The sequence below is a fragment of the Tauraco erythrolophus genome, chromosome 31, assembly GCF_009769465.1.
Source record: "Tauraco erythrolophus isolate bTauEry1 chromosome 31, bTauEry1.pri, whole genome shotgun sequence".
NCBI classification, from domain to species: Eukaryota; Metazoa; Chordata; class Aves; order Musophagiformes; family Musophagidae; genus Tauraco; species Tauraco erythrolophus.
In genome coordinates, this window is record NC_141495.1 from 229,700 (window position 1) to 298,899 (window position 69,200).

The window sequence follows — 69,200 nt, forward strand, 5'->3', positions numbered from 1 at the left end:
GTCCCTGCCCATGGCAGGGGGATTGGAACTGGATGGTCTTGAAGGTCCCTTCCAACCCAACCCATTCCATGGTTCTATGATGAAGTTCAAGAGAAGACTGCGGTACAACAGCGTAGGTGATTCAGGATGAAGGTAATACCGACAAGAGGAGAATATTAATTTGTTCTACTCAGCAAGACAATTAAAAAAAAGGTCGTTGCCTTTTAAAGGACTTTCTCCTGCAGCCTCCTGTTCGTGCTCAGCCTGAGCTGCCGCGTCTCCGTGGTGACCGGTCTGGGGGCAGGCGGGGGAGCAGCACGGCACGGGCTCGTCAGTGCAGGAGAGCTCAGCGTTACATTATATGTCAACTCTATCATTTATGTTTCATTGATATTATTTTAATGATTTTGATGAACTCTTGGTACTGTTTGAATCTATATGGTTCCCATTATACCTCTTTGTGGTCCCATGATAAGACAGAATAACAGTAAGATTTTAGCAAGGGTCATGGAGCTCTGTTGAGGATGGATCCCAATATCCCCAAGGAGCATCATGCCAGGACTTCTGTGTCCCACCAAAGAGGGTCAGGGTGAGAGCTCCCGAGGACCAAGAGCAGGAAGATCATGATGAGCTTGGATGAGATCAAAAGAAACGCCTTGGAGAGGCAGAGAGGGCACAGGCAGGAGATGGGAAGATTATAGGGATTCCCAAAGGTGTAGGAGCTCTTTGGGAGCGGGTGGCTGGATGTGGGAGGATGGTGGGCCACCAATGGACTCCAGTTTCATGTGTTGATTCTACTGGTGTGATAACAGAGGGCTGAAAACTACCCGATATAAGGAGGGACCTGTGCAGAATGTTTTATGGCTTTGTAGTCTGGCTGTAGACCTCCAACCTTGGGTAAAAGAGGATGCAGCTCTCCCAGTGTTCCTGCAGGGAGGACAAAGTGGGTTTATCTGTAGGCAAGCTCAGGAACGCTTCTAGCACTCCATTTCCTGGGGAAATGGATGTGGATCCAGCCAGGAACAGGGTCTGGACCCATTCCACCCTCCCTGTCTGCGACAGCTGCCATTTTTATTTGAGAGGAGCATGATGGTGGATGAGTGTTGGCTTCCATCTGTATAATTAGGACTCTTGTAGATGGCCAGAAATGTAGACAGAGGAAGAGAGATGGATGGGTGGGTGGATGGGTGGGTGGGTGGGGAGATGGATGGATGGATGGATGGATGGATGGATGGATGGATGGATGGACAAATGGATGGACAAATGGATGGATGGATGGATGGATGGATGGATGGCTGAATGGATGCAAACTCAAATTCATTTTGAATTATGCCATTCCTTAAGGGCAACATGGAAGCCTGTCACTGTTGCTTCTTCCTTTGGACCCAGAGAATACCCTGTACTGCTCGTTGAAACATCATTGCTCCACATTTCCACATGTATCTCTCATAGATAAAAGTCTCCTATTCCAAACTGGACAAGTGAATATTTCTGACTGGCTTTTGCAGGGTCAACTGGGCTTAAAAAATTTTTTTTAAAAAAAAGCCTCTCCTGAACTCCATGGCTGGTGCTCACATTAGCATAGGCAATGTCCCCCGACATCCGGGCAGGAGCATCTGTGCCGGAGGGCTTGAGGGTGTCGGTGGAGGAGGGAGGGAGGAAATCTGGAACCCATAAGCTCCACTGATGTTTGCATTACCTTGCACGGCTGCATTGGTCTGTGCCTGGTCCGCCCACGGTCCCCCTCACCCTATCAGCAAGAGCCATTTCCCAAAGTTATCCGAACGCCCTCCTCTCCGTAGCCCAAAGGAAAAACCAACGGAGCTCCTTGGAGGGCTCCGCAAGGCGTTGGGAAGTTTGGGGAGGCTGAAGGGTGGATGCTCCAGGCTGCACCTCTTGAGCGGGCGCTGGCTGCTCTCGGGGCCGCTTTGCCCATGTGCCGCGACCATCGCGTCTCGTGAGCGCCCGGAGCCCTTCGCCCACACGGTGCCCAGAAGATGAAAGAGGAAAGCATGTGCCCGGACTCCCCCGAAGGCAGCCTGGTCACCAGCGAGGAGGAAGGCGAGCGGCTGCACAAGAAATGCCTCCGCAAGCGGGGCCAGGGGGGCAAAGGCGGGGAGGAGGGCGGCGTGCCCTCGCCGCAGGGCAAGCGGAGCAAGCGCAGCCCCGTCCCGCAGTCCTTCGAGGACGCGCACACGCAGCGCGTCATCGCCAACGTGCGGGAGCGCCAGCGGACCCAGTCGCTCAACGACGCCTTCGCGGAGCTGCGGAAGATCATCCCGACGTTGCCCTCCGACAAGTTGAGCAAGATCCAAACCCTCAAGCTGGCCGCCCGCTACATAGACTTCTTGTACCAGGTCCTGCAGAGCGATGAGCTGGACCACAAGATCACCAGCTGCAACTACCTGGCCCACGAGAGGCTCAGCTACGCCTTCTCCGTCTGGAGGATGGAAGGGGCTTGGTCCATGTCCACGTCCCACTGAGCTGGGGGTACGTATGGCCACCTCCCCGCTGGCATGTCCCGCGTCCTCCGCGCATCTCCCCGGCTCGGTCCCGCGCCGCAGCCGCCCCCTCCTCGCGCTCCACGGGCTTTAACGAGCCCCAGACGTAGCGGTCGGAGGAGGTGGCGGTTCCCAACCTCGCCGGGGCTGGAGGACGTCGCGGGGGGGGGGATGAGCGGCGGAGCCCTAAAAAGTGACCGGTCTCATTTCGCGGGGTCTGGTAGCGAAAGGTGTAAAATGAGGGCTTCAAAATCTGATTTATCCTCCGGTGGTGACCCGGGAGGGCGCGTAAATCAGCAGACACCCTCCAGAACGTGCTTGGGAGGTGTCAAAACCGCATGAGCGAGACCGGCGGCGGCCCCGCGGCCACCGGCCGACGGCTGCTGTTGCTCCCGCCGTGGGAAGCGTCCGGCCGCATCCTCGGCAGCCGTTCCCCGAAGCCGTCGGGTGGCCCGGGGGCCTCCAGCCCGCCGGGCTTTGTCCTACCCCTCTCCTAAAGTGCTGCAGATGAGATGGGATCCGTAATCCCTTTGGATCTGTAGGCGCCCTGCGCTGCAGGGAATAAAATATTGAGCGAGGATGCCGGGGCAGCGAGATTTGCCCCTTGTTTGGAAAGCTCAGCACCATCCAGCCACCACCTGAGCATCCTTTCAGTCACCAGCAAAGGGGAATATAGGATTATTCCAGATCCTATTTTCAGTCCATTTTTAGTATTTTCAACCTAAAGGTCTCATTGGGTTGGGAGAAAAGGGGAACGAGGGGAGATGGGTCAGTGACGCGCCGACGTTTCCTGCAGCCCACGAGCCGGAGCAGAAGGCTCCAGAGGACATTGCCGAGCTGTGGACTTTGGAGACACTTCATGGGAGCCCAGCCCAGCTCCCAAGAGCCCCTGTTGTCCCCTAAACAGGATCAGGGCTCCCATTTTTCCCCGGGCACCGCGGCATTAACCCCTCCTTGTGTCGGCCCCGGCGCTGGGGTGAGGGACCACCGGGTCTTCCAAGGAAGCCAACTTCAAAAGGACTCTCATTTTTCTTGCACCCACCACTACGGGCTGTCCCTGAAAGACCCTTTTCTTATTATTTTCCACCAGCAATTGGGGTCACCTCGTGCACCCTCCTTGCATGACATTTCTCTTCCAGGCTGGTGTCCCTGCAGGGACCTGATTCAGCGCAGGGACGTGGGCACCCGTGCCCAGCTGTGCCCTCTCTGCAGGTAGAAGCAGCATATTTATAGCATGAGAAGTGTCGAGGGGGTGCGAGACCCTAATTTAAGCCATGCACCCCTCCCCCCAGGGTCTGGGGCAATGCTGCAGCCCAACGTGAGCCCATCGGTCCCCACCTCATCACGGGCGCAGCCTGACGAGGATGATGGGCTCCCGATCCCTTCGTCGTAAGGGTACACTGGGGGGAAGCCGTAGCCCAAAAATAAAAAAAAAAATAAGATTTGCTCTGCAGCCTGGATTCGAAAGGCTGGAGGGAAAGGGGGGAAGTGACCTTTCTGAGACAAAATAAATCATGGCAGATTCCTGACTGGTGGCCCAAGTGGTGCCAGGGCGAGGGGACACTCTCTGCTGCGGCCGCTGACCCTCCTGGCACTGGATTTGGCTGCTTAGCCCGGAATTTTGGGCCAAATTTGCAGAGAGAGACGCAGCGATGCCAACCGGCCATTTCATCCAAGGACGTGCCACGTTCGAGCGCTTGCTTTCCTGGGACCCTTCCCGAGATCTCTTCCAACCAACCGGGAAAAACTGCCGGCTTTCTGAATCCGGGTACGGATTTCAGCTCTTTGGGGCAGAGTGGGTACTTCAAAACCTGATGAGGACGGTTCTCCTCCCTCCCATTCTCATGGGCATCACGTTTTCTTGCAGCCCTGTGAGTTTTGGGGTTTGCTGCCGGGTTATCCCAGTTTGGAGGCTGCTCAGCACCGCTCTGCCCCGCTCCGGAGTGGGAACAGCCCAGTGGGAGCACAGGCTACTTTGGTGGGTGGTTTTTAAGAGCTTCAGCACTGGGCTGATGAGCTCTGTGCTTCGTTAAAGGCATTTTCACCTCGGGGTGGGGGGGTTTTGAGCCCCCCAGACTCGGGGCCGTCGCTCTTGGCTGTCGGCTGCGGCTCCGTGGCCGCTTGTGGCCGTGTGGATCCGTTGGTTTGAGCCGAGCAGCTTTGGCAGGAATCGCGTTCCCGCGGGAAACGGAGGAATTGAAGCCCCTTCGCCATCTCAGAGACCTCTCTGCTAAACGGAAAAGCCTCCGTGGGAAATCCCACGTGGCCGGCGAGCGCGGTGGGCTCGGCGTGCTCATCGCTGCCGGTTAATATTCACCCCGAGCCGCCCCGGCGCGTGCCCTGAGGCAGAGCATCCTTCAGCTGAATAGGTAACAACCCGCTTTGTGCCAACCTGCAGCAGGATTCGGGTCCCAATTAGCTTCCAGTTGGGCAGCGATACAACGGGAGGAGGATTTGTTAAGCAAAGACACCCAAAAAGAGGGAAGAGGCGGAGGGAGAGCGATGCCGGGGTGGGAAAGGCGGCGTTCCTCCCTCCTGTAAGTGAATTAACCCGGTGCTTGCAGTGGGACTGTAATTTTATATAATGTAAAGCAGCTCAGGGCTCCACTGGAACTCGGCCTATTAAATATCAAAGGGCGCTGGAATAGCTGGATGTGGATATGCCCTCGTTAACTGGGAGGCATCATCCGGGGAAAGAGCGATGGAGCCCTCGGGCGAGAAAAATAATGTTTGAAGTCCCCCAAGCTCGGGGTTTTTCGGCACCGTCTTGAGCGCATTAAAGTGGTTTGTTTTCCTGCTGGAGGAGAAAATGAGGCTGGAAGCTGAAACTGCTGGAAGGGGGGGGAAGAACTGGCAGAGTGGTGAGGGGTGATATTCCTTGTCCTTCATTTGTCTCCCTGGATTTATCGTCTTTCTGGCGTTGCCCTCACTTAATTGTCTCTCCTGAAAGACCTTGGATAAATCTTCCCTTTGGGACTCGGAGTCTGCTTTGCCGGGTGGATGTTTCGTTTTCTTTTATTTATCAGTCCGTCTCGTTGCACGGTATTAAAGCACCGGGGTATTAAAGGAGGGTGGGGAGAGCTCCCTCCCCTACTCGGGGAAAAAAAAAATCCCGAAAAAACCTCCAAAAACCCATTTAAAGCAGCAGCTGCTCCCAAAAGCCGAGATCTCACCGCAAAAAGGAGCGTCCCGTCCCCCCGAGTTACGTTGGCAGCAACCGCCTCGCTTTCGCTTTTGGTTTGAGCTCCCCGGAGAGACGAGGAGTCGCCCAAATCCTGGGAAAGCTGTGCCTGGGTGATTTTTTCCTTTTGGGATTCTGCTGGGGTTTGCTCCTCACTCTGGTGTTGGAGCAGGTTTGGAGGCCAGAAGTTTCCTCCCAAAGCTGTTGTTGCTCCTCTCAAGTGCAGGTCCGGGGCTGCGGGATGGGCAGATGGAAGAAGAGATGGTTGGTGCCTCGAAGGCGCCGGCTTTGGGGCAGGAGGAGCTGCCCTAGGGGAGGGGTGCGGGGCATCCCCCAAAATCCCAGGTTCTGGGTAAGGATGTGGGACCAGATGGGGCTGGGGCTGCTCAGTCCCACCACAACCAGCCCACACCGTGCCGGGGCTGTTGGGGATCACCCCGACTGCTGGGTAGGAGCGAGGGGTGGCATCACCTTGATGTCCCGGAGCTGCTCTGCCGCAGGTCCTGCAGCTCAGCCCGGAGCAGGGAGAGCCACAGGCTGTCCAGTTGTCCTTCTCCAGGCCCCTTGGCATGAGAGCATCCAGCACAAGGACATGGCATAGAATCACAGAATGGTTTGGGTTGGAAGGGACCTTCAAGACCATCCAGTTCCAACCCCCCTGCCATGGGCAGGGACACCCTCCACCACACCAGGTTGCCCAAAGCCTCATCCAACCTGACCTTGAACACTGCCAGGGATGGGGCAGCCACAGCTTCATGCCAAAGGGCTGCCGTTCATTTCACTGTTAGAAATGTCTTTTTCCAGTAAAAACTTCCACTTTATCAAAGACAGAAGATCTCAACACCAAACCTGCCCGAGGTGGGGACACTGGGTTCTTCTCCATCATGGGGGGCAGGTTCTCAGCACTGCTCAGGATTAGTTAAAATTAAAACAGAGAGAAAATAATGGCCCCAGCCCTGGCGAGCATTAAAACGTGTCGGTTTACGATCCCCGCGAGGAGCCGGGCTCGCTCCATCTCGGCTGCCTCCGCTCGGCCCCGGGAACGCCTTTGGAACGAGCCCGTATTTCATCGCGGAACGTCACGGGAATGCACCTGGGATGCGCGGGGGAACGCGGGGATGCGCTAATGAGACGGGCTTTGCATTTCATTGCCTTTCACAGCACCGTGCCCGCGCAGAGAGAAGGGCATTGGCGCAGCAGAAGGTGGGAAGGGCAGGTGGGGGCTCGTCCATCCCCAGACCCCGTGCACCGGGAGCGGGGCCGGGCACTCCGGAGGCTCCCGCAGCCCTTTGGCATCACGCCACGGGGGCTGTATTTGGCGTTAGACCTTGTCCCCTTGTCGAGGGGAGATTATTAGGTTTTTTATGGGGCTGGGTTGGGATGCTGGTGCCCGTGGTTCCCACAAGCCAGGGACGTCCCTGTGCTGTGCCAGTGCCACACCAGCCCTTTTGGCTGCCCGTTGTGCCAGGTGCCGGTGCCTTCGAGCACTGCGGATGTGCACGGTGCCCGTCACGGACCACGGTCCCAAATCTCGCCGGTGGGACGCGTGGGGCATCGGGGATTTTTTCTCTCCGGCGGCAGCTGGAGGCACACGGCAGCTCAGTGGGGTCCCCTCCAGTGTCACCCACCCTGGGGACACCCTGTTGTTCTCCGGGCTGGAGAGGGACCAGTTCATCACGGCGTGATGCCAGTTCTCCCCACGGATGGGAGAGACGGGCAGGTCGGCTGCTTTCCTTCTCCATCCTCCGGAGAAGCGTATTTGGGGTAAAAGCTGTGATTTTTTTAATTATTTTTTTTTGTCTGCTCATGGTCCTGGGCTCAGGTGCGGGGACACTTCCCAGCAACTCCAGTGCAAACTCCTGTGGCTGCAACGGTGATGCACAAATGCTCAGGAGCCACCAACCAAACGAGCTCTCCCCCCACTGCTGGATTTTTGCATGATTTTGGGATGCCTGGGCTGGCCACGTCGGGCCAAAAAATACCCCCTGGGTGATTTGGTGACCGGGCTGACCCTCCTGTCTCCCCATAGGTCTTACATCTCCACCTCGATGGAAAGCAGCAGCAGCACCCAGGCACCCGGCCCCACCACCCCGTGCTCCTCCAACACCCGAAACCCCCCGACCGCAGCGGCCCCGGCGAGCAGGAGAGCACGAGCCCCGTCCCACCCGTCCCACCTCACCCCAGGCTGCTCTGACCCCCCCTCCAACCCCGGGAGAGGGACCCCGACCCAGGACCCAGGTGGTTTTGCTCGGACTGAGCTTGGTCGGATGCTGCGTAGGAAACATTTTAGGATGTAATTTATTTTTTTGGACTCACAGGGAAGAAATAATCGAGTTTTCTACTCCAGGACCGGCCGCCTGCTTGCCGAGCCCAGGGGGAAGCCGATGTCTGCGGCTCAGGGGGCTCGATCGTCCCGGTGCCCCCGTCACCGGGATGTGCAGGCAGCTGCCTCCTGCCAGGAGCGGGCAGGAGAACTGCTCTGGGGGTGCCGGACGGGCTCGGGTCCTCCCTCACCGCTCTGCACCGCGTCGTTTCCTACAACCCCTCGGGAACGTGGAAAAACGCAGCGTCCGAGGGGTTGGCCAAGGACTCGGAACGGAGCTCGGCACCGCTCCGCTCTCATCCTGCTCCAGAGGTTGGCACCGCGGCGGCACCGCGGTCCGTACGGCTGAACCCCCCCCACTGAACCCGGAGGCTCACGAGACCCTCCCCCCACTCACGGATGTGTTTCGAAACCACTTGCTCTGTTGGAACAGCCGATTTCTTTGGAATTCTTGGGAAAATCCCATCGCCCGCAGCCCTTCCCTCTTCCCTGCAAGAGTTTGGGACCGTCTCCGGAGGAATTCAGCCTTTTTTGGGGGGATGCAGAGATGCTGGGGGGATGATGGGGGGGGGTGGATCAGGGTTTCTGGATGATCCCAATAAAGTCCAAGGGGAGTTTTCCAGGCTTTGATCCTTTCGTTTCCTAAGGAAATGGTGCCGCCGTGAGTGGCCGGCGCTCGGCCACTTCGATTTCAATCAGGCAAAAGAGAATCAGGAATTTTTTTTTTCGCTCATTCTAGCAGAGAAAAGGGGGGGAACAAAAAAATTCCCCATAAATGAGGCTGCGACCCAAAATAATCCGCATGGGAGAGCAGCATCGTGAATGACTCAACAGCGGAGTTTCAATCAGTGCTCAATAATTTATTACACACCGGAGAATCCACTGAGAAGTGACCGTGAGGCTCCGACCACCTGTTTTTGTCTAATCCTCCATTTTTTGGTGCTCACCGTGAGCGTGTTCCCTGCTCCGGGGAGCTGAGCGCAGCCTTGGAAATGACCTGAATGTGCTAAAAAAAAATAAAAATTCCGTTAAAAACGGGCTGTGGATGGCTTCGTTCACCGCTTCAGACGGAGGATTTTACACACGAGCAATGAAACCACCTTTAGAAATAGTTTTTCTTTCAGAGAAATAAAATGTGTTTTAAAAATGAGAGGGGGGAAATAGCTCTTTGTGGAGACACAGTCTTCCAACCCAAATTTAAAAAAAAAAAAAAAAGGGTAAAGTATCTTTTTAAAAATTATTTTTTAAGTAACGTTTTTGTTGTGTCTTTTTTTTATTAAAAAAAATAAAAATCTCTTTATTGACTTATTCTGAAATGAGCGAATCATCAGCCCTAAGGGAGGAACAAGAATTAAATCAAGGACTTGGGTTTTTTTTCCATAATCACAGTCACGATCACGGGCGTTGTCACCAAAGACACAGAAATTTGGGGGATGGAAGGTGTTTGGGGCGGGGAGGGATGGACCTGGAGATGTCCTGGCCCTCAGAATCTTCACGAGTCTTGGGGGGAACCCCCCAACAAACCCAGTGGCTGAGGGATGGTCACCCCAGCACGACGTTGGGTGTCCCACAGCGTCCTTGCCAAGGGTGGCCACGATGCCACGTGGCTTTTCTTGCCATGCCAACAAACCCCGTTGGCTGGAAGGCACGAGTGCCTTCTTCTTTGGGATCTGGTGCATGTTTTGGAGGTCCCATTGTTTGTTTATAATGGGGTGGATGGAGCGCGCTCATCCGGGATGCGCAGGTATGGCCACAGAGCGGAGCTCCTCCCTGGAGATAGAGGTGGAAATTCTTCCTCATGAGGGTGCTGAGGCACTGGACCAGGTTGCCCAGAGAAGTTGTGGCTGCCCCATCCCTGGAAGTGTTCAAGGCCAGGTTGGATGGGGCTTTGGGCAACCTGGTGTAGTGGAGGGTGTCCCTGCCCATGGCAGGTGAACTAGATGGTCTTGAAGCGCCCTTCCAACTCAAACCACTCTCGGATTCTGTATGTCCATCATCGCTTCATGGTGGGACTCTTCTGCCTGATGTTCTGCTGTTAAAATGAGGCCAACGGGCCCTCGGTGAGGTCCCTCCCTCCATCCTAACCGAGAAGTGGTGGGAGCACCCAGGCAGCGACGCACCCACCTGGACCTGGGCTTCAGCACCACCACGGCAGGACCTCCACCCATGGGACCCCACCACCTCCTCCAGCCTCAACGCTCAGCGGACACCACTGAAAGGGGCGTTTGGGGAGAAGGAAGCTGGGGAGGACCTGGGGATGAGGGGGTGCCACCCCACGGGGATGGTGGTCCCTTTGGTATCTCGCCCTGATAGACCCAGAGGAAACCTGGAAACGTTAAAAGCTGAAGCAGTTAAGCAGTGAGGAAAGAGGCTGCTCGTTTGGGGCATTTCCTGCAGCTTTTGCCAGGAGGAAACTGAGGCACAAGCTCTCCTCCCATGTTGAGTTCTGGGCTTCCTCAGGGGGCGACGGGTGGCCGTGACCTCCTGTGCTCCAGCACAGCTCCCGCATGCCACAAGTTCGGATGGGACCTGCTGGGAGAGAGGGGCTGAGGTTGGGACCAAGCAAGGAAGGGAAACTGAGGCTGACAGGGGGAGAGCAGTGGCACAGAGGGAAGGGGCGGCAGTGGTTGGCACTGGGAAGGGGCGGCAGTGGTTGGCACTGGGAAGGGGTGGCAGTGGTTGGCACTGGGAAAGGGCGGCAGTGGTTGGCACTGGGAAGGGGCAGCAGTGGTTGGCACTGGGAAGGGGTGGCAGCACCAGCCCTGGCTCGGGGACACCAGTGTCCCAAGGCTGGAGAAGCAGCAGGTCCTTCCCACCACCCCACCCGATGGGGATACCCATGGGATAGAGGGACAGATCCACTGAACGGGACAGCATCCCTGGAGAAGAGCGAGGCTTTGGGATGCTTTTTAACCCCTTCCTGCCCCTCCTGCCCTGCAAGAGGCTGCCACGGGGGGCGGGTGGGTGGTGGGTCCCACGCAGGACCACCTTGCAGGGTGGGTGCGGGTACCAGAGCCCTGGCAGCCAGGAACCAGCCATCGGGGGGATGGGCAGTGCCACGGTGTGACCACGATGGCATCTCCCCACGATGACGTCCCCACGTGTCACCCATGAACTCGCCCCCTCCCCACTCTCCGTGCCACCGGCTGGTGCTGCCGGACCCCAACTCTGGGCAGTCCGAGACACAGAAATGTTTCAATCTTTCAAGGTCCTTTTTTTTGTTTTGTTTTTAAAACTCCTTGTTATTTTTTTTCATTTTTGGGTTGCTTTTTTTTTTTTACAAAATCTCCTCCCGGAGCCCGCAGCCGGAGCCTGGTCACCTCCGGAGCTCAGCCTGGTCCCAGCGCCCCGTCCACCCCCTCCACCCAGCCCCGCTGCCCCCAGACCCCGCTGCAGCCCACCCTGCGGTGACGGAGCGCGGACCCGTCCCCGCACAGGGACACAGGGCAGAAAGGGGGAATGCTCGTGGGGAGCGGAGCCACGCGCTGCCCCCCGCTGCGGTACGAGGTGGGGAGGTGGCAATTCCAGATGGACACCCCATTTTTTGGGGGGGGGGGGGGCCTGACCCTGCCTCTGTCATCAGGCACAGGGACAGGCATGGTATTGCCGGGGCTTTGGGCATCCCTGGGGGACAGGACTTGGATTTGATCTCAGCTGGAGCAGAGGAGCCCGTGGAGGGGTGGGCTGGGGGTGCAGCTGTGGGGAGGGTGGGCTCAGGAGGGTGGGTGACAGCCGGGGTGCCCCCTGCTTTGGGGGTTACAGGGGGCTACAGGTCCACAGGGCGCTGCAGAAGGGCTGAAGGCACCTCGGTAACGTCCACACGAAGAGGTGTTTGCTCCCGAAATTCCCATGGAAAGAAGAGTACGTCAGGTTCACATTAGCACACGTCAATCGTATATAGTGCAAATCCCAGCCCCGGCGCCGGAGGGGTCCCCGCTCCGGTTAGTGGTTCGCGTGTCCCATGGGTGCGACCCCGGGAGCTGCGGGCTCCCAGCCCGGCTCTGCCCCGACCGCAGGGCGCTGGCACAGCACCCACAGCTGTCCCAGCCCTTCGTGCACGGAACGCTCCCGCCTCGTGTCCCAGCAGGAGGAGGGGAGCCGGGAAACCTCCGTGCAAAGACACAACTTGCTCGTCCCTCCCAGTCAAACGCGGGGCGGCTTCCCAAAGGCATCGCTGCGTGGCCGGAGCGGAGCTCTGGGTGCAGTCCCGACGGTGGCTCTGACCACCCGCAGCACGGCCACGACATCCATCCCAACACCCACCCCCTTCCCCAAGGGTGAGGAAGATCCCAGGAGAAGATCCTGGTCTGCGTCCGGCTGCCGCGTGTCTCCAGAGGGGGGTTTCAGGTCCCAAAGGTTGGGGGACTGGTTGCACGGCACGGTCCAGGTCTGCAAGGCCACGTTGTGCAGAGGGGGTTTGTGGTTTTCCATCGGTCCCCAGCAGGAGGACATCTTCCAGGTGGCTGCAGGAGCATCCTTCCCGGGAGCCCTGCGGAGGCGGCAGCCGAAGGTCCGGGCTGTTTCAGGACCATGACTCAGGGAGTGAGGATGATGTGGCAAACGGGAAGCCAGGAGTGAAGAGCGAGCGCTGGGCTCGGGAGAGTCCAGCCATGTCCTGGAAGCAGGGGAGCAGAGAACATCACCGCTCATCACTGGTTCATGGGCTCCTCTTCCTCCATCGGCTCGTCTTGAGGCCTGAAATGGAGACATACGACAGATGAGATGAGGAGACCTGTGTGACACAACATCCCTCAGCATCACAGAACCATCAACGGGTTGGGTTGGAAGGGACCTTGGGGACCAACCAGTCCCAACCCCCCTGCCATGGGCAGGGACACCCTCCACTACACCAGGTTGCTCCAAGCCCCATCCAACCTGGCCTGGAACACTGCCAGGGATGGGGCAGCCACAGCTTCTCTGGGCAACCTGTGCCAGTGCCTCAGCACCCTCAGAGGGAAGAATTTCTTCCTTAGATCCCACTGAAATCTCCCCTCTTCCAGTTTAAAGCCATCACCCCATGTCCTGTCACTCTACACCCGTGTCCAAAGCCCCTCTCCAGCTTTCCTGTAGCCCCTTTAGGTACTGGGAGGTGCACCCGGCTGTGAGACACGGCCTTTCTCTGCTGCCACCCCGTGACACCCCGGGCACACAGGGAGTGAGGGCCACCCGCATCTCCCAGGATCTATGAAGAGCATCACCTCTTCTCCACCATCACAGCCACCGAGAGGGAGGCCAAGGCTGTGACTGTCTCCACCTCTTCTGCCTCGTGGTGCTGCGCCTCCAGGAAGGAGCAGCCCAGCTTGGAGGCAAAGCGCTGCACGGCCACCCAGTATTTACCTGCAGGAGAAGCAAAAAATCAGGAGGTGGCAGGATAGGGGCGCCCCAGGTCTCCGGGCTTCAGTGAATGCACACATGGGGCATCACCATCCCATGAGGAGGATGATGATGGAGGGTTCTACAGGGGGTGGGTTTATGCCAAGTGTCTCCTTGGAGGTCACTGGGATGACTGGAGAGGGGAGGACATGCAAACACTTGGCCCTTCCATGTTAACTAACCGAGCCCCACCCCGGGACACTCACTCTGGACCTGGATCACCGTTTCCAAGGAGCGCACAGCGTTGGGGTTTGGTTTCTGCCTCAGGCTTTCTTCTGGGAGAGGATCCAGCTGCCCAAGGAAGGCACAGGGGGTCACCAGGCGGGAGCTGTGCCCGGGGCTCAGCTCATAGCACCCGTACAGCCCCACAGCCCCCACCCCCCGACCCCCCTGCTCCCACCTCGTTGCCCAGCAAGGCTGCCACGCAGGCTTCGGACGCATCGCAGATGGCCGTGAGGTCGTGGCCGCCTTCCAGCGCGAGGACGACAGCTCCACCAGCCAGGCTCATCAGCTGCTTCGTCATGTAGCCAAAGCCTGGAGGGGCAAAGCCCAAACAGTTGTCAGCCCCCCTGCCCGAATCACCGAGCCCTGGTCCTCGGTGCCAGGTGGGTACAACCCCCTGAGATCTTCCCCGGTGCCCTGGGGAGTTGCCACCCCTACACCCTGGTCCCAGTCTGGGCAGGCAGTGGGAATGACCCCCCTTGCTCCCACCCCCTTACATTTTGCAGAGACTCTGTAGCCGCCCAGCGGTGCCGGGTGCCCGTCGGCCGCGTCGAAGCCGGCCGACACCAGCACCACGTCGGGGGAGAACTCGTGCGCGATTGGCATCACCACCGTCCTGCGTGGGTGAAAAAACCACATCAGAGGTGATGGGCGCTGGCTCGGCCCGAGGCCGAGGGAAAGATGAGCAGAAACACCAGGAATGGTACCTGAAAGCAGCCAGATACTCAGGGTCACCCATGGGGGGGTCGAGCCCTCCAGTCCAGGCAACATTGACATTAAACCCCTCGCCAGGGCCAGCACCCACCTGTGAGAGAGCAAGGGCAGCGCTGGGGGCCTGGATGTGGCTCCCCAGGCTCCGGGGAGGAAGGACCGGGTGTCCCGGACCCCCTGCCCACATCAACCACCATCCCGGTGCCGCCGGCTGCAGGCTGGGACAGAGCAGCTCCGCAGCCAGCCGGGCGAGCCAGCAGCATCGGGCACCGACGGAAAACGAGCTCGCGGGGCACCGACACAAAACACCAGCCTCTGCTCGAAGCCGGTGGCATCCCGTTCTCCGGCTGCCACCTTCGCCGCTGGCACCGCCGGCCCCGGGCAGAGCGGCACGGAGCTGGCAGCCTGGCGGTGCTTTTTACCTCGTCGGCGGCGCCGCTCCCGGGGAAGAAGTTGCCGTCATCGTGACGATGCAGAGAGATGTAGAGAACGTCGGGGTCTCTGTAGAAGATCTGCTGAGTCCCGTTGCCGTGGTGAACGTCCTACAGGGAGAGGGGACGGGAAGAGCGCTGGGTTTTTTCAGCCCCGAGGGTGGTCTAACAGCCTAACGGGGCTAAAAGCAACCGGATCTCTCCCCTGCTCCAGGGGTTGGTCCCCCATCCCCGGGATCTGCTCCTGCTCCCCGCACCCTGACACACCAGGGGGCTTCCAGCTGCGCTCCCCACAGCTGGTCCTCAAGGATGAGGTTTCGCCGCCCTCCGGTCCAGCTCCAAAGCAGAGCTGGGAGGAGGTGCAGGCTCCTGGGGATGTCCTGGGGAGGAGCAGGGACACGCTGGGGGACAGAGGGGACTTACCCAGTCCACAATGAGGATCTTGCTGAGTTTCCCTTTCTGCTGCAGCTGCCTGGCGGCGATGGCCACCGAGTTAAAGAAGCAGAATCCCCTGCAAAGGGGGAGCGGGAGCCGGTTAATGCTCCGGGGTCCTTCCTGAGCACCCTTCCCTCCTGCCCCTGCTCCCCAAAGGGTGAGCTCTCCCTCTCCTCTCCCACCAGCCTGGACACGGATGGGTCCCAGGAGAGGCCAGTCTGGAGCAATCAGCCACTTTGAGCCAAAAGAGTTGGTTTTTGGGGCTTCCCACATGCCAGCCCAAAGCCCTGCAGTTTGGGAAGGGGCCCTTACATGGCAGTGGAAGGATCCGCGTGATGTCCGGGTGGCCGCACCACGGCGAAGCCGTTCTGGGGACAACAGAAAGGTGAGGTGATCAGAGCTGCTGCCCCTGGCACCACACCCCGTCTCCACACCCCGGTGCTGCCACGTGGGCACAGCCGGGGAGGCAGCCCGCAGCAGCGCAGGGCTGGGAGCACCCGGTGCCAGCTGGTGAGACCCCACGGCCCCCGTCTCGCCCGGCCACGGGGGTGACGTGCAGCTCTGGGACCTCCACGTGAAGCCACCCTACCTTCAGCTCCCTGGTGGCCACCTTGAAGGCCAGCTCGGTGACACTGCCCGCGGCCCAGCGGGCAGCGTTGGAGGAATGCAGCTCGTTCCAGATGGTATCGCTGTCCACCTGGAGGCAAAGGGGATCGGTCAGACGGGGACGAGGCACTGGGGGAGAAGATCTCATCCGCAGGACCCATGTTCTCCACCGGCCGCCCCGCTTGGCACCGGGGACCGGAGTCCCGTGCAGGTCCCTGGGCGCCGCGGAGCTGGGCCACCCCATACGCAACGGGGCAAGATCCTCAGCTCCGTGGCGGCTCCCTGGGCAGGGTGGCAGCTCCTCTGCCTGCTGTCAGCCCCAGCCCCGAGCTGAGACCTCACCCTGCACCCGGGGGCTGGAAGGAGTGGACTGAAAAAAACGCTCGTTACCTTCTTTATCTTATTTTATTGTTTAACCAAACATCTTGGTTTGATCAGGATCACGTCAAGGGCCAAGCCAGAGCCGGAAAACTCAAGTCTCTTCTGATCAACTCCATGTGTGCAACTCAAAGGTTCCCCTCTGCCCACCCAGAGGGGCAGCTCCAGCCCCCCCCCCGCCTTCGGGGCACGGGCGAGAAGAGGGCAGGGACCGGGAGGCAGAGCGGGGGGGAAAGTAGATGCAAACGGGGCTGAGAAGAGCTGGTGCCCAGCAGCGGGGGCAAGGAGAGGAGAAGAACCAGAAGAGGCAGCAGGAAGGCATGGAGTGAGACCCTTCCTGAAAGAGAGAGGAGGACAGAGAGAGGGGGGAGAGAGGAAGAGAGGAGAATGCCATGAATGGAGAGAAACCAGGGGGGCAAGCTGCGACAGGAGAGGCCACAGAAGTGTCTGGAGAGAAGTGGCAAGCTGCTGGCCCCACCACACCACTGCCCTCCCTCCATGGAGACCACGGCTCACGGTTTCCCACGGCCGTCCCACCACCTCACCCCCTTCTACCCCCCCAGGCTCTCGGAAGGGGCTGCGAGGGGCTCCTGGCTCCCTAAGTCTGAAGGCACTAAGGATTCCCGTCCCAGGGTGGGATGTTTAGGACCATCCCGAGGACAGGGAGAAGCTCTGGTGTGGCATCACCGTGCCCACAGGCGGAGCGGTCCCACCTGAGGCTGCCCAACCTCAGCAGCCCAAAGGCGTCGGGAGGTCCCTCTCCGCTCAAGCCCACCAGGAAGCCCTCGCTGGGGACAGAAGAAAGGGGGGACCCCCCCCCCCTCCAAAAGCGGTCAGAGCAGAGATGGAGCACTTACCCCCACCCCTCCGCAGGGCAGCATGACGAACATCCGCTGCGACAGGATCCCTGCGGAGAGAGGGGACAGCGAGGACGTCAGAGCGGAGGAACTGGGCAACGGTGGGGGGACAGGGCGCATGGCACGGGGGTACCAAGCAGGGAGGTTTGGCCCGGCTGCTCGGCCAGAATGAGGACCAGCCCCCAGGGAAGCTGCTCGGTGTGGTCCCCATGGATGCTCCGAGCCCCGGTGCGGATGTGCGGGCAGGGATGGGCAGCAGGCGAGGGCACGGCTGCCCGGGGGAGCGCGGTGGCTGCGGACTCACCCGCCAGCTTCCCATTGTCCAGTTTCAGGCGGTTGAGGGGGTTGGTGCCGTAGAGGAAGACGTGGCGCTCGGTGTGGACACACTGCAGCTCCTCCAGGGTGGCCTTCCGTCCCCGCAGGCACTGCGGGAGGCAGGGGCTGTGAACGAGCCGCTGGAGCGGGCGGCGCGGGCTCTGCCACCCACACGCACCAGTCTGGAGGGTGGAGGTGGCACATCCTGCTGCCCGAGTACAGCCACACCTCGTGGCACTGCGGCCGAGGAGGCACCTGCACGTCTCAGCTTGGTGCTTCTGGCATCGGGTTTGAGCCTGAGCACCCCCTGCACTTGCGGGCAGGGGTCAGGCAGGAAATGCCACCACCACCTTCCTACAACCGCAGGACCCCGTGGGGACCAGTCGGCCCAGCTAGAGCAGCTTCCAACAGGCTGGAGCTGACGTTGATGTTCCCAGAGTTGGCAAAGAACAGTTGGTAGAATCACAGAACAGTTTGGGTTGGAAGGGACCTTCAAGACCATCCAGTTCCAACCCCCCTGCCATGGGCAGGGACACCCTCCACTACACCAGGTTGCTCCAAGCCCCATCCAACCTGGCCTGGAACACTGCCAGGGATGGGGCAGCCACAGCTTCTCTGGGCACCCTGTGCCAGTGCCTCAGCACCCTCAGAGGGAAGAATTTCTTCCTTACATCTAATCAAAATCTACCCTCTAGCAGACTCCTGCTGCCATCCAAAGGTGGAGATGGTCAGACCAGCGTGCTCCAACTTGGCACTGCCAGCAACAGACAAGTCCAAACCCTCTGGATAACGGTGGCAAACAGGCTGAGAAGATCTGGGAGCAAAAGGGATGGAGGTGGGAGCAGGATACCCTCTCATACCATTAACATGAGATCAGCTCGTACCAGCACCCTCCTCCCGGACAGGCGTCCGGCTCCCACCTGCCGCTCGCGCTCACCTCGCACCGGCTGCGCAGGCCTCTCTCCTGCAGGCGGGACCAGATGCTCTGGATCCTGCCCGCGTGCTCCGGGTGGTTGCTGTTGTCGCCGCAGGAGCACTGGTGTTTGAGCATCACCGAGTCGTAAACCAGCCCTGCACGGCACAAGGATGAGCTGCCACCCCGAGACTGGACCGGACACCCAGGCCTGGATGGTGCTGACCCTAATTCAGCTCATTTCCAGGGGCTGGCCAAGATCCTAAATGTCCATAACCATCTAGTTTGACTGAAACACCTCCCTCAAACCATGGGAGCCTCCGTCCCAACATGCTCGAAGCAAATCCTGCCTTGGATATTTAAGAGGGCTGAACCTTGGCAGCATCACTGGACCAGGATGGCAGCCAAGGGGCCAGATGGGCATGTCTTGCATGGAAAAGCCACCTTAGATAAGGAGAAGGGGACCCTCACAGTTTGCTCTGCTCTTTTTGCAGCCAGCCAGAGCCCTGCCAAGCATTTATGGGTCTGGAAGTGACCGAGACTGGTGCTAAGCTGCTCCTGGGCATCCCCACCTCCCTTCCAGCTCTTGTCCCCAGTCCCTGCTGCCACTCCAGGGGGACCAGGACATACCTGTTGTGAAGTGTGGCTTGGCCGGTTGCTCCTGCACGGGCAGGGAGAGCGTCTTGGAGGCCGTGTCCTGGGCAGGAAGGGAGACGGTCGCTGTGGCAGGAGATGACTGAGCCCTGGAGAGAGGTCTGTGCCCCGCGTGGATAGTGGGGACCATGGGGGTGTCGGACAAGGGCTGCCGCTTGAGGAGCTGCTGCTGCACGCGCTGGTAGGAATCCCAGAGATAGGCCTGATGGAGAGAGGCGGCGGTGACGACGGCATCCGGAGCAGGATGCCAGGGCAGCAAGAGCAGCATCGCCTGGCCCAGGGAAGGGAGCCCTGTGCACCCTCCCAGGCTCCGGATACGACAGCCCCCTCCATGCTGGGGGGGGTTCGGAGCTGCTTTGCGGGAGCCGGGACACATTCCGCAGCATCTGCTGCTCTCTGGTGGCTCAGCCCCGCAGCGCGATGCGGACGATGCTCAGCAATGCGGGGCGATGCCCGGCCTGGCTGGCACAGGGGTGGCTGCAGCTCTCGTCCCTGTCCTACCAAACCGCCCCGGGCTCAAGGAAGGGACCGCCGTGGTGCCCGTGTCCTCACACACAGCACCCCTCTACGGAGGGGGCTCTCGGGGTCTCATCTGAAGCTCCCCAGGCTGAGGATGTCACCAGCTTTGCTGGGTTTGTACAAAGCCTCAGGCAGGAGACACCAAGGGATGAATTAAAAATTGCCCCACATCACAGGGCAGGGATCTCCGCACGCTGCAGCCATGCCACGAGTGGAGAGAGGGACAAGGCAGGGAACTGCTCCTCTTCCAGCCCACTCCTGAGCCTGCTCAAAGGCTTCAAACCACCCCAAGGGCTCCACGCAGCTTCAGGAAGCTGGAGAAGCCATCGTCCCTTTTCCCCACGGGCTCCTTGTGCCCAGGATGGAGAGGGCTGCTCCAGGCTGGCAGCCTGCACCCCTGCCCAGGGCTCTGCCATCGGGTACCTGCTGCAGGACAAGCTCCTCTTGAGGTTGCATCATCTTCTGAGTCCTCTCGGGCTCCTTCACGCTGCTCCCCGGTCGTGGGGGCTCCACGCGTGCCCTCGCCGGGTCGCTGCTCTCAGCCCCGGCTTCTGGGAGCGTCCCCTCGGCCTCCATGTCCTCCGAGGAGGGGATCTGCCGCAGACGGGGCTTCTCGCTGGATTTAGCCATGCGCTGCAGCCGGAGGGGTCACAAATGAGCACGGGGAGGTGGCACGGGACAGGCCAGGGCCAAGAAGGTGATGGGGGGTTCAGGACATCTCAGGGATGCGGGAGCAGGTACCCTCAGCTTGCTTCTACGAGTCTGGGCAAGGCAGCACCTTGCATGCCTGGCCACGGCTTGGCCCTGGTCATGGGTACTTGCTGCCCAGAAGGAAGAGTTGCCACCCTGAACCCTTCGAGCACCTGTCTCTCGTCGCCTCCTGCACGCCTGGGGCTGGGCACCCATGACTTACCTTGCCCAGATGCGTCTGCTGCTTGAGCCTCTCCAGGAACTGGGTGTGATGCTGCTGGTACACCAGCTGCTGCTGGATGGCCTTGGGGTTCTGGGGCAGGGGCTCCGAGCGGGTCCTGCCCAGCGGTTTATGGTGGCCTGGGAGCGACAGACGCTCTGCAGAGATGAGCGAAGGGGCGAAGGAGAAGGGGACCGTTCCCAGACCTGGCACTGGAGGGGAGAGGAAGGAGAGGTGAGGGGTGGCATTGCCTGCTGGACAGATGCATGGCAAGCAGCAGTGCTGTCTGCACCCATGCAGCCCTAAAAATGACAGTGGCTCAGCCCTGGAGCCCAGTATCTGGTGGACTATGGATGGGCTGTGCCTTTATGGCTCCTCTCCTTCTGCCCCCATCGCTTCGGCATCACACACCCCACGGGGGTATGGGAATGGGGTCTAGCTGACCTCAATCACCTCAGTCCCCCCTCAGCTTCATCCTCAATGGATGAAACTTCCTTCACTGCAGGTATCCCAGGGCAGGGAGAGATGGAGTCAGGAACCAGCACGAAGGAGCTGGTTCTCTTTCTGCTACAGCCAGAGCAGGTTACCTAGATGGGCTGGGGGGGCGAAAGCAGCTCGAGGCACAGCCAGGAGGTCTGAGCTGCTCTGCTCACTGCAGGGTCTGCAGGGAAATCTGCTGGCACAAGAGCCTAGGAAGAGGCAGGAAAGACCCCTTGGAGGGGGGCTCCTAGGCTGTAGGAAGGACATTCCCTTGGCCTCAGCTCATGGAAAAGTAATGGAAAAATCAAGGCCACTGGGCTTTCCCAGTGCCCAGAAACCTGCCTGCCCCGAGAGAAGCTCCACGCCGAGCCCTGCCAGGGCTGGCACAGCCTCAGCGCCTCTCACCGAGCTCGACACTCACCAGCCACCAGCGGAGTGTGGGTGACCGAGGGCTCCAGGATGATGACGGGCTGGAGCCGAGGGGATAAGGGGCTCCCGGCCTCGTGCTGCTCCAAGCTGGCTGGTATGAACATGGGCGAGTGCGTGCCCGCGAGGACAGGTCCGTTCAGCACGGGCACCCGGTGTGCCAGGCTGGAGAGGGGGCGGCGATCGGCATCTCCCTGCGGAGAGGAGGAGGACGGTGTTAGCGACCCGCTGGGACACAGCACGGGGAGGGGATGGCACGTCCTCACCGTGCCAGCACCCGCCTGGCGCTACCCCAGGAACCCCAGGCCCAAAGGAAAAGGCTTCCCCTGCCCCGTGGGGGACTCTCTGCCCAGTTCTGGGGCTACCTACAACCTGGCTACCTACCCTGGCGCTAGTGGTAGCCGGCAATCCCAGCGTGATGGCCGGAAGGGAGGCTGCGCTCTGCAGGGCAAACTGGGCCAGTGAGCTCTCCTGCATCATCAGGCGCTGGGCCAGGGGCGTCTGCACCAAACACAACTCATTAGTCTCCGTGCTCCAGCACCGGCAGAGCTCGGCGTGGGCCAAGCAGCTCCGGCACGGGCAGCAGGAGAGGGTGGCTTGAGCCCCGGCTGCTCGGGGGAACACCTGAGGCCAGGGTGAGGGGCACGGGGGACCCGTGGGGACAGCACATGCACACTAAGAGACAAGAAACGCACGCTGCGAAGGAGGGCAGCGTGCCAGGAGCAGCACTGGGTCGGGCAGAAGATCCCACCGTGCAGGGAGAACAGGGCTAAGGGCAGTTCCTGGGCATCGGGGTTCAGGGCTGGGGTCCCTGGGAGGGGATGCTACCTTCACCTGCGCCTGGGATGGGAGCGGGGGACCACGGTGCCCAACCCCGGGGTCAGGAAGCCCCGATGCCACGAGACCTCTGGCTGCGAGGCCGCCGGAGCTCACCTCGTGGGCCACGCCGGAGGCAGCGGGGAGGGCTCCGTGCTCAGCGGGGAGGCTGTCGTTGGGAGAGCTGCAGCCGGACACGGGGGTGCTGCTGCTGCTCGGGGAGGAGTCTGTGCAAGGAAGAGAAACAGAGGTGATGGGCACAAGCAGCCAGAAAAGGGCTGCACGGCTCCTGCCCCAGCCCTTCCCACCCTCTAACAGCTGCCCACCGCCCTCCCAGGGCCAAACCTCCCTTTGGCCATGGGGCGCGGTGGAGACGGAGCTGCCCCGCCAGCGTGGGAAGCACCACGTCGCAGCGAGGAAGCCTGACCAGCTGCATTTGCTCGGGGTCTTGGACCCTTCCAGTCTTGTAGGTCCATCACACAGGCCCAAAAAGCAGCATGGTACAGTCCTGCTCTCATCCATCCATCCCCACACCATCACAGCAGAGAGGTCTCTCCATGGGCTGTGCCCCAAGGAGGGCACTGGTGAGGTGCTGAGCCCCAGAGACATACCCAGGGATCCTGAGCAGACCGTAGCTGCTCCAGCCTGGCCCCCAGGTGTCTCCAAACCCCCAAGGTCTCCCCAAACCCCCAAGGTCTCTCCAAACCTCCAAAGCCTCTCCAAACCTCCAAAGTCTCTCCAAACCCCCAGGTTCTCTCCAAACCTCCAAGGTCTCTCCAAACCCCCCAAGTCTCTTCAAACCCCTGAGGTCTCTCCAAACCCCCCAGGTCTCTCCAAACCCCCCAGGTTCTCTCCAAACCCCCAAGGTCTCTCCAACCCCCCAAGTCTCTTCAAACCCCTGAGGTCTCTCCAAACCCCCAGGTCTCTCCAAACCCCCAAGGTCTCTCCACAACCCCCAGGTTCTCTCCAAAACCCAGGTCTCTACAAACCCCCAAAGTCTCTCCAAACCCCCAAAGTCTCTCCAAACCCCTGAGGTCTCTCCAAACCCCCAAAGTCTCTCCAAACCCCTGAGGTCTCTCCAAACCCCTCAGGTCTCTTCAAACCCCCCAGGTCTCTCCAAACCCCCCAAGTCTCTTCAAACCCCCAGGTCTCTCCAAACCCCCCAGGTCTCTCCAAACCCCCGAGGTATCACCACCCGGGTGAAGACCTCACCGATCGCCTCGGGCGGCCGTCTCTTCAGCGAGGGGGGAGCGCTCTCCTTGCGCGTCAGGGGGTTCTTGCGTCGGTCAAGGCACTTCCTGGGCTTGCAACGCACCTTCAGGTTGGGCTCAGACGCTGCGAGCAGATAAGGCAGTCAGTGCCGGCCCCGCTGATGGTGGGGACGAAGCCAGACTGGTTTTGTGGGGACGTGCCACCCCACCTCTCAGCTCCAGCCGTCCCCTGCCAGCGGGCTGCGAGGGCATCGCAGTGGGAGGGAGATGGCCTTATCCCCAAAGCCTCACCTGTCTTCCGCAGTGGAAAATGCTCCGGGGGGTCAAGAGAGGTGCTGGGGACAGGAGGCAGGAAGGTGCTGAGCACAGGAGGGGAAGGGCCCTCAGGATCCAGAGGCTCCAGAGACCTACAGGGAGAAGCCACCTTGTTAGAGACCCTTCCCAGCTGGCAGCCATGGGCCACCCATGCGACACCCTCCAACGCAAGGGTGGCCCATGGGGCTTTCCCTTTCCCAGGTCTGCAAGAGCTGCTCTGCTGGTGGCCAGAACGGCTTGTCCTGTCCACTACCACAAGCATCTAAGAAGGGATCCAGCTGCTGGATCAGCCTTGTCTTGGAACAAAAGATCAGAAGCCTGACAGTACTTTTTAGGTCTGGAGTTGGACAAGCCATCAAAGTCCAACAAGGTCAGGGAAAACAACATGGGAACTTCATCTACCTCCTGCAAACAACGCAGAACCAAACTGCCTCAGCCCGACACACGTCAGCTAAACAGCATCTCTAAAGACCAGGAAGCAGAAGATAACGGCAAGATCTCGCCCAAGACAAACAGCCACCTCTTCTGGGTCAGAAGGATGCCCTTGTTTTACCTGTACGGCATGGTTGTAGGGTTGGGGTTGGTGGTCCTCTCCAAAGCTGCCTGCTGCTTCTTCAGGATGACCTCAGCCAGCTTCTGCTTCACCACTGTGCTGGCCACAGCACCTGCAGACAGACCAGCAGGGACCACGCGGGCTGAGAGCTGGCACAGGGCACTTTAAAGGATCCCTGCAACCACGGGCATGGCCCCACAGCTCCCCCATGGCGGTGGAATTAACGCCAGGATGGCTGGAGACCCCCTACAAGCACAGGGGCACCAAAAAAACCCCGCTGAGACGCTTGGTGTGGTTCTCAGGTCAAGGTTGGCTCAGGGAGAGAAAGGCCAGCTGGGACAATCGGCGTTTCCCAGACGGACAGGGAAGCATCCCTGTCCCACACCCCAGCTCCCCATGGGGTCACACTCTGCCCCCGAACGGGGACGAGCCGACCCACCACAACCCGCTGGCAAAGAAACGGCAGCGACCCACGTTGGGCACCCGGCGAAACCCCCCCCAGGCAGAGGTCCCTCCCTCCCCGGGAGCCTCCCGTGTGTTCCCCACCTCGGACTAGCGCCCGTTCCCGTGCTCCCACCCCTGCCAAGCCATATCCCCATCCCTCCGTTCCGGCAGGAACGCTCTGTGGTTACACCAGGGATGCTCCGCGCTTTTGTGCCAGCGTTCGGCACCTCCGAGCACAAGTTAATTAATTAACTCGTATGATTAACTCCCAGGTTGCATAAAGGGGCTGTGCCACGCTCAGCCCGCGTTGGCAGGAGCTGTTTGCTCAGGAATGGCACGGAAAGGGCAAGCGCTGCGTTCTCAGCATTGCCATTAGCCCCGTCGGCCCCGAGAACCGCGGCGGAGCAGTCGGTGCCCTCCAGCCGTTCGGGAGTGGAGGGTCGGAATGGGAAAACCCTGGCATCCCGACAGACCTCAGACAGGATGGGTGGGTGGGCATAAGGCTCACGGACACTGGGATGGGCACAGGGCATCTGACACGCTGCGTCTGCACCTTTGGGTGCTGATGCTGGGCTTCTGCACACCCAAAAGCTCGGGTTGCAGCGCCTGGCACCAGATGGCACAGGGACATCGCAGCCCTACAGGGTCTGTGACCATTTCTGCCCAGTGTGGGGGGGACCCACAAACCTCTCCCCACTGCCACAGGTGCTCCATTCTGGGGCTGGCAAGTTCAAGAGGCAATTTCATGCCCTGTCCCAGCGCACTGGGCAAGTCGGGTGGCACCACTGCAGTGGTCGTGGGGCACAATGTAATCATAGAATCATAGAATGGTTAGGGCTGGAAGGGACCTTCAAAGGTCATCTAGTCCAACCTCCCTGCAAGGAACGGGGATATCTCCAACTAGATCAGGTTGCTCAGGGCCTCGTCCAACCTGGCCTTGAATGTCTCCAGGGATGGAGCACCCATAATATTAGCACAGAGATCTCCTGGGACCACGTGGTTGGCATCGCTAGGAAGGCTATGAAGGACAAACACCAACCAGGCCAAGGAGTCCCCCCCAAAAAAAATCTCTTGCCAGCTGCTAAGTGCAACTCGCTGGCATCACTGCTCAGAAGGGCCAGGCTTCCCCACGGACTGTTCCCTGAGCCCCCGGGCGCAGCGACGGCTCCGTTCCAGGCACAGCACAGAGATGCTCAGTGGTGGGGACACTATCACACGCCTCCAGACCAGGAGAAGGCAGAGCTTGGGCTGGAAAAGGGCAGAACCACCCGCTGAACCCCCTTCCAAAAGCCACTCTGATCTCCATCGCTCCGTGAGCCCCATCCCCTGGTTCCAGGGACGTGGTTTCGGAGACGCGGCACCCGGTGCCGAGGCTCTTACTTCGCTTGCTCTTGTCCTTGTTGAGGATCTGCCGCAGCTCCTGCTCCTGCTGCCCCGGCTCAGCTTCACGGTGCGGGGACTCCATGGTCACCTGCGAGAGGAGAGGAGAGGGACATCAGCACCAGCAGACCCCAGTCTCGCCCAGCGCTGACCCAAGCCCTCTTACCCCCTCCCCAAGCCCAAGGCACGACTACACGGTGATGGAGCATGTCTGAAACGGTCCGTTCTGTCATTTTTGGAGGGCTGATGGGCAGCCTTGGCCGACAGGAACATGTGAAGTTGTTTCCCCACGGCAAACCGCACACATCTTCGCCTCCAGAGACGCTCTCCCCAGGGACGTGGTAAAATTCAAACCAGTCTGCTTCAATTTGCTGCCTTTCATGGTGTTTTGACACAGCTGTAGCTAAGGCATGTAGCAACAAAAAATAAAAGTCGTGGTTGACTTAAAAGAGGAAAAAAGGAAAAAAAACCCTATTATACCAGTCTTAAAAGTTTGGATCTTGGTGTTTTCCAGAGCTGAGGTTTTCAGAGATGATCCCATCTCACAGGGAGGTCAGAAAGCACAAATGTCTCTAAGGACCCAACAGCAGCATCTCAAACTCTCCTTGTCTTGACCAAACTGATGTTCAGCCTCTCCTAAGAAGCCTCAGTGTGATTCCCCCCGAGGGCTCCCAGACAAGTTTCTTGGGACCAGTGAGCCCGGGCAGCCACCGAGAGCGGGGCTGGTGCTCAGGGGCAGAGCACATGGGATGCCAGAGACCCAGATGAGGTTGGGCTCGTTTAGTCCGGAGGAGATGGGGTCCAACTGCATCTTCCACCACCCAAAGAAGAGATGGAGCCAGGCTCCTCTGAGGAGCCCAGCAAAAGGATGAGCAGCAACAGGACAGACGTGCCGAAAGGGAAATCCCATCTGGATATAGGAAATCCCATCTGGAGTGCGGCGCAGCCCTGCGACTGGGACGGGCAGGAGGTGATCTCTGAGCTTGGAGACGGGCACGACTTGCCAGGACATGGTCCTCCACAACCTGCCCGACCTCTGAAGTTGGCCCTGCTTTCCAGAGGAACCATCCAAGCTAAACCTTGCTGGAATTCCGTGCCAAGGCAGAGCCTGGCAGCAGCGGCTGCGCAGGGCAGGGGTGCTTCGCCGGGTGGCACCGAGAGAATTTCAGCACCGACTTCCCAGAAAAGCCAATTAGCTGGTAAAGTGAGTCGCGCTTTTCGGGCAGAGGGCCAGCGGCAGGCGAGCGGAGTGGCACATCCCAGGCACCGGGCATCCTGTCCAGTCGCTCCGGCTCCTCGTGCAGCACACCGGGCACGCAGCTGAGAACATTTCCGCGCTTCGCACATCCCCGGAGGCCCCGGCGCTCCCGCTGGCCTTGGCAGGATGGAGATTTGGCACGAAAGCAAGACACGAAACCCCCCCACCTGACTCCCTGCCCAGCCTCCTTGCGTCAGAGAGGGCTCCAGGCTGGGTAAAAAGCACTGCAGACTCAGGGGAAAGAAGGAATTCACCTGGGAAGGTTATTTTGGGGTTGGGATTTCCAGCCTCTTCCTCTTCATCCCTGCCAGGGACGGGAACTTGGACAAAGCCAGCCCCGACGCAGGGCACCGCTGGCAGACACGCACGGCACCATGAACTACGTGCTTTGGGGTTAAAACGAATTCCTCAAGGTGCCCAGTTCTCATCCAACCGCTACGGAAAGCGGGTCCCTCCCTCCCCACCCTGCGCCCCGGAGCGTGCCCGTACCCTGACGTGCTGGTGGGCGAGCTGCTCCACTTGCTGCTGGTGCAGGCTGGCGAGGAAGAGCTGGTGCTGCAGCTGCTGCGTGTGCTTCAGGGCCAGCAAAGCGGTGTCGGAGCCGGGCTTGACGACGCGCTGCCCGATGCGCAGGTCCATGGGGGCGGTCTGGGGCACCCGCGGGGAGGTGCACGGGTTCACGGCAGCTGTTGGGAGACAAAGCGAGGGACAGCTCAGCCCTTGTTCTGCTGAGACCACCCTGCTGGGTGGGTCGGGGAAAGCTGCAGGACGGGGGGTACAGCCCAACGCACGGGTGGGCACTGCGAGGAACACGTCCTGCCGCTGCGAAGGGCTTGCCATGCCACGCACCGTCTACTGCCTGCAAAAGTCTCCTCCATCATCCGGGCAAAAAAATAAATAATCCTGTAAATCATACACCCTCCAGGGTGCTGCAGGCACCTCTCCTTGACACTGTGGCTCAGGATCACTTTGCAAACTGAAGCTGCTCCCACCCTGCCTGGATGCGCAGCCGCCCCGCGTGGTGACCCCCCCATCCTCATGGGAACACCCAAAACAGTCCCGATCACACGGAGCACCCGCTGCAGCAGGGGATTTTCAGCAACCAGCTCCTAAAGCCTCACTTCATTTACCCTGCAGGTGCCACGGGCCGGTGCAAAGCAGAGCTGGTCACCTCCACTGCAGGAAAAACCTGCAGAAGAGCCGCGTCCGTGGCTGCAGCGGGATGTTCCTCCCACACCGCTGCAGCGGGACGCTCTTCCCGCACCGCTGCAGCAGGATGCTCCTGCACTGCTGCAGCAGGATGCTCCTCCTGCACCAGGATGCTCCTCCTGCACTACTGCAGTGGGATGCTCCTGCACTGCTGCAACGGGATGCTCCTCTGGCACCACTGCAGTGGGATCCTCCTCCTGCACCGCTGCAGTGGGATGATGCTCCTGCAACGCTGCAGCGGGATGCTCCTCCCACACCACTGCAGCGGGATGTTCCTGCACCGCTGCAGTGGGATGCTCCTGCACTGCTGCAGTGGGATGCTCCTCTGGCACCACTGCAGTGGGATCCTCCTCCCACATCGCTGCAGCGGGATGATGCTCCTGCATTGCTGCAGCGGGATGCTCCTCCCATACCGCTGCAGTGGGATGCTCTTCCTGCACCGCTGCAGCGGGATGCTCCAAGCCGCAGAGCGAGCTGGTGGCGAGCCAGCCTGGTGCAGGCGGGACGGGGACTGAGCGAGCACGACAGTGACCGAAGGACGGACAGACGAGCACCGTGGTGTCCCTCAAACCAAACTGGTACGAGGCAGCCATGGCCACTGCAGCTTGGCTGCGGGCATCGCAGCACAGGGGAGGCTGGAAACAGGCAGGTGGGCGGGAAATTCAGCATGAAAAGACATTGCAAAGGGGATGCTCTAGCAGGATGAAGGACCAAGGCCGCTGCAGCCCAAGAGCGGATTGTTTTCCAAAAGCAGTTTCAGTTAAAAACACCAAACCCAGATGCAAACGTTATTTTATAGACGGAGAACCACACCCTGCGCTGCTCAAACCTCCGCGGCACCAGGAAGCTCGTGCCGACGGCTGCGGCGTCGCAGCAGAAATCTCTGCAGGCTCCCGCGCCGGCACGCAGCGTTGACACGGATCCGTTGGGGCATCGTGGCCAGGTCCTGCCCGGACCTGCACCGCGCTGCGCAGGGACGGGCACCAGCGCCGTCACCCACCGAGGGCACTGGGACTATCCGTAACCACATCCCTGCAGGCGACTGGGTGCACGGTCCTGCTGGAACGGGGCCAGCTCCGGCTTTCCTGCGTGATCCAGGCAGGAAAAATTCCCTCTGGTGGAGGGCAAACCCTTCTCAGCTCAGTTCTCCAGGACAGAAATGTCTCTGACCTCAGGCCATGTCGGAGAAGGACCTGACGTTCCCAGGAAACCCCAGGGCAGGGTTTATCCCCTTCTCTCTCTATCTTGCTGATAACTGCCTGGGATTTAATTTATCTCTGGGTTAATTGGCTCTAATTGCTACACCCAGCCTGCCCCATCACAACCGGAGGCTGAGGAGGTTTAACAGCCGCAGCCTGGAAGCCGCTGAGCTCCTCCACCCCGTCATCACCGAGGCCTCGGGGCTGGACGCGGCGCGATGCCACGCGGTGGGCAGGATGAATCCTTGGTGCGATGCCACGAGGTGGGCAGGATGAGTTCATGGTGCGATGCCACAAGGTGGGCAGGATGAGCCCTCGGTGTGATGCCACGAGGTGGGCAGGATGAGTCCCGCAGCCCCCCGGGAGGGTCAGGCACGGAAAATGCAGATGAGCACCTTTCAGCTGCATTTTTATCAGCGAACAAGAGCCCCAGCGAAGCCACCCTACGCAAGAAGACCCCAAGTCTTCTCTCCACGTGCCCTCCAACACCCACAAGAAGCTGGAGGTCCCAAAAAACCTGACGTCCTCCACGGGGCCGACAATCCATCCCAGCACTATCCGAGAGGCTGCAGTGCCCAGTGCCATCTCCCCACCACGCAGTGCCAGCCCCGGCACCCCGAGAGGCCGCACCTGCCTCCAGAAACCTCCCAGCTCCAGCAACCCCCAAAGGGCCTCCGATCTTGCTAAACATCCCTGATTTTGAAGGATGCAAGAGATAAACTGGGCTGTCACCTCCCGCTTCTCAGCTCAGGTGCGTTCCCACCTCCCAAGGAGGAGGAGGAGGAGGATGCCAGAGGCACGGGCGCTGGCCAAGCCCGTCGGGGATGCTCGGCGGGAGGCAGCAGCATGGCGTGCGCACGCTCCCCGGCGTGCCGGGCTGCTGGCAGCCGGACAAGGACAGACTGTAACGAGCAGATCTCAGGATGGGAACTGGGGATTTCTGCGAGCTCCCGGCTGAGCCAAACCCCCGGCGTGACGCTGTCCGTCCGCGGGGACTCGCCGCAGCTCAGCCGTCCCTCTGTCCCCTCCAGCCAACATCACCGTCCTGCCGGCCTCACCACGGAGGGGCTGGGGGGCTGCTGGGGGACCACAGCCCTCGGGCTCAGCTTTGAGACACCAAGAAGGGTCACTCACACGCAGAAGCATCGTTCGGAGGGGAAAGTGGGAGGAAGAGGAAGGCACCAGCCCACCAAGCCCCAACCTCCATCATCAGAGCAGTTGGCATCCAGGGAAGAGTCGTCACAGCCTTCCTCTGCTCAGGATGCTAAAAATGCCCACGAGGTCCCTGGGGGGCAAAAAGGGGGGAGAAGGTCTCGGGGGTGACTGCAGGCGGGGGTGTCACAGACCCCTCCGGGGATGGAGGGGGAGAGGACGGACGGGGGCACGGAGCCGAGGGGGAAGGCACTGGCAGGGGCTCTGGGAATCTCGCTGCCTCATTTGTTTTAGTCTTTTTAAAAACAAACTCCGAAGCAGCGGAAGAGGAGAAGTGGGAGGGAACGCGTGCGCCGGGGGAGAGGGAGGACGGGCAGCGGCCAGAAAAACAACTCCTCACCGCTCGCCCGGAGCCAGGAAAAAGGCTGTCGAGATCCCTCCGGCCAAGAGGCAGCGGAGCCGGGGAGAGCGGCCGCCGGCAGAGGCTGCGGGGACCATCCTCCTGCCACGCTCCCCCGGCTCCGCTGCCCGGGAGCCCCTGGGCAGGAGCCTCGGCCACTGTCCCCACGGCACGTGGCAGCTCCCCAGGGATGCCCGGCATCCCTCCTGCTCCAGCCCGGGCTCCAGCAGCTCCGGACCCCCTTCGCAAAGCCCTTCCTGCCCTGGGAGCTGTTTGGTTCAGCCGTGACCTCTCGCTGCAGCTTGGATTCATTTAGGGTTTCATGCCGGGACCTCTGCCAAGAGTTACAGTAAACAACTCCCCTCCCCGGCAGCCTGCGATGCTCACGCATGATCCTGGGGGCAAGCAGCCAGCCCGGCAGCTCCTCCTCTTCCTCTCACCCGAGGAAGGCCAAAAGCAGGGCTAGATGATGGCTCCTGGGGGTCTAGCCCCTTTCCCCAACCCAACCCAGGTCCTGCCAGCTCCCACTAGACCCCTGTAAGCCACCAGCACCACGACACGTGGCCACGGAGGGGCTGGGACCGGGATGCACAGCCTGGGACCGGGATGCTCCGCTGGCCCCGTGCAGCGTCGGGGGGCCGAATCCAGCATCCTTCCCCCCCGCACGGCCGGGAGCGGGACCAAGCGCCGAGACAGGGAGAAGCGAGCTGGGAGCACCCACGCAGGGAAGAGGCACAAGGTTTCTGGGACAGGCTCCTCTCCCGGCTCGATGTCCAGCTGCCAAGATTTTTAGTGAATTATTTTTAGTCCGCAAGAACGTTCGCACGGGAAGGCCGGCGCGGGTGGCGAGTGCCAGGGCTGGCAGGGGCTCAGTGGCCACCACGGCACCGGCGGCACCGTGGTGGGACCAGCGCAGCGCTCACGGGGCACCCCGGCTGCTAAAACACGGCAAAACTCCCTCTCTTTGCAAAAATGTTGTTTTTCTGGGTCGCTTTGCGCAGCCGGGGCACCGGCAGGGAAACACGCCGCTGCACCGGGGGGGAAGCCGAGGCGAAGGGCACCGCGATGCCAGCACGAGTGCCCGGAGGCCGCCGAGCCTGTTGTGCCAACCACCCCGCACCTGGCCGCCGCTCCACCCTTCCTCCGTGGGAAGGGGCGATTGCAGCAGGGCGAGAGGAGCCGCCACGCGGATTCTCCCGCCGGCGCGTCCTGGGAAAGCCGTCGGCGGAAGGAGCATGAATGTGAGCTCTGTGCTCCGCAACCCGGCACGGGTTACCAGCATTTTCCAAGCTGCCGGCACGGCGCAGCGCAGGGAAAAACAGCCGGAGCGCTCCAAGGGCCCGCGCTCCGGGAGAGACGGGGGGAGCAAGAGTGTGGATGGAGATGGGCTCCCCATTTGTTGCAGAGCCAAGCGCCTCCCCGACCCCAGAGAAGTTTTTGGCCGGGGTGGGACCTGGCGAGTTTTCCAGGCTGGAGGATGTAATCCCAGAGTTTAGGTTGCTCGCTCCCCAAAAGGGAAATCGCTGGTCACACTGCTGCTCTCGGACAGACAGACAGCCATCCCTCCAAAAAAACACCAACAAACAGCACAGAAATCTTTTCATTGGCATTTCCTGCTGTTTTTTTTTTTTTTTTTAAAAAAAGGCAAGATCAGCCGTTCAGCAAAGAGCTGCGCTTATATAAGATGGAAATAAAGCAAGAAGCAAACAAAGCAGAGCAGGGAGATTATTATGGAGCAAAGCAGTGGCAGCAGAAGCTACAGCTTTCTGGGCAGCATTGCCCACTGCCCTGCCTGCATCCCTGCCTGCATCTCTGCCTGCATCCCTGCCTGCATCCCTGCCTGCATCCCCACCTGCATCCCTGCCTGCATCCCTGCCTGCATCCCTGCCTGCAACCCCGCCTGCATCCCTGCCTGCATCCCCACCTGCATCCCTGCCTGCAACCCACCTGCATCCCCACCTGCATCCCTGCCTGCATCCCCGCCTGCAATCCCTGCCTGCATCCCTGCCTGCATCCCCGCCTGCATCCCCGCCTGCATCCCCACCTGCATCCCTGCCTGCATCCCCGCCTGCAACCCCGCCTGCATCCGTGCCTGCATCCCCGCCTGCATCCCCTGCCTGCATCCCTGCAGAAGAGCTTTGTCTGAGGCCGAGCAGCAGTTAAAGGCAGAGTTGGTTTGTTGGGTTTTGTTTCTTCTTTTTTTTTCAAAAAAAAACCCCAAACATGTTCCCATCTTATGTGGATTAGCTGTGGAAGGTTCGGAGTTCAGGCGGGTTGAAGAATGCGCGTGATTAAAAACATTCCTCTTTAATAAAAGGAAAAGGTCTTCTCCAGAGCCATGCACAAGCAACGAAAATTAGCTGGAGGGGATTTGTGCAAATTAAAAACACTTAAAGAAGAAACCACACGAAAAGGACTATGTTGAAATAACATTAAGATCACTAAGCCAGAATTCGAGAAATAGGAAATCCCGGAGTCGGGGTACCTCGCGTAACCTCGCCCTGGCCCCGGGATGCTGCTTTCAATTATGGGACCAAATGCTACACTCCCCTCAAAGATGAGCCAAAATGACAAAACCAGCATCACCCCAGTGTCTTTGTCCAGCTACACCAGGAGCGGGGACGCGGGTGCTGCTGTCGGGGGACCCCGAGCCGGTGCTCCCCGCACCCCTCCGCTCCCCCCTACCTCCATCTGCTCCCGCAGCCTTGGGGGGCTTCCTTGCAGGACCCCACAAAACCGGAGCATTCGGGGCATTTTCCTCCTTCCTCGCCTCGCCGGGGGCTGCCGGGGGAGCGTGGGGCGGCCGCCGCGCCGCGCCGGGGAAGGCAGCGCCGGGGAAAGCCCAGCGCCGTCGCAGCCGGCCCCGAGCGCAGAGGCCGTACGCCGTGTCCCGCCTGAGCCATAAGAGAGCGGATGATGCTCGGGGAAGATGTAATGTTTGGAGCAGGCGGTTGCCAAATTCTGATAATTCTATACGGAGCGCGTTAACTGGGAGTTTCGAGGGCTTTACGCACTGGCCAGATGTGGGTGGATCCCTCTCCTCCCTCCCAGACATCAAATTCCTGCTCCAAAACAAGAAGAGGCTGACGCTTCCCTATGAAAAGCCCCCGAGAGTTTTTCCACAAGGGTAAATCCCTGTTTTTCTACTCTGGTTCTCGCAAACTTTCCTCTGCAGAAAGTTTCCAGGAAAAAAAAAAAAAAAAGGGAGACAGACGACGATGAAAAGTTTGGCAAAGCCACACGTGCAGCACAAAACCCTTTCTGCAACCACAGTGAGGAACCAGGATTAAAAGCAACGTGCTTGAACCCCCCCAGACCACGCACATACACCTGCGAGCGAAGCACGTCAGTTTGGTACTTCGAGCGCATAAATCCGAAACAAACCCTCTGCTGAAGCCTGTAAACGAGATCCACATCAGGCCTCGGGATGCGGATCAGGGCGAGATACTTCCCTTGATTACTCTCGCTGGTTATTGTGGCTCGTGACCTTTGAGTCAGACATTTAATAGCCCTCCCTGGAATTTTCTCCCCACAAATGTGCGCAGTTACGTTTTGAAACTCATGACTCCAGGACCCAAAAATCTCCCGGCGCACCGGGGCCAGCCTGAGCTACAGGGACACGGAGCAAAACGCTCCGTAGCTGGACCTGCTGCTATTTTTACTGGTCTGTGTTTCAACCCACACCCCGATACTGGTGTTAATGCCCAGGCTCAGAGACACCAGGACCACGCTATACGTTCCCGCAGCATCCGTACGGAGCAGAAGGCAGGGCTCCACTGCCCAGGGAAGAGGCACAGTGAGCGCTTCAGGGCGAGATGAAACAGCGATGGAAGTGGTCCAGCTGCATTCGCCGTGGAAGCAGGGGTGGCTGTGCCCTCCCTGAAGGGTGAGCCCCCTCCTCGGCTCTGCCCCGCAGATGCGGGCGGTGGGGCGAGTGGATCCGCGCGGGAGCGGTTTGGTGCCTGTTCCGAGGCAGGTTTTCCACGTGATCTCAAATCTGCATGTTGGGATCGGCCTTGAAAGCGTTTTGCCTGAAGGGCGAAGCTGGTCAAGAGGATCCCGAGGTAACCCTGCATCCCGCTGAACTACCCCAAAGCCCCAAACCTTAACAGAGTCATAGAACCATGGAACGGGTTGGGTTGGAAGGACCTTCAAGACCACCCAGTTCCACCCCCCTGCCATGGGCAGGGACACCCTCCACTACACCAGGTTGCCCAAAGCCCCATCCAACCTGGCCTTGAACACTTCCAGGGATGGGGCAGCCACAGCTTCTCTGGGCAACTTGGTCCAGAGTCTCGTCACCCTCATTGTAAAAACACCAGACTCCAACTTCACCGCAGGTGGTACTTAAACCAGCAAACATCTCAAAATCATAGAATGGTTTGGGTTGGAAGGGACCTTAAAGACCATCTAGTCCCAACTCCCTTGCCATGGGCAGGGACACCTTCCAGAAGACCAGGTTGCTCAAAGCCCCATCCAACCTGGCCTTGAACTTCCTTCACCCTCACGTGCAGCTCCTAGAGGAGCCAGAACAACTTGCAAACGTGCCAGGGCTGAGCTCCCTGGATGCTGCCCCTCTCCCTTTAACCCCTTCAGAGCACCCAACCGTGAACGCGCAGAGGCAAAACCTGCACAGCGAAGCCCGGCGACGGGTTTCGAGTCTGAATTCGAGCTCCTTCGGTCGCAGGGACGTGCAGGTGCTAAGCCCCAGAAGAGAGCTGGGCACAGGCAGGACCGAATCTTGGCACAGCCTGGCAACGCAGCGGCTGCGGCTTCACAAATCGCCGCTGCCGATCCCGGCGTTGGGCACCCCGGCTGCTCCTTGCTCATGCCCCGATATACGGCACCATTGGCTGTGCCAACGTGGGCGGGTGTACGTCTGCCCGGGCACCTCTAAAGCAAGTCAGGAAATAAACAGTGTTTTTAGCAGGTTCTGTGCAGGAGGATCGGGTCCCGATGCCGCGCGGTCGGAGCGTGGGCAGCACGAGGTGCGACGGAAAAGCTCATCTCCTGCAGCTGGGCCATGGGACCGGAGCGAAAGCAAGCGGGCTCCATCCCCCACCACGGCTCTGGCACAGCTGGAAACCTCTGGCAGTCATTTCCTGCCAGCAGTTGCATCCTCCCACCCACACCAGTCATAAACCCCATCCCAAAGAGCAGCACGGGCCCTGGGGGGCGGACGCTGTGCGGAGGAGTGGGAGGTATCCCCAGGAAACCTCGAACAACCGCCATCTCCTCCGAAACAGGGAAATTCATCACCAAAGGCTCTGCTGACGGAAAGCCAAGGTTGCCTGGCGGCCCTCGTGCTCCCCAGAACAGCGCAGGCAGCTTCTGCTCAAGGAAACTCCCGAGATTCAGGAAAAGTCCTCCCCCCGCCCCGAAAGGGAAGCATCCCTCCATGGATTCCTTCCCCTCCGACCACCCTCACCTGGTGGCACAGCCCGGACGGTGCTGGCGCAGCCCGGAACGCGGTGCTATCCCGAGGCACGCGGTGCTATCCCGAGGCACGCGATGGAGCGGCAGCGCCGTTCCTCCTGCTCCTTCCCCCGAGCTCCACGGCTCCTCCTGCCCCGCCAGCCCACGGCTACGCCGCTTTCACCGCCCATGTCCTCTCCTTGCGGGCACGGGCGCAGGCCGGAGAAGGGGTGAGGGTTTTGCCGTGCGCTCCCGAAAGCTTAAATACTTCCAAAGCCCACCGGCAAGACGAACGCGGATGATAGGAAGCAGCTCCAGGCAAGCACGTCTCCTGGCTCTGCCTGTACCAGAGCAGCCCAGTGTCGTCCAGCAGCCCATCTCCCTCGACCAGGCTCCTGGCAAGAGGCAAGAGTCCAGCCTAGAGCCTCAGCACCATCTCCCTCCCCACAGCCAACACGGATCTTCTTTACGGAGGCTTCGGCTGGTGCTGGCAGGAGAAGCTCCTCCAGGTCTGTGCTCTCCAAGCAGGTGGATGCCAAGAGAGCGGTGTACCGAGCGCTCCCGGGAAGCGGGCGAGCACCCTCCCGGCGCAGGACGCCCCGTCTTCCCGCGCCGCGTTGATTACATCAGCAGGAGAGGATGCGGCTTCCGTGCCAAGGGAAGCAGCGGAGAGATCAAACGACGATCCGAACCTCTCCGCAATTACCAGCCGTTTGCATAAGCGGAGGAGAACGTTCCCAACCGGTTTGGACGGCAACGCTGACGGGCTCGTCAGCACCTCTGCCCCGCGCCGCTGCGGGGAGGGTCCTCGCTGCCAGCACCCCCCTGCAACGCACGGAGCCGCGGTTGGGAGCATCCCTGGAGCGGCACGGAGCGATGCTGCCATCCTCCTGGCAAAAACCAACGACCTCCTCCATCATCCAAAGGGTGATGGCTGCACCGGGGCTGCCGGCACCGGCGCTACGGCTCAGCCCAGGAGTTTATTTTTTTAAAATTGCTGCGTGCAACACAGCAAGAGCCCAGTTTGAGTCATAAGTCCCTGGGGGAAAAGCTCAGGGCTCCGAAGCGGTGCCTTGCTTGATCTGGAAGTGCTGAGACAAAAAGCTCCTACAACAGCCACCCTCGGCGAGCGACGACTCAAGGGGACCTGCCCATTAATTGGAGCCTCTCCGCACGCTGCAGAGGAGGAAATCCCTTTGGCAAACGCTGGCCGAGGTCCAAGGCTGGGCTGGAAGGCAGATTCGGTCACGAAAAAAAGAAAAAAAAAAAAAAACAACAAAAAACCAAACAGCTCAAGCCCAACACAACGCAAAGAGCAGGAGAACAAGGAGCCGGGAGAAAACGCCGGCAGCTCTACGGGAATAAGACGCGTCCCAGGGGAAAAGAGGCACAAATGAAATTCCCTGTGAGGGTCTGAGGACACAGGGCACCACTGGAGCTCACCCCAAACCCTGCTCCAGCACCAACCATCAGCTGTTCCAGCAAGGAGACCCAGCTTTGCCTCGGGAGGCCAGGGGACAGCGCATGGGGGTCCCTGACCACCGCCCGCCCCGGTGCAGCGTCCCCTCCGGAGATCAGCCACGCAGAGCGGAGACTCGGGGTTTTAGGGTGAGAGCTATTTATGTAGGAGGAAGGAAGCCACAACATCTTCAGTTTCCTGCACAAATACATTTCTGGTGTCCTTCGCCGCGGGGCTGTCTGGCACAGCCTCCCATACCTGGGTGCTCGGGAAGAAGGTAGGGAAGCACAGAATTTGGCTCAAAGTTGGCATCTGTGCAGCTGGGCGAGGTGCAGGCACCAAATCCTTAATGGAGAGGAGGCTGAAAGGTGCCTGGATCCAACAAGCCCTTCTGTCACACCATGGGGAGACCAGTGACAGCTGCCCTGGGGGGTGAATCTGGGTTAGCGTTGGGTGCACGCAGGCAGCTGGGAAGAGATCCACAACGCTGAAGATGGGGAATGCCACCCAGGTTGGAAAAAGCTACAAGAAACGATGAAGCTTAAGCAACTTGATCTGGGGGAAGGTGTCCCTGCTCATGGCAGGGAGGTTGGAACAAGATGATCTTGAAGGTCATCTAGACCTTCAGAAACTAGACAGAACTATGGAATGGTTTGGGTTGGAAGGGACCTCAAAGATCATCCAGTTCCAACCCCCCTGCCATGGGCAGGGACACCCTCCACTACACCAGGTTGCCCAGAGCCCCATCCAACCTGGCCTTGAACACTTCCAGGGATGGTGCAGCCACAGCTTCTCTGGGCAACCTGTGCCAGTGCCTCAGCACCCTCAGAGGGAAGAATTTCTTCCTTAGATCTCATTTAAACCTCCCCTGATCTTGAAGGTCCAACCCAACCTTGGGTTGGGTTCCAACCCAACCATTGTATGATTAAATGGCACGGTCAAGTCATCAGGCAGGATTTCTGGGTCTCCCCGAGAGCTGGGGGTGAAGAAATGCGTGGAGGACCCGGTGTCCTACACACAACCGGAGCCTGGCTGGGGAAAAGCAGGAGCAAACAGCAGTCAGGAGGGAGAAACCTCGGAGGAGGACGCAGGCTGCTCCCAGCTGACGGCTGCAGAACGCGGGTGCCCCGAGGCAGCCAAAGCACCCGACGGGGACGGAGGGTGCGGTGGGTGTGTGCGCTCCACGCTCATGTAGCAACACTGCCCGGGGTGTTTAACCCAGAAAGCAGGGCTCATCCTGCCGCTGAGCTGCTCCAGCATGGGGGAAAAAAGGAAAATAAATAAACAAGTGACCCCTCGGTGAGCCCAGCGCAGCAGCGTTAACCTGAGCCACCGAGGAGTCGGTGCGCGTGGTGGGATTTGAGCCCTTGGCATCCTTTTAGGTCAGACCTGGCACCAACTCGGCAAAACCACGTCCCCATCCAGGACCCTCTGATGGCTTTATGACCAAGGGAGCGACGGCGCGTGGCTGGGTGCACGCTGCGGAGCCGACCCGGACCCAGCTCCCGGCGGAAGGATGCTCCGAGGTGCATCCAACATACACCCATCTTCATAGGGCGCTCCGTACCATCCGCAAGGGGTACACCCCACCCGCTTGGCACACTCACCTACGGATGTCATCGCGTTCCTCCGACTGCGTGGGGGTCAAGGTGCCCGTGGAGCTGAGCCCGGCGACGCGGGCTGTGCCGACGGCGGAGGGCTGCGGGAGCTCTCAGATCTCTTCTCCCGGCGGTTGCGCAGCCAGGCACCACACCCTCGCCGTTCTCACGGGCAAGTACGACCTTGGCACAGCCCTGGGCTTGCTGGCAGCGCCAACAGGCTCATTAAATGCAATTAACCCAAGAGCGGGTATGCCCCCACCACCCCCCCGCCGCCTTTGGGGGATATCACTTTGAGACACAATAAACACCGAGGCTTTGCGTGGGCTCGGGCAGGTGGTTGGCACCCAGGTCCCACGCAGCAGCAGGTGGAAACGCCGAGGTCTTTGTCGGGGAAGCAAAAGCCACGGAGGAGCAGAGAGGCTGGTCCACGCCACCAGCCTTCCTCCTGCCCCCAACTCCCTTGGCCGTGGCAGTCGCCGGAGGTGAAGGCAAGACCCCCTCTGCTTTGCAAACGGGAACACGCAATGAGCCGGACCCTAACAACCCCAGCTTGATTGTGTTTCAAAAAATAAAATAATAATTCATAGAGTCATAGATTTCTAGGTTGGAAAAGACCTTAGAGATCATCGAGTCCAACCGTCCCTAATCCCCATTAAACCATATCCCTAAGTAGAATCATAGAATCATAGAATCATAGAATGGTTCGGGCTTGAAGGGACCTTCAAAGGTCATCTAGTCCAACCCCCCTGCAAGGAACAGGGATATCTCCAACTAGATCAGGTTGCTCAGGGCCTCGTCCAACCTGGCCTCGTCCAACAAGTAGATCATCCACCCTATTCTTAAACACATCCAGGGATGGGGACATCCAGGGATAATGGGGGAAAACTTCTGCCCCAGCCTAAAGTGATAAATGTATGGCATCAGCTCCTCCAGCATCGTTTCTAGGCTGGTTACATAAGAATTCGATTCGGCTGCGTTCTCCGTGCTCCGAGCCTCCCTATAGCCACAAAACCACGGAGGGAGACACCGAATCGCGCATCTCCTCCTGCTTCCACCCAACCTCTCCCCAGTTGCCAGCCCCACCGCGGGGCGGCCAACGCCAACACACGCACTGGGACACGCGTGGCCAAAGCACTGGGAAGGCTTAAACCACGGAGGACACGCGGGCGAGTTCATTACCCCCCCTGCCCCGGGGATGAACGGGACTTTCTAAGCCTGTAGATCATTCCCATCTTTCCCTAATGCAAAGAGTTGGCTCCGACGGCCACCAAGTGATTGCTCCATCGCCCTGGTGCTGCTGGACACCTCCTGCCAGCAGCGAAATCCGGGAGTTCCCGGTATTCCTGGCAAGGTTACACGGGCTGGCCCCGACCCTGGGCTTTGACAGAAACGTTTGGCAGATGCAAAGTGGGGTACGGAGGGTGCCCCTGGGCACCGCACGTGATGGGTACCACGTACAGTAGGTGCTCTTTGAGGAGGACACAACAGTGTCCCCATCCACTTCCGGACAAGCAAAGGGGGGAAAAAAAGCCAAAAGGGATTCTTAGAGCTTTCTGCTCCCCTATGGAAAAATCCACAGGGCTGCTAAATCCTGGGGCTGTCCCGGGACAGACGCAACGCTGGCACACGTGAGATTTGAATTTGGACTCTTCTGGCTGTCCTGGGGTGATCCCAGCTGAGCTGGGATCCAGCTCAGTAAGAGATGGGCTTTTCCCAGTTCAGCTGCTACCAGGAAGCGACAATCACCCCAGTAAAACTGGTAAAACCCTCCCAATACAGCCAAACCCTCGGAGATGTGTCACGGGCGATTTCTTCACCTCTGAACGATGGGAGAGGTGTGGCTGCGCTCTTGACCAGACCTTTGCTCAAAAGTTTGGGGTTTACTGGTGCTAAAGAGATTTAGCCAGAGCAAATTAAGATCGTTCCCATCTTAATTAATTCTGCTTTCGCTTCCTGGCACACGGGAGCCCGGCCTCCTCCGGCGCAGCGACGAGCCTCGACTTTGCATGGCCACAGCAGCCAGAGCTGTGCAAAAAACGCAGGAAGGACTTTGCAGCGTTTCTGCCACCATCAGAGCCTGTCCACAAGATGAAGAAACTAAAACCATCCCCCAAAAAAGCCAGAACCCCCCTTCATGGCCATATTCTCCATCACAAAGCAACAGGTGACCTGCCCTGTTCCCATTCCTTCTTCTAATGCTTTCAGAGGCACCTGAAAGCATCCCCACCGAGGGGCCAGGGGTTACCCTCCCCCCCCTGCAGCCCCACGGCGACACCTCCACGCACATGTCCCCACCACGACACAGCGCTCAGGGCGTTTATGACATTAGGATCCCGCTTTAACCTTCCCAAAAATACCTCACGTTGAGCACCAGCACCCTCAGGCCAGCCTCACCCCACCGCTGGGAAGAAGGGACGTGGAGGCAGCAGCATCTCCCCCAGCATTGCCGAGCACCACGAGTCCAGCCGCGTCCCGGCGCCACGTTGCAGAAGCGGCTCCTCCGAGGGAGCTCCGAGCCCCCGCCGTGCACGGGAGGACGTGTCTGAGCCCAACGTCTGCCAGCGGGGACACGGTGATGCATCTCCACTGCCAAGACCGTGCAGAGGAGGGGAGACCTCGGGGACGTCCCTGGCCAGGACACATCACCCCCTTGACCTGGGCGGAGCGGGACGGTGCTTCGAATAGCCGTAATCGTGCCGATTGCACAACCGCCAGCGAGAAAAAATCCTCTCCCCCTCCCCTCCCCACATCCCTTTGAGGCAAAAGGAAGAAGGCTGGAAACATCCTTCCTCTCCTCCGGACAATGCGATGGGAAATAGCACGGGAGGAGCGGCGCTGGAGGCGGCCTCGGCTCCGCGAGGATGCGGTGCTGGGCCAGCGGCACGGAGCTGCGCGCGCTCCCGGCTTCCTGCCATTGTCCCGGCTGGGGACTGAGCCCCGAGCAGCTGGGATGGCAAAACCAAAATTGCCTCTTTGCCCTAAAGGAGCAGCCCTGAAATGCCAAACCTGCTGCCCCGTGCAGGAGGGGCTGGCCGCAGGCACGGAGCCCACCTTCACCCCGGATCCCTGGGCACAAACGGTCAGGTGTCAGATTTAATCCAAAATTCACCAGCAGCCGTGGAAACACGGTGATTTCTGTGCGTGGTCCCACAGTGGGGCTGGAACCAGAGTCTTTGCAACCACCGTGATCAAAACCAGTACTGAGACTGGTGGGATTTTCCACTGCACGGAGAGCAAACAAAAAAAACAAAAAAAAAAATCAACCAAAAAACCAATGAGACAACAGAAGACACTTTCTCTGGACTCAGCCCAGAGGGCAAAACAAAGCCCCCAGGGAGCAAGTTCCACCCTAAATTCCTAATTTCTCCTCCAAATGGGAGGTGCACATGTTCAGGCTCCTCCAGCACACACGTCAGCAGCCGGAAAACCCTGCGAGGACCAACGTGAGCCTGTCCTGCCGCAAGCTGCTGACGGCAAGCGTCGCAGATGAGGGTGGCAGAAGGACCTGGCTGGGGCAGAACCACTCCAAAATGATGAATCAGTCCCAGACTCAGGATTGTGACTCAAGTTGGTGCCAGTTTTGTCATTCACCTCCCGTTCTGGAGGGCTTGCAGCTCTTTTCATGATCAAGGTGGTGACAGAAACTCTTTTTCTTTAAAAAAAATATAAACACAAAAGGGTTGAGATGCTTTTAGGGACCTGAGCTGGGATTTCAGGACCGGCACCACTCAAACAGGGATCACGGAGTCAGCGAGCCACCGATCCACAACCCTCCAGTGCTCCCCACTGCCCTCTGCAGCCTCAAAAAGCCACAGCAGGGAGGAAAGAAAAGAAAAGAGGAGAAGAAAGTGACGAGTGCACACGTCCCTGCTCCTCCCCAACCACCCGCCCAGGCCCCGTGCCCCTGCAGCCAGGAGCCAAGCCCTGTGCCAACCGGTCTCTCTTTACCTGCCGAAACGTGGGACCTGGCACTTTTGAAGCCCGGGCTGCTGCGGAGCTGCTGGCACCGCTCCCGCAAGCACCCGGCCACGCGGGCGGACACTCCGGAGCTGCTCTGCTCCTGCAGATTCCCAGCGCGCTTTTGTCCCGCTGCTGTGTTCAAAATAGAAAGCAGCAGTATTATTGTCCTGCAAGGAAATAGGAGAAAGATCACATCCTCATCCAGGCCACGGAGGCTGTTCTGACACAGACACGTAGGAAAGCTCTATTCCTGGAGCAAACAACGTGGGAAGTCAGCGCAGCATCCTTCAGAGTATACGTTATACCGACGCGCTGCGGCATTCAATGGAACACGCTGCCCTCCGCCGATGGGAGAGCGTGATCCAAGTTGGCAGCGGTCCTGTCGCCGTCCTCGCTTAACGCTTCCCAGCTCTAAACGAAGGTTGCTGCAGGAACGTGGGTACACCGTCCCCACGGCGTGGGGGAACGGGCTCCGCAGGGCAGCGAGCCGGGGGCAGATGGATTCTCCATCCCTGCTCCGGTTCCCAGCGCCTAAAAGCAGTTTACATGCTCCTTTGCAAGTTTAGGTGCTTCTCCCTAAAGGGAAAAGCCACCAGTGATCCCGGTGGCAGGAGACCTGCTGAGCCGGCCCACGGCCCCCCCTTCCCAACTCGTCATCCCTGCTGACTCCGGAGGGAGAGGAGCCTCAGCCTGAACCTCATTCTTGGAAAGGGAAGGTTTCGACGCAAGCTCGGCCTTTCCATCAGCGCTTGCGTTAAACGCACTGGACCGCTCCCACCCAGCTGGGACCGGGCTCCGGCTCCAATTTCATTTCTCAGAAAATCACACGGGAGATGAGGAATGTGCGGGTCACTTCCAGCTCCAGGCGGGAACCCTGGCTCCCGCAAACGCAGCCCATGGAGAGAAAAAACCCATCGGCGTGGGGACGTCTGTCTTCCAGCGCTCCCTGAGAGGTACCCAATGTAGAGATGCACCACTGGGACCCACCACTGCCCATCCGACGCCAACCATGCTCCATGGGCACTGTGCTCCAGCCTCGGTGGGCACCCAGATGCTGACCCATGCGCAGCCCGTGGGCATCGCTTGGCTCCCAAACAAAACAGCCTCTGGTTTCCAGCCTTCGCCCGCCTCGCCGGGGCCAGGAGGGCCTGGAGGAGGCCACGGGTTTGTGAGGTCACACCATCATGCCCAGCAAACATCTCCCACTCATCACCGCCGAGGCAGCGCGGCCGTAAATACGCTCCTGCAGACGCAGCGAATAGACCGAGCATAACTCACCTCACCCCCTCCCCTTCTCCCCAAAACAAAACACACACCCAAAACAGAAGGAAACCAGTCAGGGAAAAAAAAAACCCGACAGTAATTCACAACTATTTCAAGCGTTTTCATATCCCCAGGAGGACGCTGCTCTGCCCTCTGCCGCATCCCTCCCTGCTGTACCGGTGCATGCCCGGTGCCCCTTCGCCATCCCGTGCCAGGTGCCGCCGGATCACCCCGCCGGGGGACGTTTTCTTTTCATTTAAAACCGTGGCGCATCTCAGCTGGCACCTCGCGCGAAGGCAACGCCAGATTTCTCTCCGCCGAGCCCAGGCACTTGGAAACGCATGACGACTTCAGCAGATTAATTGGAAACACAGCCTGGGTGTTGCAATCCCAGGAATGACTCCAATTTCAGGAACAAAAGTTTTCATCTCTAACTGGAGCAGTCACCCAAGTGGAAGGGCGCATTTTTGTTGCTGTAGCTCACCCCCCTCCCCTGGCGGCGGGGCGTGGGAAGAACGCCGCGGCTACACCCGGATGGGGCCGCTGCGCCGGCGCTCGTGTCACCGGGAGCTGCTGCTGCCGGGATTTCTTACCGGCACCGGAGAAGGACAAGCCCAAGGTTCTCCTACGTTGACCCATCTTTTGCAGGCTGCGTCGTTCCCCGACGGGATCTGCAGCCGTCCTCTGCCAACAGCAAGAGGTGGGAGAAGGAGAGGGGATGCGACCGTTGCCTGTTGCAAGTCATCGGCTCTCCAGGGATGGCCGTGGGGTGAGCGGAGCCAGCAGGACAGCTCTAGAGATCAGTGGCCAGCTCTTCCACAAGGTCCTGCTGTGTTGAGGGTGGTGAGGTGTTAGAACAGGTTACCCAGAGAAGTTGTGGCTGCCCCATCCCTGGAAGTGTTCAAGGCCAGGTTGAATGAGGCTTTGGGCAACCTGGTGTAGTTGAGGCGTGTCCCTGCCCATGGCAGGGGGGTTGGAACTGGATGGTCTTGAAGGTCCTTTCCAATACTAAACATTCTAGGGGATTCTATGACTCCACACACATCATGAGGGCAACGTTTCCAGCTCTTGTGCTGGTGGTTTCCCAAAAGGTCCCTGCCCCAGGAGAATCAGCTCTGTTGCTCCCTCCAGCAAGGCTGGAAAAGATGTCCCTTTACTGCACAACTCTTGCATCTTCCATACTCACATATGGAAACTCTCACCCTGAAGAGCCCCAAACTCTGCTTCTGCTGAAGGACATGGGCTTCGAGAGCTCAAGGATTCAACTTCTATGCCCATAATACCTGGAGGTGACTCTTCTGCTCTACCTCCAACGCGTGGTGACTGCCTGGACCACCACACCACACACCTCAGCAGCACTGGAGAAGTCGCTGATGGCCAGCTCAACTCAGCTCCCCAAAGTCAAGCCCAGGAGTTGAAGAAATAAAGGACTTATGCCCACAGTGAAGGTCCTGGACTGAATCTGCCAGAGGCTGAAGATCAATCCCCATAAGACCATTCGCTCCATCCAGTGGCAAGCCATTCCCGTGCTTCCATATCATTTTCTGCCCCACTCTAAAGCAACAACCATCCCCCTTCCAGGAGTTCCACCATCAGTTTGCTGTTTCTTTGCTCAGCCCTGTTTGCTGCCAACCTCCCATGCTCTTTCAGGTGGTCCCTGAAGGAAGGAGAAGAGCTGGTCTATCCATCCTGGTCTAGCACCCCCAGGGAAGGAGGGACGTGGCTCCGGAGGTGCTGCGGCTGCTTTTCCCGATCTCCGTCCCCGCCGCAGGCAGATGTGGAGCAACACCTGGGAAAACTCCCGATTGGGCAGGAGGTTCTCCGGCAACGGTGCGGAGCTAACGGCGAGCGGGCACAGCCCCTGCCCTCAGCGCAGGCCCAGAGGGACGCCGTGATTTTTAAAATTTAAAAAGATTTTTAATCTCCTCAATCGAGACTCTCGAAGACAACGTGTCAAATGGCTTCCCCAAAACACAAATCTGCTGGAAACTATTCAGCCGTGACCAAACCCTGGCCTCAAAGGCACGGAAGTCGTAGCCCTTCTGCCAGTAATTTGGGTGTTCTGACAAAACAAAACCACCAGGTTTTGTAATGAGATGCCACTCAGGGAGCTTTGCTCGTCCCAGAGCCTGCTGCGAGATCTTTATTTGGGGTATCCCTACGTCTCCAACTGGGAGCTCCGCATGCTGATGCTGCGTACGTTGGAAAAGCAACCAGCGGAGCGTAACTGGGAACCTCTCTTCTGAACTGGGCTGTCAGTATCGGACTGGGTGGTAAACGGGTGAGCTCCAGCAAAGTCTCATCTCTCGTTCCCAGGGTCAGGAACGCGCAAGAGCCGCTGCGAGATGAACATGGCAGTTGCATGGACAGAGGGGGAAGTTTTGCAAGGATCTCCTCTGGCAGGCAGCGCTGCTGGGAGGCCTCCCCCCTCCAGCCAGAAGATAAGACAGCAGAAGGGAGGACCTGGGATTTGTGCAGATCCAGCACACGCCCAAGCTCAAACCAAGCCTAGCCCACAAATCCTTCTGCAAGTTTCTCTGTCCCACCTCCAGATGTGCCAGCACCCCATCCTACACCCTGCACCCCTCCCAGGCTTCTCCCTCAGACACACCCTCCACCTTCTTCGCTCGCTTGGCACATTGTCCCAGACACGTCCGCGTGGTGTGAAACGGCCTCTCCGTGCCAGCATCCCAGCCTCTCCGGCGGGGAAGCAGCCAAGTGCTATCACTTGTTCCCATCGCCGTCACAAGCCATCATCCAGTCTGGGCTCCTGCAGAAGAGAAACCTCCACCCAACCAGCACAGTTACTCATGAGTAAGCTAGACCCAACAAGACACCCAATCCTGACAGCAAGGTCCCATCAAGGGAAAAAAAAAAAAAAAATCTTATCTTCCCAGTTCCTTGGTCTTGACAGATCTTTCAAGGGTTCGTCATCATCGCTGTTATAAATCCACACCTCAAAACACAAACAAAAAAGGCAGCCAATAAACCGACGGGAACCACAAACGAGACTTGTAGATCTTTGGCCAAGGAAGGAGCAGACTCCAGACGTTTCTCCGGGGACTCCCTCTGCTGCGAGTTGACACAAGAAAAGATCAGATGTGGCATTGCTAGGATTGTTCGCGTAAGATGCACAGGGCCAACACGGAAACCACAAGCTAACCTCTGCCTCCAACACATCCTTGGTTTGGTCAGCCAAAGGAGCTGATGCCTTGAGTCTCCTTTGCCGAGATAACCAGCCTGAGCTTCATCAGCATCGCGCCCTGCAAGGCAGAGCCTACATTTTTGTAGTTTTGAGTCTTTTCTGTTGACTCACCGCCCTTTCTGAAGCAGATAGTACAGTGCTGGCCACAGCATTAAGATCACTCAGAGTCATGAGCTACAGAGATGATGACATCTACTTGATGCTTCTTGGCATCACTCAAGAAGCACAGACTCAGTGGAGCCTTCAACCTCACTCAGTTATTTTTGAAGACTCGAGCGCAGCCACCACGGCACGAGCAGGACCAGCATTGTCTCTGTACCGACAGCTCAGTTCCTGCCCACGGATAATGATGCTGTCGATCCATGATGAATAAACCTCTACCAGCAAAACCATCAAGAACCACACGCATTCCCACACACGCAGGGAGACAGAGCGCAAAGGATGCCCAGGCACATCTTTACTGCTTGGCTGCATCCACATCAGGAGCACTCTGCAGCTACAGACCACCCATACAGCGCTCCTGGTCTTCCAAATCTAAAGACTGGATTATCCTCCCAAGGCACGAGGTCAACATTCACCTGCAGCATCTACAAAGATGACGAGAAGGATGGAGCTCATGCCTACCTCCCCGACTCTGCAAAGCTCCCACCCGTCAGTACAGGGTTCCTCAGGGTGCTGCCCGCCCCAGAACCGGGGTGCACTGCAGCCAGCCCCCCGAGCGACAGATGAGACACAGAACCACCACCCCCTGCCTGGTTCCAGCCCACTTTTGGGAATTATTTTAACCGTGTAACCACATGGTGTGACCGAAGTGCCAAAGGCTGTCTCAAGAGCTCCACAATCAGCCCGGTGAGCTGGGGGGGGGGCAGAAACAGCCTCTTCAGGATATGCCAGGAGGTGTCTGCAGGCAGCACCGCAGGGCTGACCACCCCGAACCCCCCAGCCCCCCTTATCTCAGCTGGGGTATACGTGACGGTGCCCTGTTTCCCAGTCAGTCTTGAAAAATAAAACTCCGGAGCCTGACTCCAGGGTAGAATCCAAATCCCCCTGCCACAGCTGGGATTCATCCGCCAGAGTCGACATGTCAGTGCAGATGTCTGACTGGCTGCGAGGCAACCAGGGCGACAATCCCGGCACGGGACATCCCAAACGGAGCAGTGGATGCTCTCCCGCCTGCCCGGAGCGTGGCAACGTGTGGCTCAGGCTCAGGTGTCAATGCCATGGCTGCAGACACCTAAAACTCGGGGAGTGAAGCCAATGCCTGCTGCTCCCAAGTTCTCCCCCGAATTTAAGCGGAGCCCAGACGACCGGTGTCCAACTCCCTTAGGGCAGAGTTCCCCCCGCGAAGCGTCCCCGCCGCGGCGCTGGCCGTGCAGCGACGGTTTCGTTTGTGCCCGTTTCACAACTTCTGAGAGACGAGGAGTTGAACCAAAAACCCTTCCCGCGACTTAAAGGGACTTTTTGAGGCTCCACGTCGCTACGAGCTGCGGCGAAAGCGAAACTCGCAGCCCAGAGCCGGCAGCACCCTCCCGGCGTGCGACACCAGGGTGTAACGGCACGTCGGGGTCTACGTCACCCCGAGCATCTTCCAAAGCTGCAGCCAACTCAACCCACGGGTGACACCAAACTCCCCCTGTTCTCTCCCCCTGAGCACCCCCCGGCGCACCAGCACGAAACCAGGTCCAGTGCTGGTCCGGCAAGTGCTGAAGACCAGGGCGGCTCAGCGGGTGGACGGGCGCAGCGGGTGCTCGCAGGTGCTCCGTGCCCGTACAGGTGCACCACTTGGATGTTTGCCTTCCTGGGTGTTTATCTGCGGGCTGTGCCCGCACACAAACTTATCTCGGAGGGGAGGGGCGCCTTGGCTCCTGCACACCCTGTTATCTCTCCAGGGACGTGGGCTTTCTTCCGACGCGAATGCCGTGGGGGTGAGCTTCCCTGCAGGTCCTGCCGGAGTGCAGCGGTGCTGGGGCCTGCCGGAGTGCTCCCGCTCCTCTCCGTCCCTCCTGGCCTCTCCCCAGCTCAGCCCCAGTCCCTTTTTCACCACCCAAGCAGGCGGCACTGGAAAACGCACCAGCTCTTACAAGGAGGGGAAGTGAAGGAGACTTGAGAAGGGCAGAGCAGGGAGGAAGGAAGGATGGTGGGGTCCCGATGGAGGAGCACTGATCCCATCTGGACGTTGTCTGGGGTCTCCCCACGACTTCTCTTGACAGAACAACCTCAGGAAGAGCCCCAGTTTCTACATAAACACCTCATCTCTTTCCATCTCACCTCAGCTCTCTAGTTCACAATGAACTCGGCCATTCCCAACGTTCATCTGACACGGCCAAACCCTCCAGAGAAACCTCCCAGCGCATCCTCAACGCTGGACCTGTCCCAGCCCGGCGAGGAGGTCTGCCTGCTGCAGCCCAAGGCCATCACATCTCCTGGCAAGGCAATAACTCGCTCTCACACCACCGCAGCATCGTTTGGAGACCTCCGAGACCTCCAGCTCCACCTCCTGTGTGCACCACAGCACCGCTCGGCTTCCTGGGACCCAGCCCTACCAGCTGTGCTCTGCGCTCCCCCCAGCACGTCGCAACCGCTCCGTGTCTTTCCAAACCACCCAGAACACGCCGCGGCAGGGGGGGAAGGACGGCTCCGAGCCTCCCAGCCGGCGCTCTCGGCACTGCCTGGGGACGTTTGCTTTTTTCACAACACCAGGATATTGAGTCATGGCTGGGCTCCCCGTAGCCTGCCCTTGCCCGGCGCTGGGGCGTGCGCTGGCACTCGCCTTACCCAGACCACGGCTCCGGCTCCAGGCGCCCGCCGCGGGCGCTCAACCCTCTCCCTGGGCTCAGCGGCTCCGTACCTGCCCAAACGAGGGAACTGGGAAACTCCTCTTCTGGCAGAGGTCCCGAGCAAACACACCTTGTGTATTCGCTGCTTCAGATCTGCTGGGTCTCCTCTAATTTGCCCAAGAGCCCTTGGCCCCTTACGCCCGCAGGGTCAGCTGTCCCGGGCTGCGGGAAACCTCGGCTTCGGAAACGCTGCGTTCACACGGATGCAATTCGGGAGACGTTCGGCGTCCCGAGTTGTTTTTAAGGGGGCGAGGGGGGTTAACCAACCTGGTTTAGGACCCTTGATGCAGACAGCGGTGGCCAACTGCCCGCCCTGCAGCCTCCATGAGCTGTAACCCTACCTCCTCTTCCTCTCCCTCCCCCACAACCCCGGTCCCTTTGCTCACACGGTTCCTGCAATTCCTGGCCCTCGGCTTCGATGCTTTGCACAGCTTCCGCCACCATCTGGGCTCCATTTAGGGGAGCTGATGTTTTTCACAGGGCTGTAATCTAAACTTTGGGATTGAGTTTACATCTCGCATACCAGCGTCTCACCACCGCGCCCGGCCACGCGGAACGGGCGTCTCGGCCGCCGGGCTCCGTCCTACCGCAGGAGGACACGGCGCGGCGGCGGCTCCGCGTACCTGGGAATCGCGCTGCCGTGAACGCAGAAGGTTGAGAAGCAGAGATGCACATGTAGACATCATCTATAGGGCCAGCGAGGCACTGATCCCACCGACGGGTGCAAGCTGGGAGAGCCCAACAAGCTGGGAACCAGGTCAGCTTCCCGCGGGAGCCGGGGAGGCTGCGGATGGGAGTCAAAGCCCTAAATCAGCATTATCCGAGCTCCATCTTTAGCAGCAGGAAATTCTCCTAATTTTTGGCTTTACACTCCATCCTTATCTCCACCCAGTCACTGCAGAGTCTTTTGGAAGCATCAGGTCCCGCAAGTGGTGACAGAGGTTCCTCTTTGGATTGGGGCTTCTTTTGCGGAGGCAGGGAACGGACACCAAGAGCCGCTGGGAACAGATGAACATCCAGTGCAGCATCACAGCCCTGGGGCTGCTCTGCTCAACCCCCACCGAGCAGATACATCCTTCAAATCCAAGTTCCACCTCTATCCCCACCAGTAGCAACCCCAGCCTGCCCACAGGCTGCTGCCCGAGCCCCTGCGAGCCATGCCTGCGGCACCAGTGAGGAAGATGACCGCACGGTTCCACGAGGCTCCTGACCCAGCTCCAGCGCTTTGCCAACGGGCACGACAATCTTTGTTGGCAGATCTGGGGCTGTCAGGCTGGTCCCAGCCCCCCGACACGTCCACACCAGCCTTCCTCCACCCTCCTCCCCCAGCTGCAAGGTGGGCACAGCCCCAGGCAGCATCCAGAGGAGCAGCTCCGCTCCGCTCTCCTGCCGGGCAGCCAAGATGGCTCGATCCCAGCAATCCACGAGGCTCAGCCAAAACCAAAAAATAATGTTTTCATACTTTGACTTTTCAGGCAGGATTTAGTCATTTGTGGACACGAGGGCTTGGCAGGACGGCGCTGCCTCCACTTACCTACCCCAGTAAGCAGCTGTTTACGCCGGCAGAGCCTTGAAGATGGAAGGAACAGTGGAGACTCGTGATTTAATCCAGGTGAGTTATTCCTGCTCCTTTTACAGAGCATCCAGCCGACGAGGAAGAGGAGGATTCAGCACCGGCACGCGCCTGTCGCATCCGCTGCGCGGCCAGGGACGGACTCGTCGCACGAGATGAAACGACGTCCGACGGCTCCGCAACGATCCGCGTGGATAAATCCAGCGGGGACTTTCGCCCCGTCTACCTAATGGCTAAAATATGAGTTATAGGCAGAAAAGCCAAACCCTCTCCGAGCACGCTTGCGTTAAAGAAGCGGAGCGGCGGCTGAGTCTTGGTCCGTCATAGAATCATAGAATCACAGAATGGTTTGGGTTGGAAGGGACCTCAAAGATCATCCAGTTCCAACCCCCCTGCCATGGGCAGGGACACCCTCCACTACACCAGGTTGCCCAAAGCCTCGTCCAACCTGGCCTTGAACACTGCCAGGGATGGGGCAGCCACAGCTTCTCTGGGCAACCTGCGCCAGTGCCTCACCACCCTCTGAGTGAAAATTTCTTTCTTATATCTAACCTAATCTGCCCTCTTTCAGTTTAAATCCATTGCCCCTTGTCCTATCACTACACACCCTTGTAAAAAGTCCCTCTCCAGCTTTCCTGTAGGCCCCCTTTAAGTACTGGAAAGCTGCTAGAAGATCACCCTGGAGCCTTCTCTTCTCCAGGCTGAACAGCCCCAACTCTCTCAGCCTGTCTCCATAGCAGAGGTGCTCCAGCCCTCGGATCATCCTCGTGGCCCTCCCTGGACTCGAGAGTCCTCTGGACTCTCCCGTCGTACGAGAAAAGCAGGTTCCAGCCCCGTAAGGGCTGCACAACCCTCTGCTTCCCCTGCGCTGGGGCACGCCGAGTCTGCCCGACGCGGGCACGGAGACCAGAAGGCAGGTGGTGATTGATCCAGGCTTGTGGCACCCAGCTGGGGGTACCCCTCGGAAACCCTCCGGGCAGAGGATGCACCAGTTTGACCCCGAACCGCCTCCAGCTGGGCCTGATGGGCAGCTTACGGAGTCAGCCCGATGCACACGGAGCTCTCGGAGAGGCTGGAAAAATTCCGTTTTCAAAAGAAATTGCGTCGGCTGAGTCGTCGGCACCGCTGCGTCCCCCTGTCCCGGCTGTCCCTTCTCCAGCACCACGTGCCCGGTGCCACCTCTGTGCTCTCCTCCTCCACGCTGCGGCTCTTCGGGCTCAGAACAAGACCTCCCCATGTCCCAGGAGCCAGCCTTTGTGTTCACAGCAGTGAGGTTTGCCTCTCTACCCACCTTTCGAGACCCCTTTCCCACCGAGTCCCTGGGTCTGGTCCCCCCTCTGAAATTCCATCCTTAAGGTGGAAAGGGTCTCTGGGTTATTCTCCCCAACCCAAGTTAGGCAGCACTGCGTCTCCTCACTTTACTCAAGCTCCCAGGCCAGGTCACCAGCACAGGCAGATGCCTCCAAGCTCCCAGGAGGAAAGAGATGAAGTTTATCCATTGGGGTTTGAAGGAAAGAGCTCATGTGGAACTAACTGATGGCTTCTGCCACGACACAACCTTATTCTGCCACGACACAACCTTATTCTGCCACCACCATTACGAGCAACTGCTTGGTTCCTCATCCTGGGCCTTATCTTAGTCCTAAACTCAGCTTCCAAGCATCCCAAGAGCCTTGGCCATCACCGCTTCAGAGCGAGCCCAGCTCCAGGGAGCTCTATGGGAGAAGGCAGGAGAAGACCTCGCTGACAACCCACAATCCTCCATACACTTCAATACATCCCGCAGGAGCTACAAGCCCAGCTGCGAGCAGCCAGGACAGCCTGCAGATCTTCTGCAGGGGAGGCAAAGTGCCAAGGGCCCTTGCACTCAGGAGTCCAGGTCCACTTTAATCCCCTAATTCTTCTTATGGAGTCAACAGCAAGGTTCGGCTCTGCTGCCATGCAAAGGACAGAGACATCTTCACCTCCCGAGGCCTGGCTTGCTGAAAAGGATCAACTTCCATCTTGCAAACGTGTCCTCAACGCCTTACAGGAGCAAAGCCACCACATCTCTCTCCTGGTCTCAACACACGGCCTTGGAGCGTGGGATGAGACAAACTGGGAAGGCAGGTTATGAAGAACACACAAAGGAAGCTCCAGGGATGCCCCCAGCATGGAAGAGCGTGGTGGCTCCCAGCACCGCAACGGGCAAACGGATCGTCCGGCCGCAGAGCCGAAATCTCCCTGTGGCATCTGCCGAGGGTGCGGAGAGACGAGCAGGCTCCGTGGCACATATTCTCTGAAGATTTTTTTGAAAAAAGGGAAATTGCAAGAAGCTACGAAGCGTTTGCCACTGCTGCATCACGTGTCTAAGACTGCTTCTTCTTGTGATGAGCTCCGAAGATGGGAGCTGGGAGAAGGACCGGGCTGCAGCATGGCGGGCAAGGCTCACCGTGCACCGGCACCTCCTCCAAACCACTAACCACCACCAGATCTGCTGGCAAGACCTTCGCTACGGTTAGACAGGGTGCTTCTCTGCGCAGAAAGAGGATGAACCAAGTCTAATCTAGAGTGCCAGAAGACAAGGAGAGGAGTAAAAACTGTCCCGTTCATCTCAGCAAAACATTAGCTCCGGTGCAAATCCCCACCTTAGTGCCAGATGAAAACTTTTCAGGCACGAGCCCAAGGCTTATCTACTGCTCCCTCCCTTCTCCCACACTTCTGTTACTCAACCAACCAACGGGGCTTATCTACAAATCCTGCCTGTTGCACAGCAAAGCCACACCACGGCTCCTGCAGCGCCGACGCTCCGCCGTGTCCTTTTGCTCAAGCGGAGAGCCCAAGGGGATGCCAACAGCTTGCGTGGTTTGCCCAAGGGGATGCCAACAGCTTGTGTGGTTTGCCCAAGGGGATGCCAACAGCTTGCTCCCCACAAACCACGCACTGGCCTCCTTCAAGTCCATCTGCTACACGGGTCCCACCACGATGCTCTGCCGCCGTATTTCCCCTCCCGCAGCGATGGAATCACTCAAAGCATCCCGAAAGCCAAATTTCCACTAGAAGCCTATAGCAAAGCTGGCGTGGAGCAAAGTCTTCAAGGAAAGGGAGTTATTCCAGAGCCGTGCTGCGTAACCAAGCGTGGGACAGAGCTCGGAGAGGCACACGGAGGAACCCACCGAGGCAGCACAAACCCACTGAGCTCTGACCACTGGCAGAAGTTTTTCTCCGAGGAGGCTCCGTGCCCTCCGGGCAGCCTCCACGCAGCAGTTGTACAGCTGTCCCGAATTTGGGAGGCAGATAAGGCTCAACGGATTCATTCAGCGCAAACCTTTATTTGTTCTTGCTTACCCAGAAGGAGCCGGCAGCTGCGAACGCCGAGCTGGGCCAGCTCCCAAGCGCAGACAAAGGCCTGCAAAAACGGGTTTAAGGAGGAACCGATTGTTCCAAAAGCAATCCTAGAAGAGGGAGTTAGAAAGACGGAGTGCAGCGCAGCGCAGGAGGAAGAGGAAGCCAGAGAGCACCTAAAAATAAGTTTTAAAAAAAGCAGTCAGGCCCAGGACAAAGGCCCCGTCTGCACGTGACCGGCACCCGCGGCGTAGGCAGGATGCGAACTCGGTACACAACACTCACTCCCCAGCAACAGAGCCTCAGGCTCTGTGCCGGCGAAAGCCACGGCCAGCACCCTTCATCCCCAGGACAGGCTCCTTTCTCCCGTGCTGTAAATCCCAAAGGTGCAGGATGCTGCTCCCGGCCGTGCCCTGACCCCAGCCTGATCCACTCCTGGGTGGAAATCCATCCAAGCCCAGCGGAGCTGGCATCGGACAGCTTCAACACTAGTTTGTAAGAGTTAAAGGAATTTAAATGAAGTTGGGAAAACAAGATCTTTCCCCAGATGCACTCTGGAAAATAGCTAAGTCCTGCTGAAGGTCCCTCGGCATCTACCCAGGCAGCACCGTCATCAGATCTGAGCAAGAGCTGGTGGGTAAACCAGCAAGAGCTGGTGAGTTCCCAATGAAACTGCCAGAAACGGCTGAGCAGATAACAGATGAGCCTGTCCTGTGCTTGCTGGCACAAGTGGCACCGATGCCATCTGCTCACCTCCTGCAGCCACGAGCTGGGACCCTGCGTACGGGCGATGAAAACCATAAAGCCCTTCGCCCGCCCCAGTTGTGGCTGTGTCCACCAGGCGCAGATCAGAGCTTCGGTTCAGGCCCGTGTGCGAACCGTTCTCCGTGCGCCAAACAGAGGGATGCTCCCGTGTACACCTTCACCAGCCCACCCAACACGTCAGGATCCACAGCCGTGCAAGGAAGGACCAAAATCCCCCAGGGACGGGAAAGGCACTTACAGGACGGGCTGAACATCACCAGCGCAGCAGATATCCTCAGCCTTGGTGCAACACTCTGAGAACATCCAGCTAGTTCCGCTCCCGGGAAGCCACCGCTCCGCATCCCACATTCACTTCTGCTTCGCTCCTGCCACGCGTCTATCTGGTCATCAGGGCAGCAGTTCGAGACGCGTCTGATAAGGCAGCTCGGAGATGGGTCAGATGCAATAAGCCACTTAGCAGACTCTCGGATACTGAGTCATCCCGTCTGCCTCCTCCGGAGTCCGTACCAGCTCCGGCAACTCTTATTTCATACTCACAAACACGCGGCTCCCTTCTCCAGCACGCACGTCTGAGGCTGCTGGGCAGGGCTCTGCCCAAGCCGTCGCTTCAAAGCTGCCATGAAACGCAAACAAAACTCCTGCATGGCAAAGAGTTTGCCAGTCTTCACCCTTCGGTCCTTGAACCCATGACTACTGAGTAACGCGGCTTGCTCAGCTCACCAGCGGGCTAAGAATAGAGACCTTGAAGTGAAACCTACTGGGATTGGCAGCTATTTTGAGCGCTCAGCCGGCGGGGCAGCGTGACATAAGAGGATATAAAGAGGAAACTCTGCACAACAACTCTCACCTCGCCGAGAAAGATCTGGGTAACAGAAGGTAGAGCCACCCGGCGCGTGCTTTTGAGGCAAAGCAAACGCCGCCACGAATCCCCCACGGCGATGGGCTCCGCGCCGCTCCGCCAGCTCATTCCTCAAAACCCAAACGGCGGCGGCTGCGTTTCGATACCGAGCGGGTCATCCCCAGGCACGGTGCCCTGAGCATCCCCAGGAATGGCTGAGCCCGCTGAGAACCACACAGCTGCCCACTCAGCGGGCACCAGCCCAGTGTGGCCGTTGCTTCTCCCCTGCGGAGAGGATGGTGGAGGCTGGTGCCCACTGGGATCCAGCAAAAACGCAGCAAACCGGCTGCCATCCTGCCCACGGCGAGCTGGAGCGTGTTGCCGCAGGTTCAGCCTAACAGCCCAAGAAGAAAGGGTTGCAATCCTGCCCGGATGTGTTCAGGAAAGATCCGGTCCCAGTTAGCAACCAGCACAAAGATTAATGTAGGGGAATTGAAGTGGCAGTCAGAGCGTATTTGATTCCAACCCTTAGGTACTGGGAAAACGAACAGACAAGCTGGGCTTTCTGGAAATCAAACTCACCACCTGAAATCGGTCCCTGCAGCAGCTCCCTGCTAGTTCACAGCGCATCCACCTCGTCAGCAAGTGCATCCGGATACTCGTGATGCCAGCATCCGCTGCCAGCTTACTCAATACCTAAAAATATTTTTTCTACTGTTTTTTTGGACAGGAGTAAGTCATAAGCAGTCTGACAGTCTTTGAGTGCTACACAACTGAATTCCCCAAACCCACCAGCTTAAGTCTGCTGTAAAAACACCCTCCAAAACTTACACGGGGCATCCGAGGGAACACGGCACTTCCAATTCCAGTCGCCATCCAGACAGCAACTGCTTATTATGGCCTGGGTCAGGCCGCCGGAATTAGAGCAGCGTTTCAGCGAGGCTGAGCACGCTGAATAAAGATCACAAGCCGCAGATTTGCTTAACGCTGCACTTCAATTATGACAGTGGCGTGAGCCAGCGCTGCCGCCCTCCCTGCCCGCCCCGTGCCAGCAGGTGACGGCCACGTGGCTGAAGGGATCCAGACAAAACCCAGCCGCCCCGGCACTGCGGCGGGGTCTGTCCCCCAGCGTGGGGAACCCCTCTTCTGGGACACTGCCACCTCCGGCTGGTGACAGGTCTGTTCTGCAACCGTGCTGCGGGGATAGAAGTGCCACCAACGAGGGCAGGGAGGATCCCTGTGTGCCCAGTAGTTTCCTCAGGCTTCGACGCATCCCTGAGCCACGGAGAACTGTGCCTGCTGTCGGGCTTGGTCTCTGCGGAAGCAATTCCCAAGGCATATGGACCGTACTGCAAGTTCACCCACCAGCACCTCCACACCCTCACTTGGGGACCCCTCTACTGCTGCAGCGAGGTGTTGGTGCAGTCTTGGAAGAAGGAAAAGAAGGAGGCAGGCATGATCCTGAGCTCAACGGAAGCCAGGAGATGAGCCCCAAGAGAAGCAGTGGGTCCTGCATCCAGGTGCTCCGTAGTGTCTGCAGAAACGGTCAACATTCAGTCCTCGACATCCCTGGGACAGCACAGAGCCGTGTGCCAGTCCCTGCCCCAGCCCTGGGACAAGGACAGAGAGGCCAGAGGACCAAGAGGGAGCCCACAAGGATGGCAAAAAGGACCCAGCAAAACCTGTGACCGAGCAAGGCGAGGGAAGTGGGAGAACGGTGCTTCTCCTGGTGCTTCTCCTCTGCTCCGGGCTGTCAAGGGGAGGGAGGGAGCAGGGACACTCTGAATATTCCCACCCTACAGCCACTAGGAGATAATAGGGAAAGCTTTCGCTGGCATCTTCAGTGTTGCTGAAGGCAGCCAGATGAAGGAAAGAGTCTATGGCAGGAACAGGAGGGACTATTTTCACTTGGTAGTTGCACCCCCAGGCTATGTATGGAAACATATCCTCTGCAACGTATGTGCATCGAGCCGGGAGCAAACCTGGAGAATTTACATAAGCCTTGAAGTTGAGGATAGGCATAAAGGAAGAAATTCAGAGAGCAAGGCTGGCTTTGTCTCGAGCAGATGGCTAGGAAGTGACGTTCTCCACATTTTCTGTGCTGCCCCAGGCTTCGCTCTTACGCAACGGCGGCTTTTTGAAAAAGCAGCCTCAGCATCAACACTGTTCTCCCCTCTCTTGCGTAAGAGATTCTCCTTCTGTGAAGGCTCAAGAACATCCCCCTCCAACCCGGCGAACCCGCTCCCAGCACCACGTCCCGACTGCTTCCTGCAGCAACGGGGTGTCCTGCTTCCACCCTCCGTGGAGCTGAACTCCAAGGCACTTGCAGGACCGCAGGATGCTCCAGAGGTTCCTTGGACACGCTGCTCTCTTTGGGAGAAGCAGATGATCCAAGTTCCAGCTACAACGAGAACACACACCGGAACGGGACAACTTCTTATTTTATTTCTATAAATACCTACCACACTCCTTGCAAACGGGGAGTTGTGGGAGAACTGGGTGTGCTCCAGAAAAGGGAAGGTGGGGAAAGGGAATAGAAGAGGCCAAGTAGGAGACGAAGGTGTGAGAGCAGATGGACGGGAAGTCCAGGATCACCCAACGTGACCCAGTGAATCAGTACAGGCGAGAGCAATCTTGCCAAGAAGCCCAAACACACCGGGAAGCCCGACCTGCTTATTTCATGCCTTATAACTCCAGTTGAGTCATTTCTAAAACAAGCAAAGGTTTGGGTTTGGAGGTATTGCTTTAGGACACCTACAGTAAACCAGTTGAGCTTTTTTGATCCTAAGCTGCACACCGCGACACACAAACAGCCCAGAAGAGCCATCAGCCACCAGTGCTGAACGCTGGGAGCCACGTATGGCCAACAGCGATCCCACTCATGTCCCACTCACCAGTAAACACTGGGAGGAGGCTCCAGGCAGGCACCGCTGACGGGGACACCCTGCACATGTAAAAAACTTCTCCGTCAAGAGAAACGAGTCTCTTCTGGAGGTCAGTGTGAGATACTCTCAGTTTCCAGCTCTTCCCTGACTACTCCATCTCCTTCCCCCTGTTCCCTACCTTTAGCCTCCACCTTTCTGGCACGGAGCCTCCGTCTCCCTGAAGCGTGCGCCGTCATTTACCGCAGCACGGAGAGGCCGTGGGGTGAGCGTGACCACGTGCCAGACCAGCAGCAGCGTTTGTTTTGCACTGATGCTAGCGGTGTTTGGATCCAACTGTGCAATGCAACCCCGTGGAAGAGCTAATTCTCCTGCTGGCACGCGTTCCTGCTCCTGGATACAAACACCTCACGGGACAACGCCGGACGTATCCGCCTGCGAGTGAGCGACGTGGTTTATTACTGTGCTGGGGTGCAAAAAGCAAGAAGCAAGCCACCGAGAAGGCTCCAGCCTCAGAGGCACCTTCATAATCCTTGCATTGACACCATCCACCATTGACACCATCCACCATAGAAGGCACCATCCACCATAGAAGGCACCATCCACCATAGAAGGCACCATCCACCATGCCTGGCCTTGAACGTGGATGGACTAAACTTTTAGGATGAGGGAAGGATGAACAGATACACGTGACGGATGTGCTAAGGCTTTGAAGCGTTGATAGCTGCTATCTTGCTCCAGCCCCTCCTTGGAGAACCTCACTTTAAGACATTCCCTCCCTGCTGAAGACCTCTCCGCACTGACTCAAGGCTCTTTCCTCAGCATCCTCAGATATTGCCCAACAGGGACCACAGTGACACGGACACATGGCACTCACGCCAACTCTGCCACCTCATCGACTCACTTACGGGTACTCCTGCATCACGCTGAGCACTCAGCGCCTTCAGCCCCGCTCTGCCAAGGCCTTGGCACGAATTCCTCCTCCAAGGTGAGTCTGGGAAATTTCCAAAGTCAGTTCAACAAGCGCTTGGGCTCCGGTTATTTATAGTTTGGCAACTGGGCCAATGCCACCCAAGAACATCAGCTCCGCTTGCTCTGGCTAAACTCCGACCCGAACGACTGAATCCTGCACGACGCACAGCAGCCTCCGAGCTGCCTAAACTCAGCACACATTCATTCAGCGTCAGCAACTGCTGCTATATCTGGAAGACAGTTTCAAGGGAAGACGGAGCTCTCCGAGGCAGAGAAAGAAAACAAATCCTTTGCCTACATTCTACACGACAGCGCTGCTCTCCTGAACCTCCTCGGCTCGGTTTAACAAGACCCAAGCTTTTCTGCTAAAAAGTTAACATTAACAGCACCAGCAGCTCACACCGCACCCCACCAGCCCCTGCCCGCCTCCGGATCTCCGTACATCCCCGCGAAAGCTTCGTGGCATCATCACATCCCGCACCAAATGCGCCAACTCGGACCGTTTTCAAGCGACCAAACCGTCCCTAACGCGCGTCGGGCGCAGCCCCGCGCTCCGGGGAGGGCGATCCAGCCTGTAGGTACCCAGGGAGGTGGGAGCGGGGTGGCCAGGAACAAACCACATACACACTGAGCCCCCAGCAAAGGCAGGAAAACAGGAGAGCCACTTCTCCAGCTGTCTGTCCTCTCCCCATCTCACCAACAACGCAAAAACCAGCAAAGAAGTTGCTAATAGGAAGCTGACAAAGCCTGAAGCGGGGAAGGATGGATTCCTGCCTTCAGGGAGCACAGCAAGGGAATGAGACAGGCACGGGAAGGACTCCCAGCTCGCAGGACTGACTCCCCATCCTGCACACCATGTCGCTCCGCAGCAGAGAGCAGCTATGGGGCCGGATGGAGATTCATAGACTCATAGATTTCTAGGTTGGAAAAGACCTTAGAGATCATCGAGTCCAACCATCCCTAATCCCCATTAAACCATATCCTCAAGTAGATCATCCACTCTATTCTTAAACACATCCAGGGATGGGGACTCAACCACCTCCCTGGGCAGCCTATTCCAGTGGCTGACAACCCTTTCATTAACGGTAACAAACCAGATGGGAAAAACTAAAGTCTCGATGTTCGAAGGGGAGATTCACGCACCTCGCCTGCGAGAGCCAGGCAACGGGGCAGAAGGAGCTGCCTTGTTTCGGAGCGTTGCCAACACACTTGTTTGTTTTTTCCCCTCCCCAAGGTCCCAGCTGTTAAATTGCAGGATCGCCCAGACTCTCTTAAAAAAGCACTTACACCATCACATCCCACTATTTGAACAGGAAAAAGCCTGCGAATCGGAGCCACGAAACCTCCAAATACACAGCGTCTCCTCGCTACTGACATTTTCAAACTTCATTTTCCTTTCAACAGTTTCTAAATGGTCAGGGGTTTGCAGCAGCAGCTTTCGGCTTCCCAAGAGTTGATCCTATCCCAGTGCCTCATGGCGAGAGAATTGTTTGGCTTAAGCCGTGTATCCCAAAGCCATCGGTGCTGCCACTCACACCCGTACAGCCAGGGATGCCCCAAAAGACATTAAGCAACCAGCCTCCATTCCCACCGCCAGATACAACCTGAGTCTTTACTCCAACCCACAGCCCAGCAAAGTGTGAACGCAGAATCCAGGGCCAGAGTCGTGACACTCCCGCTCCAGCCCCACCAGCCTGAATTTCCCACCTCTGCTGGAGGCACAACACAAATCCAGACCCACAATCTCACAAGGACACCAAGTTTATCACTTTGCTAGTCCAGATATAACACTGTGTCGCATCGAAACGTCTCTGCTGGGTCAGAACTGCACCGGGCAGCACCCAGCACCAATCCAAAGCACAAGCCTCTCCCTGCCCTGGGGCAGCTCCTGTCCGAGCCTCAGCAGGATGCAACAAAGCTGTTTAATAAACTACAGGAAAAGACACACTTATGTGCACTCGAGCAGCACCTCCGTCCTCCTGCTGTCCCAGGACGAGACACGTCCCTGCAAAGCCTGGCCCTAACTTATCCGTTCCCAAATGACACGTCCAAAAGGTTTAGGACTCTGTTCAGGACAGGTCTAACCTCGTCGCCGTCCCACGCGCCTGACGCCTGCTGAGCTTCCAGCCTCGCCGCCAGCACTTCTGCTGCCGTTTTCACGCTCCCACTTCCTGCTCGCATCAGGCAGCCGAGTAGGAAGTGCTGAAACCCTCCGATCCTCGCTGCGAACCAGGAAGCGCTGGAGATCTCCTACGAAAGGCTGTGATTTCCAGGCTGAAACGCTCCGCGAACATCTGGGCAGAGGTATGGCATCCGGACCCTCACCCTCCCCGTGCTCCCAGAGCGCGTCGCTTTGACCATCTGCTAGAACAAACACAGGGCAGAAACCACTCACACACCACCCAGTTGGGCAAAAACTCCAGCACAGTCCAAATCCTCAGGGCATTTGCTTCCCGTCCTCTCCCACGACAAGCGACACCCCGTCTCTCCTGCGCACCCGCCACCGAGCTGAGTCCAGCACATCTCAACACCGCCTCTGCGGGAGCCTCCCCACGTCCCATTACTCAGCAGAGCCTCGCTAACATGCCCAAACCCCACGAGAATACCTTTACCATGGAAAAAGGTGTGGGAAGAGGGCAAATCTTGGACGACTCGCAGATCTGTGGGCTGCACTGGCTCGTACGCTCAGCCTCCGGACAGATCCCGGCTACTTGGGGTATCGACAGCTCTTTTCCCAGGACAGCTGCTCACATCCTTTCTCAACAAAGTATTTAGAGACAAAGAGAGATGCTGTTTCAGTAAATACACCCAAGGAGGACGTAACCCAGCAGAGCTGTTAGTCCCGTCGCTCCTCCACCCTCCAAGCCTCGCTTCCTGCGGGCGCCAGCTGGCCTTCGGAAGGGAAAGGCGACAGGATCAGAACAAAAACGTTCCAGCAAACAACAGGCTCGGGTTTACCATCTCTAAACAGCCGCTCTCGAAGGTGGCCACAGGTCTGTGGACCTTGTCCGACCCGGCAAGTCGGGGACTCACGGGCTTGAACTCCCTCCCTCGGCTCGGGCGGTTTGTCTGGGCTCACCCCCGCGGCCGCAGCGGGCACCGTCTCCTCGCGGGGCGGATGAGCCGCTCTCGAAGCCACCATCATCTGAGGCTTCCCCGGGCACCAGCCCAGGCTCTCCGCTGCGGCCGGGGCCATCGGACGCCCCCTCGCCCGGAGCCTGGCACGCCGCACGCCAGCTCCTGCTTACCGGACACCGGGGCTAAAAGCGCGGCCAGCACCTCCCCATCCATACGGGCTGCACCACCCCCCCAGCCCAGCCCTGCCGGGGGGCTGCGGGGCTCCGGCTGCCCCATTCCCCCCCGATCCCGACCAGAAGGGGCTCTCACCCCCCCGGCGGTGCGGGGTCTCAGCCCGGGGGGGAGGGGGGGGGGCCGCGGCTGAGCGGAGGTCTCTGACCCCACCGGCGGTGCCAGCCCCGCGCCCACCCCGAGCCGCGGTGGAAACGTCCCCCCTACCCGGTGCCTACCTCGGGCGGCGGGGCCGGGCGGCGACAACAGGCGAGGCCGGGGGCGTCCGCGGGCTCAGACGGCGGCGGCGACGGGGCGGGGGGCGGCCCCCGGCCGGGCCGCGCTGGGCGGCGGGGCACGGGGCGCCATGGGCTGCTCGGCTCCACCTGCGCCGCCGCCGCCGCCGCCCCGGAACCGGGCGGGGAGGGGAGGAGCGGCCCGGCCCGGCCCGGCCCACGGCGCGTTGTCTGCGGGCGGCACCGCCCCGCGGCCGCGGCCAATGGCGCCGCCACCGCCCCCCCCCCCCTCCGAGTCCCTCCCCCGGACTGCGCCCGCCACCGGGACCCCCCCCCTCCGGGGCACCGAGATGCGGCCGAGGGGGCGACTCGGGGTGTAAGCGGAGCCGCGCAGCTGGGAACCGGGGTGCGCGGAGCCGGGACCGGATCAAGCGCACGGACCAGCCTGGGGCTGCTGCGCTGCTGGACACAACTGGGATTCACCTGCCGGAGCCGAACCGCGGCCCCTCGGGCTGTTCTCTGCAGCCTGGTGCCAAGTTCAGAGCCCCGCAGCCGGTGCCTTGGCACGGCTGGGCTGGGAAAAGCCCCTCCTGTGCCCCGGGATCACCGTGGCCTCAGCCTGGTGCCAGGCCGGGGCACTGGTGCTGGGGGATGCTCTGCGGTGCCCAGTGCCCGTCCACGCCACCCACAACCTTCCCCAGCGCCGCTGCTGCCATGCCAGATGCACACGCGTGCGCGGCACGGGCAGCGTCGCGCGGTGCAGGGCAAACAGAAAAGCAGCATCCGTGCCACGAAGAGTGGCTGTTAAAAACCCCAGCGACGGACCAGTGGGATGCGTAACCCATCGCTGAAACGCCTACAAGCACTCCTGGGGGGCACCTCGAACTGCCAGGGCCGCTGCCTTCGGAGCGTCGGCTCTGCCTGGGCGGCGTTTTGCTCGGGCACGCGATGCCATCCTTGGTTTAGGTGCTTGCTTCGAACGGCGACTGTTCCAGTTCTATCTTAACATCTTTTTTTTTTTTTTTTTTAACATCATAGAAAAGTCACGCAGTGAGGTGCTCGCAGAATTCAACCTTCACGGGTTCAACGGCTCCTCCTCACCAACCCGTGTTCGGTCCTGCCAAACCGACCTCGCGGAGACCGGGGAGCCACAGAGAAGCTTCGCTGCAGCTTATAAATCCCAGATACAGAAAAAATAAGGGTGAGGTTGGTTACGTGGAGGAACTTAAGAAACTCGCCTCTTGCAGCAAGAGCTCTTCAGTAAGAAGCTCTGCCGTTACTGCAGCTTTTTATTTCGCTTCCAAAGCCGCCGGCGCAGGCAGGACGCTGCTCTCCGGTGCGTTCACAGACACATTTAAAGAGGAAAAACTAGGAATTGCACATTTAAAGTCTCCTGCAGCTGGACTCCGAGCCCAGACTTACTTAATAAAATTTTGGAAAAGACTCTTCCACCACAGATTTACTCCCGAAATCTCAAAATGCAGCAAAGCCTGCAGTGAGAGCCTGTACGGCAGCGCAGAGGACGCAAAGCCAAAAACACAGGGCTGCCTTGGGCGCATTGGTGCCGTTTCCTGCCCGTTTCCTTGGGACTCAATCCCAACAAGTTCTTTCAAGTGGCCACATCATTTGTATTTGATGCATCTGGCTGGTAAAAATAAGGGTGCCTCCACAAAGATATGGGATGTGCAAGGAGGAAGGGGCCACGAAGCTTGCCAGCCTTTTCTGCTGCTCTTTTTGTTGCTGTCTTAAGTGTATTCTCTTTGAAAATTAAATACTATTAATCCAGAATATTACACGGATCACAGCCTGCCTTGAATTTAAGAAGCTCTTTAATTGAAGTTGAGCCAAACGCTCCTTTCCAGAGCAGTATTTGCAGGTGCTCTAAAATCCACATGAATATTTAGGCTGTCACTCAAACATCCAACATGTGACATTCCTGGGCTTTTGATGCTCCAGTCAGGCTTCAATACCTCCCATCTCAACGTCCCATTGGGACTGGGTGATGTTTTTAAAACGCCAGTCCTACAGCCACCCAGGAACAGGCAGATGTCTCAGGGGTTGGAGGGCTGGTGGGAAGGGGCACCCAGGAGCACCCTCATCTCCTGGAGGAGGGACCCACATTGTCTCATACCCAATGAATACGTCATCATATAGAGCAGACCTGCTTCAACAGGAGGGACCGTGAGCAGCTCGCCCCAGCAATCCCTCAGCTGAGTAGTTGGAAAGACCCAGGGCAAGCGGGAACACGGTTCAAATCCTTGTCACCAGAAGCCGAACTTGACCCTGAGTCCCCTCCATCCTGGATGAATGTCCAGGCCACCAAACTGCTGAGAAAAGAGGCAGCAAACATGCTGGCAGAAGGCCCTAACCCAGGGAGAGCTTTGCCAACCTCATCGGAGACAGACACTTCCCCATAGCCCCGAGTAAAACTCCCAAATTGCATAAAATTGCAGGTTTCAGACACGCCTTTCTCCTGCATGTTTCCCAGGGACTCGCTGTGCTGGCGGGGCTCTCCCATCCTCCCGCTGCCCGAGCTCACCCATGGACCCTCTCGGGGGTATCGGGGCCGGGATGGGGCCGTTCTCGTTGCAGCTGGACACTACAGGGTGAGGAGGGGATGGATGAGCGGAGCGCAGGGCAGCGAGAGCATCCTCGGTGGGGATATCACACCTCAAAGAAAGAAACTGAGCCAAATTCGGAGCAGAGGAGGTGATGCTCATTCAGGGGCTCCAAATCCCATCCAAAGGCACGGCGATATCCCTCGGGATTCCCTTACTGACCACGAGGTGAGCAGCCTGCAACGGCGGGTGTTTGCCTGCAGCTCCTCTGCAAGAGGACAACTGCATTTGCAGGAAATCCGAAGCGCGGGGGCTTCTCTGACCACTGCATTCCACTTATTTTTTCCAAAGAAGAAATCACTCCAAAATGCAGAGCAAAAAACCTGCCTCGTCCCGGAGCGAGGAGACCTGGAGGAGCCGCCGCTCGGCTGCAGCATCCCGTGTCTCCGGAGGTCAACCGGTCCAGATGCAGCGAGATAAACACCGAAACACGGGTGGGCAGCGGCTGTGTGTTTGCTGAGCTATTTTGTTCGTCCTTAGCACACCAGAAGAGAAGATGGGAAGTCACACACCAAGCATGCATGGGTGCACACGGGCTGGCACACGCCGCTGCGCCCCGGTTATTTTCGGCGCTCTCTGAAGCCGGGAGGCTCAAACTGCAGCCGCTCACGGTGCGTCGCACCTTTGGGGCTTTCTCTTTCCCTTTCATTTATGCTGAGTCTTCTTCTGGATTGTCCTTTCCTTCCCTTTCATTTCCAAACTCTCACAACCTCATTGATCCACAGTTTCATCTTGGAGACGCTTGGCAAAAGCTCACCCGAGGAGATGGGTGACCCTCAAACAGCACCTAATAGCGGTTCGGTCTGTAGCAAGGACGGAGGGAGGGGACAAAAACTTTTTTTAATAACTCATAATTACTGAAGTTATGCTTAATGCCTCTCTGATTTGGGAGCTAACAGCGGAACAGAAGCCCCAGTCATCTAAGATGGTTGCAAATGAATCCCAAACTGAAGCTGGGGGAGATAACAGAGAAACCTCAGCGGTGGTGGAGGAAGCCAACCGGTGGGGGAAGAGGTGTTGATGTCCTTGATTTTGTGAGCTGTAAAAGCACTGGCTGTTTCCCGGGTTGGTGAGGAAGCCAGCGTGTGGCTGGGGGCTGCCAGAGGCTCAGACCCTCGCCGGGAAGGGGGTCCGTGCACACACCAGCCTGGGAAGCACTTGGGGACTGTGGGAGGACCCCAAAGTGCCACAAAGCAAAGTGGTGACAAGAAGTGCAAAGCCTCCCTGGCTGCACAAGCGATGGGAAACCAGGAATATGGGGTGGGTGAGCTGCCTTGGCCCCGCTGATGAGTGGGGACCCACAGACATCCCAGGGCTGCGAGGGCTTGTCTGAGCATCACCCACGCGGCCGGGGGGTCTGCACTTCGAGCCCACCTTGTCCTTGCCTTGGGCAGCCTCACGGGGTGGGATGTTCATGTGCTCCCAGAGCCCAAACAACACCAAAATTGCCATGACGGTGTTTTTATGACTAACAGCTCATTCTGAGAAGTCAATAACTTCACAACGTAAGTCCCAGCAGGCCCCATTCTACATAAATTTGCATATTACTCAGTGGAGCCAACCAAAGGTGCAATTGGTTTACGTTGGGCAGCAGTAGGAAAAAGGGTTTCATCCTCCCCATCTAGCTCTTTCTCACGTTCAGTGTCCTAAATTCCCTTAAATTCATCCTTCAGAAAGGCTCAAACACGCCGGGAAGGGCAAGGCGGGGGTTGGTCCTCCTGGGCTCCACCAGCCCCATCGTTCCTGCGGATCGCTCCCCGTTCCAGTATAACCCACGGGAATCTACCCCGAGGCATCCTGGAGGAAGCTGGTG

The 69,200-nt window shown here is 58.9% G+C and overlaps 2 protein-coding genes across 4 annotated transcripts; one reads left to right on the forward strand and one right to left on the reverse strand.

Annotated features, from left to right (window-relative positions):
• Window positions 1-1,970: 1,970 nt before the first annotated feature.
• On the forward strand, window positions 1,971-2,462 carry LOC147526500 (twist-related protein 2-like). The gene has a single exon (XM_086628482.1). The coding sequence runs from the start codon at window positions 1,977-1,979 to the stop codon at window positions 2,460-2,462; it is 486 nt and encodes a 161-aa protein (XP_086484608.1). The 5' UTR covers window positions 1,971-1,976.
• A 10,076-nt stretch (window positions 2,463-12,538) lies between these two features.
• Window positions 12,539-56,894, reverse strand: HDAC7 (histone deacetylase 7). Of its 3 annotated transcripts, XM_086628467.1 has the most exons (26): window positions 56,792-56,894; window positions 27,631-27,877; window positions 26,086-26,092; window positions 25,934-26,024; window positions 24,110-24,221; window positions 23,533-23,648; window positions 23,243-23,365; window positions 22,148-22,257; window positions 21,599-21,715; window positions 21,210-21,408; window positions 20,312-20,520; window positions 19,822-20,031; window positions 18,856-19,081; window positions 18,250-18,383; window positions 17,302-17,422; window positions 16,998-17,047; window positions 15,746-15,853; window positions 15,469-15,524; window positions 15,145-15,232; window positions 14,713-14,832; window positions 14,287-14,384; window positions 14,077-14,195; window positions 13,758-13,891; window positions 13,564-13,648; window positions 13,183-13,321; window positions 12,539-12,679 (listed from the first exon to the last, which is right to left on the reverse strand). In XM_086628467.1, exons 1-26 carry the CDS (start codon window positions 56,892-56,894, stop codon window positions 12,634-12,636), a joined length of 3,168 nt encoding a protein of 1,055 aa, XP_086484593.1. In that variant the 3' UTR covers window positions 12,539-12,633. The 3 variants fall into 3 exon arrangements, with proteins under 3 accessions (XP_086484593.1, XP_086484594.1, XP_086484595.1); XM_086628468.1 differs by lacking the exon at window positions 26,086-26,092 and having other exon boundaries at window positions 27,681-27,877; XM_086628469.1 differs by lacking the exons at window positions 21,599-21,715; window positions 26,086-26,092; window positions 56,792-56,894 and having other exon boundaries at window positions 27,681-27,830.
• Window positions 56,895-69,200: the final 12,306 nt, after the last annotated feature.

What these genes read in the sequence shown, in the direction of transcription:
- HDAC7 (XM_086628467.1), bottom strand. Translation starts at nt 56,894, where the DNA reads ATGCGGAGCGGTGGCTTCCCGGGAGCGGAACTAGCTGGATGTTCTCAG. An exon ending in AGGAGCTTGTCCTGCAGCAG is followed by an intron (nt 19,082 to 19,821) that starts GTACCCGATGGC and finishes TCTCTCCATCAG; the next exon opens with GCCTATCTCTGGGATTCCTA. An exon ending in TGCCCTGCGGAGGGGTGGGG is followed by an intron (nt 15,854 to 16,997) that starts GTAAGTGCTCCA and finishes CTTTGCCTCCAG; the next exon opens with GTGGACAGCGATACCATCTG.
- LOC147526500 (XM_086628482.1), top strand. Translation starts at nt 1,977, where the DNA reads ATGAAAGAGGAAAGCATGTGCCCGGACTCCCCCGAAGGCAGCCTGGTC.